This window comes from Carassius auratus, chromosome 3, assembly GCF_003368295.1.
Source record: "Carassius auratus strain Wakin chromosome 3, ASM336829v1, whole genome shotgun sequence".
In the NCBI taxonomy this organism is placed as follows: domain Eukaryota; kingdom Metazoa; phylum Chordata; class Actinopteri; order Cypriniformes; family Cyprinidae; genus Carassius; species Carassius auratus.
The window spans coordinates 28,907,676-28,979,764 of record NC_039245.1 but is presented as its reverse complement, the minus strand read 5'-3'; the positions used below and the strand labels follow the sequence as shown (position 1 = coordinate 28,979,764).

General features: G+C 37.0%; 3 protein-coding genes across 12 annotated transcripts; 2 read left to right on the top strand and 1 right to left on the bottom strand.

Moving 5' to 3' along the window:
• Positions 1-14,657: 14,657 nt before the first annotated feature.
• Positions 14,658-53,859, bottom strand: LOC113053453 (MKL/myocardin-like protein 1). Of its 8 annotated transcripts, XM_026218526.1 has the most exons (20): positions 53,716-53,859; positions 51,344-51,406; positions 46,545-46,712; positions 33,827-33,892; positions 26,965-27,020; positions 26,792-26,867; positions 26,284-26,445; positions 24,551-24,711; positions 22,732-22,845; positions 22,386-22,636; positions 21,590-21,746; positions 21,116-21,484; positions 20,785-21,036; positions 20,500-20,664; positions 19,903-20,082; positions 19,697-19,813; positions 19,094-19,249; positions 17,807-17,887; positions 17,483-17,540; positions 14,658-17,394 (listed from the first exon to the last, which is right to left on the bottom strand). In XM_026218526.1, exons 3-20 carry the CDS (start codon positions 46,696-46,698, stop codon positions 16,862-16,864), a joined length of 3,108 nt encoding a protein of 1,035 aa, XP_026074311.1. In that variant the 5' UTR covers positions 46,699-46,712; positions 51,344-51,406; positions 53,716-53,859; the 3' UTR covers positions 14,658-16,861. The 8 variants fall into 8 exon arrangements, with proteins under 8 accessions (XP_026074311.1, XP_026074275.1, XP_026074284.1 ...); XM_026218490.1 differs by having other exon boundaries at positions 20,500-21,036; XM_026218499.1 differs by having other exon boundaries at positions 19,903-20,079; positions 20,500-21,036.
• Positions 53,860-57,023: 3,164 nt separating this feature from the next.
• On the top strand, positions 57,024-60,206 carry LOC113042151 (GTPase IMAP family member 4-like). The gene is made up of 4 exons (XM_026200756.1): positions 57,024-57,765; positions 57,914-58,010; positions 58,211-58,288; positions 58,645-60,206. Exons 2-4 carry the CDS (start codon positions 57,938-57,940, stop codon positions 59,478-59,480), a joined length of 987 nt encoding a protein of 328 aa, XP_026056541.1. The 5' UTR covers positions 57,024-57,765; positions 57,914-57,937; the 3' UTR covers positions 59,481-60,206.
• Positions 60,207-61,010: 804 nt separating this feature from the next.
• On the top strand, positions 61,011-65,152 carry LOC113053441 (GTPase IMAP family member 4-like). Of its 3 annotated transcripts, XM_026218459.1 has the most exons (4): positions 61,012-61,302; positions 61,935-62,027; positions 62,150-62,209; positions 64,042-65,152. In XM_026218459.1, exons 2-4 carry the CDS (start codon positions 61,958-61,960, stop codon positions 64,884-64,886), a joined length of 975 nt encoding a protein of 324 aa, XP_026074244.1. In that variant the 5' UTR covers positions 61,012-61,302; positions 61,935-61,957; the 3' UTR covers positions 64,887-65,152. The 3 variants fall into 3 exon arrangements, with proteins under 3 accessions (XP_026074260.1, XP_026074244.1, XP_026074250.1); XM_026218475.1 differs by lacking the exon at positions 62,150-62,209 and having other exon boundaries at positions 61,011-61,302; XM_026218465.1 differs by lacking the exon at positions 61,012-61,302 and having other exon boundaries at positions 62,106-62,209.
• The last annotated feature ends 6,937 nt before the right edge of the window (positions 65,153-72,089 follow it).

Genomic DNA, 72,089 nt, shown 5'->3' with positions numbered 1-72,089 from the left:
AAGAAACACTGCCTAAACAACTTTAATAAATTGACCCATGTGTATTCCTTGCAATATCTGTCACACATCCTGCTTCGAATTCTCTCTAATGCTAATTCTCCTCTCGAATGCTTTGAATACTTCTGAATGTAGATAATTATCCTTTTCCTGAAAGCAAGAACCTATTAGATTGATGATTTGGTGGCAAAAATCTAGCATGTAGCAGCAATACCTACACCCTATTGTAGCATCCTAATGCAAATGGCATAGGAAACCACTAAATCTGGTGGTGGCCATCAGTTTTAAAGTGAAGATCTGTGATTTTAGGTGCCTTGGGAGTTGCTCAAGAAACCAAGGAAAATGGTAGCAATTCTAGGCCTTTCTGTCCTCTCCTGCTTGGGGCCAAATGACTGATGGACACAACTGTCAAACCCACTCTCTGCTGTTCCAAGCTGTTTCCAGCCAGGCGTTTGGCTGCCACACTGCCACAGAATACCAGGGGGCGCTGTAATTAATGACAGGTTGGTTCTAATTCAACAGATCCAAAATGTGTTCTGCCAAACTGCCTGTAGACGTTTTTTTATTTTTCGTCTGTCTTATCTTTTTTCATTCTCAATGGATCCGAAAGGAGATATATGGTTATTCCTCAAAGATAAAAGGCGTGACCACAAAACAAAATTTTTATTTTTTTAATGCACCAATTTTAAGGAGACCTGCAGAGATGTCTGATGATGACGTCTTGCTTCTTCACACAACAATAATGCATCTATCAATCAAACAATTGTGTCTAAAAAGAACACTTTGTTTGAACAGCCTTGTGAGTTTTTACGCGCCAGTGACATCTAATGTACAAGCCACCTAAGGACTATAAAAGAGTGTCAAATGTTCAACGGAACTGCTGCTTGGGGCTCCTTGCAAAAATAAGATGCCAGTATTATGAGAAGCAGAGAAGAATTATTGAACTCGGAAGGAGGAGGCAACACACCCATAACGGTACAAAGTACTCCTTTCTAAACACTAGATTGTATTAAAGTCAGTGAAGTACATGTTACGGCAGTTGGGTCTGTAATGAACTATAAAGAAAGGATGAAAAAAAAAAAAAAAATAACTCTCTCTCTCTTTATGTCCTCACCAGCTTCATTTTGGAGATAATTTCTACTTCTGGACCAACTCCAGAGACAGCAGTTCCAAAAATATGGCAACAAATACAGTTACACCATGTTCCTGGATGGCTATTTTCAACCGTTGAATTAATGTGAGGATGTATCAACATGTTCTCATGGGTCAGAATTGAGTCAAATTATCCTGAGCTACAGTGATGCTTCATTCAGTTTCAGTGGCAATGGCTCAAGGGTGTCATTGTGTTTCGGGGCAAACCCTGGAGGACAGACACGGCTGTCAGACTCTCCTGGCACTGAGATGTCAAGCGATGCCAAGGTGAGCCAGCTACACAGCCCTCTGCCTGAAATGGAGCCACTTTGTCAGCCAGGAGGTCACGAAGTCTGTCTATAATGAATACCGGAAAAGAACAGAACAGGGCAGATTTAGCTTTTAACAAAACCACAGTGCTAAAGTTTCTAGCTGTACCAGCTTAAACCCTGAATCAAATGAGGACTAACGTCTGGAAATAAACTTTTTATTTGTTATTAAGCACTGGATTGGTCAATTAACTACTTAATTACAGAGGTTAAGGATGATAAAGGGAAATCAAAAGAGGTTGAGTGCATTCATCTGTTACGAATAAACACAAGGTGTAAATATCCGTTTTCCAGTGGTTATTTTCAACCACCCAAATAAGCTGAATGACTGTTGTTTCTGATTTCTTCTTAAATCGAAAGTGTTCTACCTGTGATGTGAATGCCACCGGGTAGCATTTTATCTTTAGCAATACATGATGTACTTTTTACTGTTTAGGTACTATTTGCAATGTCATTTTTTTTGTATCGTAACCGTAATTTGAATCAAAGTCGAGCCTGCCGCAGGTGACAACAATTTGACGGAGATGAAGTGCTTCCGAATTTTAACACCCTTCTCACCTTCCTTACTAACTTAAATGATGTCTTGCCATATTTAAAGCTTGCGCTATATTTATAAACCAATGCTTTATTTAATCTTTTTTAAAAGACATATTATAACCAATGCTTGAATGACATGTTAGTTGCCAGTGTATTGGAGAATCAAATTGTTCCCATTTGTTTGGTGGCTCCATTGGTTTAGTGGTAAGTTTGACCGATCTAATGTTATGCACTAATCTAAGCTGTACCTTTTGTCTATGTATAATTAGGATGAATTCTACTAAGGGCTTTTAAAGATGTACGTGCTCTTAACAGTAGTTGTCTGTGTCGATCATGGAAAGGGTTTTCCCCAATGCAATGACACGGAGTACATTTGCTTGTGTCAGAGTGAGTAGTTACTAGGGTAAACTATAGCAGAATACACATAGGGGTTTTGCGAAGGCGATGTGCATCACAAAGCAAAAATTGTTTCCTGCTTAAGAAAACAGGACTTTTCTTATTCGAACCCTGAAAGGATATGCAAAAACGTGACATATGAGAGCTCATTACAGAAGCAAAAAAAGACAACTGCTCTAAGTTTGAATTTACCAGCATTAAAGGAAATGCAAAGCCAGCTACAGCAATGCAGATTGATCCTAATTAAAAGTCACACTGGTTACATCATTGATAAAAAGAACGACAGGAAGGCTAATTAGGCTTGTCTGTTGACTTAATCGAGGCCAGGTTTTTACAGCAACACTAGCATTGAGAATTATCTCCTGTCACATTTGTGTTTTACATGTTTACTGATTATATATGCCTGTTTATTCATACATCAGGGTTAAAAGAGTTAAATATATAAATTTTGTGTAAAAATGTATGTATATGATGTGAAAATAAAGCAGCATTAGTTCACAGCCTTTCAGAAATACACACACACACCAAAACTGAGGATTTAACATTGCAAACACAGTGTTTTGTGAAAGTTTCCTAAAGGCTTTTCTGGATGCAGCCAGCTTGCGTTACCCCGTGTCCTAGCTAGGTGTGATACGACACATTTCCAAGTAATTGATTTGTCCAAAACGCCATGTAAACACAGCAGTGACATCCTGGTTTCTGGAAATATTATTTCCTAATGTTATTTAAAAAAAAGCCACTGATCCAAACGGCTCTGAGATGAATCATTCAGTCAGCATTTAATTTGAAGCTAAAAAGAAGCTATACTTTCTTTTGAAGTGATTAAGTTCCCATACCAAGAGGCATTTCAAATGATGTAATAAAATCAGTAATCAGCAAAAAGTATAGAAATGTACTTCCTGTTGCGCTCTAGCAGGATGTTGGACCAGTAAGATTTAACTGTGGGCGGGGCAAGCCAAAACAGTGCTCTTACAGAGGTCATGCCTGCCTGGTTAGGACAGAGTTGTTCACTTGCTGAGATATAAAATAGCCTTCTGTACACATCCCCCTTTTATACACAGCTCTATGTCATCAGCATTCACTCTCTCTATCTCTCTCTCTTTTCCACTTCTATTTTCCTCTTCTGACTTCTCAAGGCAATAGATGGTCACACACCGACTGTGATTAAACTAGAGGAGGTCAGAGTCTGCATTCTTAATGGTAGTTGCCATATTGCATGGTTTATTTGCATAACATTGACTTGTACGTTACCTTAACTTTGTTGCATCAATAGTTGTTGTCACTTACCCAGAAATAAAAAGGAAAAAAGTACTGTCATTGTGTACATCCAGTCACCTTCCATCTTCATAATTTTCAAACCGAAATAAATGTACACACAGGGCCTGTAGAGTGTTGTAAGAAATACTGAAAAAGTGTACTTCAGTATGGATCTTGTAAGGACACTTTACTTCATTAGCCAGAATATACTTAAAAATTCACTCAAGATAAAGAAAAATAAAAACTGTATTTGCATAAAAAATAAAAAAGTACTTTTGTACAAGAACACATAAAATTGATCAAAAGTGACAGTAAACACACATAAAGTTACAAAAGATTTCTTTTTCCAAATGAATGCTGTTCTTCTGAACATTGTTAATCAAAAAACAAATAAACAGAAAGTTCCTTGAGCACCAAAGCACCGATTAGCATGATTTCTGAAGGATCGTCTGACACTGAAGACTGGAGTCATGATGCTGAAAATTCAGCGTTGCATCACAGGAACAAATGTAATTTTAAACAAATTCATAAATACATTTTTATATATATAAAAAAACTGTAATAATATTTAACAATATTATTTTTTACTGCATTTTTAAGCAAATAAATGCAGACTTGGTGAGTAAAAGAGACTAAAACTAAAAATCGTATCTTTGAAATGTAGAGCAATTGTACTCTAACATGTTTTCTTAGCTTTTGAAATAGAATGATTTGTTGTTAAAGTAACTTTGGTGCAAAGCAGCCTATTTAACCGCAGTTGTCCTCAAAATCCCAAATATCTCTAGGACACATCAGACGCTGAACTAAAATTTGCTGAAATGTGAACTGCATTGTGCAGATTGAACATGCGGAGTTCAATTCATATTCATCAATGGTTATAATATAGACTCATGCCATGGTGACTGATGAGACATCTCTTCACAAGGATAAATGACCATAATTTGGCCAATTTCAGTATATTTTGCATTGAAATTTATTTTATTGATCGTTTCTTAGGATTCTCTGACTGTGATATGCCTTTTTAATTCAGTTAAGCTGACAAAATGATACATTCTCAATAACAGGACATCTGAATGGAGATGAATACTAATTCAAATCTAATTTATACTAGTGAAAGAACACTAGAACACTTTCCACACTACTTTTTTAATGAAGCACACGCAATATTTCAGTGCTTTAAACCCTAGCTTACAGGATCCCTCGCAGAAACTGATTTTTAAACCTCAGCGTCTGCACCATCGCACACTTTGTCAGTTTCATTGATTCTAAGCTAGTTTTGTCGCGTCACTTGCTTGCAGTGTGGACCCGATATTACTGTAGTCTCTCTCTTTCTCTCCTTGCTTTTTCCTCTCTGTCACTGTGTTTGTTCCTCCATATCTCTGTCGCTCTCTATCTGTTTGGTCGGGACGAATGGAGGAGTAAGTCCTAGCTGTCATCGATATCTAAGCTAATATGGGTCTCCTGAGTCTGGGGAGAGAGAGAAATGGAGGATAACACAGCACATGATGATGATGGGTGGAGAGAGGAGATCTGTCATCCTATCCTCTCGTTTCCACGTACTTCATCTCGTTTGCTTGTCTAATGCCCCATTTCCATATCTGCCATGCTTTTTTCCACTTAAGTCTGGTTGCACTTTGAGGAGACGTTGAATAATTCAGAGAAATTAAATTCACAGGACGGCGAAAGAGAGAGACAGTCAGAGAAACAGAGGGCTGTAGAGAGCACATAAAAAGACTGGAGATTCAAAAGCCAAGCTGAAATGCACCTGTTTGAGAAGAACCACGGTTTATAGTCGTGTAAGTGTGTTAGCTGAATGCTTTTAAAAGACGTTTATGAACGGTTTCAAAGGTCATTGTGTTGGAAGGTTTGGTTTGACTCTATTCCTTTAAAGATGAACAGAACATTGGCTTTTGAGATCATCTAATAATAAAAACAACAAATCCCATGATTCCAGTGAATTGTTAAAAAGGGAAACTATTGTTGTAACCATCATGTAGGAAGTGATTTGTTATTTATATATATATATATTATATATTTTTTTGTATGTTGGCATGAGAATAACCCTATTCAATAAATAATGATTATTATTATGAAACCAATTTTCACTATAAGCAATGAAATGACTGAACATATGGTGGAGCAAATTTGATGTTAATGAAGACAAGGACAATGATGATGCTGATGATGATGGCAACAGTAACCATGCTGACACGACAGCAAAGAAAATGCCAATTGTTTCTACGACACTAGTTGTAATTTCTAAGGAACATACGGACACGGTCCGACTGATTTAATGGCTTTTTAAGCATCTGTTTATAACAGAAACATTGTTAAGTGTTCTTTATATAAACTTGTTTAAAAAAAATTAATAAAAGGCAGAGTGAAACACTCCTCTGGACTGAGTCTGATTAATGCTGTCACACGGGGATCCGTCAGTCTGATCTCTGCTACAAAAACATCACTCGACATATTCATACTGCATAAATGAGAGTAGTTAGAGGACAAGGAGAGATGTTGGAGGAGATATTATGTTATTCACTTGCTGTAAAGAAACCTGTAGCAGTTTAATCTCATGTAACCTGACTTTCAGCGATGGGAACAAAATTGTCAAAAACGACCAACTTAGACAGGAAAATGGTCTCTGTCTGACATGTAAAAATTTTGGTTACACTTTCTGTGAAGCCCATATTTAAAATACATTATAAGAGTATTATTAAGGCTTTATAATGAATGCACGATGTATTAAACACATTTTTTTTATAATGTGTTGTTTCACCCCCTGAGTAATCATAACAATAGGTTTAATGCATTATAATATTTACTTTTTTACAATACACAATTAACACAATGCATTCACTTAACTTACAATGGCTTATATTTCCCATAGTTACAATGTGTTATATTGTAAGTCTCAGATCTGGCTTGCCATTGTTAACTTAATACCTTACTTAAAGCAGACAACGGCCACTTCTAAATAACAACAACAATAATATAATAATAATAATAATAATTATTATTTTATATATATATATATATATATATATATATATATATATATATATATATACAGTACAGACCAAAAGTTTGGACACACCTTCTCATTCAAAGAGTTTTCTTTATTTTCATGACTATGTAAATTGTAGAGTCACACTGAAGGCATCAAGGGCTATTTGACCAAGAAGGAGAGTGATGGGGTGCTGCTCCAGATGACCTGGCCTCCACAGTCACCGGACCTGAACCCAATCCAGATGGTTTAGGGGAGAGCTGGACCGCAGACAGAAGGCAAAAGGGCCAACAAGTGCTAAGCATCTCTCGGGGAACTCCTTCAAGAGTGTTGGAAGACCATTTCAGGTGACTACCTCTTGAAGCTCATCAAGAGAATGCCAAGAGTGTGCAAAGCAGTAATCAAAGCAAAAGAAGAACCTAGAATATGACATATTTTCAGTTGTTTCACACTTTTTTGTTTTGTATATAATTCCACATGTGTTTATTCATAGTTTTGATGCCTTCAGTGTGAATCTACAATTTTCATAGTCATGAAAATAAAGAAAACTCTTTGAATGAGAAGGTGTGTCCAAACTTTTGGTCTGTACTGTATATATATATATATATATATATATATATATATATATATATATATATATATATATATATATATATATATATATATATATATATATATATATATATATATAAAAGATACTGTTCAGATAAAATAATATCAAGATGTGAGACTTACAATACACTTTAAATGAAGTGAATTTATCATGGTGTTTATGGAATGTTAGAAATAGTCATACTCATGAGAGTTCTCACCACAAATAAGTACGTTTTATAATGTATTGTAATTGTTGTTATGATTATTTATGATATGAAATAACACACACACACACACACACACACACACATATATATATATATATATATATATATATATATATATATATATATATAAATGCATTATGCATTCATTAAAATGCCTTAAGAATACTCTTATAATGTGTTACAATGGGCTCCATAGAAAGTGTTAGCATGTTAGCATGTAAGCATTCAGTAAATTGGAAATAAATAAATTCTATAGCATTACTTTATACATTCAGTATCATGATTACAATGAACAATTTCTATATCATTTATCAGTCTAAGTTCATGTTCATTTGTAAATAAGCTATTAATAACTGAACTCTTTTCATAATACACTGATACCTACAGTACAGTCATATTTAAAAATGTTAGTTGAAAAAATATTTAACGTTTTTGTTATTTTAAATGTAATCAAATTTGACAGTATTTTTACTGTAAATACTGTAGTTTTACAGTATTTTTGATCAAATAAATGCAGCCTTGGTGAAGAGACTTCACAAGAGACTTCAAATGACATTAAAACATATCACCAACCCCAAACTTTTGAACAGTAGTGTATTTTGACATGCTGGTGTAACTAATGCTGGTGAACATGCAGCTTTCAATCGTTTGATAAATCAAGTGACTTTTGAGAACAGTGTAAAATTAGGAACTGGTGGTTTCAGCCAGATCGCACCAGTGCAGTTTGCAAACTGCATTAGATGATCGGCTGGCAGCCCTGTTGTTTTAATAGCCTGAGAAATGAATTGGTTGCAAAGAGGTAACCGCAGAGCCGTTTATCACAGCAGTTTAATTGGAAAGAAACTCAAGGAGCAGACTGACTACTTCACTCACTCGTTCACATTAGGGAGCCGCAACCTCCTGCACTTTTTTGTCCATGTTCAGCTGGCTGATTTCACGACAATTACAGAGATCCAGATATCATGTTAAACAGATCAAAGTGTCCATTTTATCAAGACAACCTGATCTATAAAACCATGTAACTCAAGCACATACAGTACATGAATTGACCGTTTCAACTATGATGAAAGCTCATGAATATTAATTAGATCATGTGATTGGATGTTCCAGGAATATCAATAAAGCACAATGATGTGGGTTTTTTTTAGACAACCTAAAAAGTTAGCAAAACCCTGGTTCTCAGACAAAAACTCAACAGAAATTTTCCATCCACTTAAAGAAAGTAAGCTCTGTGACTGTGATTCTTACACGTTTTGTTCATGCTAATCTTCACAAACATGAACATGAAGTTTGAAGCCTAAATATAATCAGCAGTCACCACTGTCGCAAGACTTTAACATCATAACCAAAAAACTTCCATCAACTCTTTTAAAAAACCTTTACCCTGAAAGTTTGTGATTGCAAAAATGCAATTATAAACACAATAAAGCTGTGAAATGTGACTAGTAGATGAGTTGACCTGTTTGGTGTGAGTTTTGGCCAACAAAAATGCATGATCCGTGCAACACTATACTGTATGTCAGCAGTGATTTAATATTCATGAGATAACACAGTTGCATCTATTATGGTTACTCAAAACTTAGCTTCAACGCTGCCAATAAAATTCAGCGTTTCTGCCAGTTGACATCTCTGAGATGGTCTGCTTTTGTTCAGTGTTTTCTGAAGTTAAGCAATTCAATTATGTACCGAGAGACTCAAAAACATCATTCGCTCTGAGGAATTTGCCGCCTAAATGAATAATCTGGCTGTCATGAATGATTTCACACCAACATCCGCACATCAAGAAAGGCATCATACCTCACTGTTTCCGCTGACAGAGTTCTACCTGCAGATCCCAAAAGATAAAGATTATCTAGTGCTGTCAAATGTCTCTCATCCTTGCTTGATGTAGGCATACTTCTGAACATCTGTCTCACTCTGGGCCCTGCTGTATTTTTATTTTATAAACATGATAAAACTAAAGACTTTTGGGAAATATGAAGGATGCAGTACTACTCTATAGGTACTCAACATGAGATTAGGTGAAACTGTGTTATGTACCCTTTAATTTAATGCATTTAAAGGGGTCAAACATTATGTTGTGTATTTGGTGTAATGCATAATTGTTTTTGACACAATGTACATTATTGTTGCTCCTCAATGCTCCACCTTTCTGAAATGCATCAATTTTTAAAAGGTTCATCGTTCTGAAAAGCGAGGTATATGCTGATTGGCCAGCTATCCAGTGCATTGTGATTGGCTGAATACCTCAAGCGTGTGACGGAAATGTTACGCCCCTTAACATACTGTGATGCCGTGTCCCAGTGCGATTAGACAAAAAAACAATAAAACCCATTACAAACGAGGCATTTGTTGCATCCAGTGGAGACATAATTACTGATTGTAATGACTTATACTGTGTTTTTATGTGTTGTTTTGCATATTGCGCCGGGTAAACATAAAACCATGTCTGCATTTGTGATCAGAGAAACAAGAAACAACAAGCTATACTCAACACTGCTCAAAACTCATGTATGAATCATCAGTGGCCAATTCTTTAAATATGAAATATGTACTTACAGGCTGTGAGTCAGAAGCGCCAGGCTGTCCTTGCAAAGTTGGAACTGCCTCACATTATAAAACAGCCTTTGAGCACAGACTCATTGTAGGCTACTCTGCAGGTTCAGGAAACAGTCCTCCTTAAAATGTGTCACACAGCGTCACACACTGCAGGCTTGAGTGAGGAACGGCTGGCAGGTTAGAGAACAGATTCGATGAAGGACACGAGTGACGACCCCAGGCTGGACTCGTCAGAGCTGTATGTATGGTTTGTAAAAACTATATAAACACTACTGTTCAAAACTGTGGGGTCAGTCAGATTTTATTTTGTGGAAGAAATTATTACTTTTATTCAGCAAGGACACAGAATTTTATTCCAATATATATATATATATATATATATATATATATATATATATATATATATATATATATATATATATATATATATATATATATATATATATATATTCCATTTATCAAAGAGACTTGTTAATTTTTTAAAACAGAAAACAGGTATTTTAAATTTATATTTCACAATAAAAGAGACTACTTAAAAAAAAAATATATATATATATATATATAAATAAATATATATATATATATATATATATATATATATATATATATATATATATATATATATATATATATATATATACAGTATATATATAATTTTTTTTTTTTTTTTTTTTTTTTTTCTCTTAAATAGTAGAGTAAAAACTCTTTCACACTGCAGCCAAATGGGACTTAAACACACTGAGAGAGACAGAGATGATGAAATAATCAGGAAGCATTGTCAAAAGCAAAGGAGGAAAACAGAGTGCTGAAAAAAAGGGAAGTTTGCTACTTTTTTTTTTTGAATCGAGAGAGAAGGAAACAACAGGGAGGGGCACTGTAAAGAGAGCACACATACTTTTGCATCATAGCCATGTATATGGAGAATGCAGACCACATCAAGATTACACTTCTGCATATTCACTCTCTTTCTCTCTATCTCTCTCTCTCTCACACACACACACACACACAAACACACTTTATTCCTGCAAACCCTCTGCCCTTTTTGTTACTTGTAATACAAAGCCAGCTCTAGCTCCATCAATCGTTTGTTGTGGGAGTGAAAAGAGGGTGTACACATGACACTATTCACATGGAAGATGAATGTTGGGCTCTACAGAACACCATTACAACGGTCAGGGAAAATACCTGCTATAGTAAATGTGCATGTGTTCTAGAACTTTGACCTGTCAATCACAGCTTTACTCACTACACGGGAAACCACAAGAAAGATGATATGGTTACATAAGCTCTTCCCTAAATTGGGATGTAAGGTTCACTCTAGGAGCATCATGACTAGTAGTTCATTTTTAACTAACTGCTCTTAACTTGGTTGTACAATTTGTTCTTAAAGTTGTGGTGAAACCAAATGAGTGAGATTCTTTTATCTGTATTGTGATGTACATCTTAGTAAAGCACATTGCGAAACAAAAGAGGGAAAAAAGTAGCATGGAGGATTGGTTTTATACATCAGTTATTGAATGATGTTTTGAGCTTGTAGTTTTTTGTAAAGAAGGCCCAGGGTTTAAGCAGAGAAAATGATTGGGGATTAAACTATGAGGTAAAAAAAAATAAAATAAGAAGCATGCATGGATGAATGGTTTACAGTAAGACTAATATAATGAATATGGTAAATAGTGATTTTCATAAATCTTGCTGTAAAGTAATGCTAGGTGCACAATGTGATGTTAACCTTGGTCCAATAAGAATTCTCAAAATGTGTAAACAGAAAGTCTAAGTATAATCAAATGTCATTTATTTTTTTATTTTTTTGAGTTAGTAATGATAATAATGAAAATGTTAGTAATGGAAACACATGTTGCTATTACTTATTGATCATATCATTTTTACAGTTACAAGTAGTATTGAAGAGTCATGAATTTCAGTTTTATCCTGTTCACCTCAAAATGTCATTTCCATTAAAAATACAATACATGAAATAATTCATGAAATAATTAGCACATTTATGTATGCAAACAATGTAACATTTGTATTTAAATAATAATAAAACATATTTAAAATAAATAATGGGCAATAGATAAATGCAATAAACCATAAGAACAACCATAACCATAAGCTTGTTACTTGCCATGTCTTTGTGATTATTTGTGAAATTTACCAGCAATTTCAGAGATACATTTATTTTTCTACACCAAATTATTTTTTAATTTAAAAGATGACGTCTCAGTTAAGTTAAATTAATCACATATTTACTGATGTGCAAATTGTAAGTTAGTGCCATTCATGAAACAATTCGGCAAAGTTTTAACTCCTGCACAGCTGGTGCAACCAGCCCAAGGAAAAATTATTCATGCAGCCAAAACATTTGAGGCAATGCACATAGCCATCCACTGACCAAAGAGAAATTCAGACACCTAATTTGCGGTATTCCTGCTTTGTTTCTAAGTGAACAAGGATTTCTATACCCTCAAAACATAACCTGCACATTCATATGCGTCAAAAGCTTTCTTTAGTGTGCAAGCACCCTTAATAAATGGCCTTAGGTTTAAACTCTATGAAGAAGCACCTAGTGGTCCCCAGATGGCCCATAACTGCTGAAAAACCTGCACCATCGATAATGAAGAGCCTTTTGTCCATCAGGCTTTGACCTGCTCTGCTAAATTACCTTATTGCATTAAATAAATTAGATCTGATGCTCTAACATTTGAGCAATTTGATGAGAAGCCCTTCCGTCTGCACGAGCCATTATTTAATCATTTTGGATCGTTAAGAGAGAGGGGCTGTGTGGGAAAGGGTATGGGTCAGCAGTCCATTACAGCTGATGGATTTCTGCTTCGTGATAAATGGACACCGAAACACTCAGCCAGGAGGACAGGAGCAATGATGTCATCAGGGCGGGTGGGGAACATGGGAACAGCCTGTCCTGTTAGAACCCGAGGGTCCTGGAAGGCTCCACGGCACAACAGACGCGCAGTCATTTATTCTCTACAATCTCTCATGCTAAGGTCAAGATATTCTCTACTGTGTTCATCGAGGGGATTGCATTCGACGCCTGGGTGTGAATTACTTTGCGGACAGGGGAGGTGCATTATATGGATCTTGACAGAGGAAAGTTATGAATTTATAATCATGCACGCGCCATCTAATCTAACCAGTTGCCTGGAAACACACGGGTAACTGAACACGGGTGAAATCAAGTAAATGTCGCAGTTGGGAGTCTGTTTTCACCCTCACACCTCATAAAAACGAATAAAATCCATTAAATATTGATCAATAAAAATAAAATATTTGTATTTGATATAGTATAAAACAATAAAAAATGAAATCTTTATTGCATCATATCATGTTCAGTTCAAAGACAAATACATTGCAATATGAGATCTCCAGTTGCATATTCAGAATTCAGAGGGGGAACCTCATACGAACCATATGGACTGAAAATGTGCATATGCAAAAATGCTTAGTTTGGATGTACGAAACTTGACTACATTCTTAAAAATAAAGGTTCCAAAAGAGAGTTTTCACAACAATGCCACAGAAGCAGCATTTTTGGTTCCCCAAAGAATCGATCAGTGAACAGTTTTAGGAACCATTTTCTTGTTAAAACTTATCCAATAGAAATGTTTCATGGATGTCTCTTTGGAATCAATCATTTTTAAGACTAGTAGTTAATAGGTTGTCTCCAGACCAAGTCAATCTTAAAGGAAAACTTCTGTCATCATTTATTCCTATGTTAAAACCTGACGACTTTCTTTCTTACAAGTAACCTTAAGAACCGTTAAAGTTATGCAGATATTAATGAAAGCCACTAAAGCCCTATTCGGACGGGACTAGTTTTACAGGGGGTCGTTAGAGAAATCTCCGTTTCACAGACGTAGCCTACTTGGTGATTTTAATCCCGTCCGAATCTGCCACGTCTGTGTTTTTCTCACACAACCTCTGTGATAATTCCAGAGCAAATTATCTATCGTTTTTCAGCAAACTCAGTGATCCTCTGAGAAAACGAATCCCGTCCGAATGCGAATGTCTGTGATTGCCGTTGATATTTTATTTCACAACGCGTTTCCTTGTGTGTTTTGGCCAACGCGAATTACCGTAGATGTTCTTACCGCGCGGATGTTTGATAGATTTGCTTAGCGGCAAATAAATTATAATAAAAAAATAATACAAATAATAAAATCAAGAGCAAGATCGCGTAAACTGTTAATACCGGCTATTGTAATATCAGCATCAGGTAAGATTACTCACGTTCATTTATGTACTCAGTTACATAATGTTTTAATTACATTTTTAAAAAAGGAAAACAAGTTAAACTAAAGGAACCACACATTAACATGGTTTTGTTTACTATAGCCATTTAGTATTTATTGTGTAATAATACTAATTAAGGCAATCATTCTGAATGAATGCAATGCACGCATACAGAGCGCGTGATCTCTGTGACGCCCAGATGCACAAATCAGCCCCTCCCAACTCTGTAATAAACACGGAGATGTTAGTCCCGTCCGAATTGGTACATGAAAATCACAGACGTCAGGTGGTAAGAATCGAAACTCAAACGTAGTTTAGAAAACTAGTCCCGTCCTAATAGTGCTAAAGACTAAGAATGAATACCAAGCACTAGTCAACCACTTTTTTTTTTGGGCCTTTCTTCTCCGGAAAGCACCCAAAAACCTTTATTTTCATTTGAAACATTTCATTTATTTTCCAAAAATAAAATAAAGTCTTAAAGACATTAAGCCCTGAGAGGCTCTGAAGCCCCACACATGAATACATTCGGCCGATGAAGCACTGAGGAGCTTGATTCTCCAGCGTACAGCAGGTGGACTGGAGATCATGTGGATATAAAGCTCAATTTGGGCCACAAGAAAAACCAGCCAAAACTCTGAAAGTGCAAATTCAAACAGATGGAGAGCGAGAATACTGCGGACAGTAATGCTGTTCCCCCAAATGACGTCTCATATATATATATACACCAACCACACACACAAAATACAATTCATTCCTGAGCTCATGTACCATACGCAGAAGCACAGAATAAAACGCACATTAAAGCAACGCATAAAGTAACAGTGATGATATACAAATGTGTTCGAAGGTCCTTGAAATTTGAATGTTCCTTATTCATTAGATGTGATTATGCCTTGTGTATTTCTCATAATATTTCATACACTAAGAACTATACATTCAGATCATCTTAGAAACATTCATTATCTCTTATAGGCTCATATTCTTTCATCAAAACTTCAGCCTACAGACAGAAGTATTGATAAAATACAGTGCAGTACATACAGTACGCTGCATAGGCATACACAACACTTTAGTTCATATACAATGCATAATATGTACACAATAAAACATTCGATAATTCCCATTCAGATCTATAAGATGAAAGCAATATTTCTGAAAGGTACAGGCATGTTTGAATTAATTAAGAACATTAAATTAAAATGTAATGCAATAAAGTAATTTCCCAGAACGTATACAATGTACGCCATGCACAGTTTGATCAAAACATTTAGAATTATTTACTGGATCTAAAGAAATATGAAACAGTAAGACCTCTCTTCAGTTTTCTAAAATGTGATTAAAATTAGTCTCATACTGTACTTTGGTGATGCCATGTGAACCTGGCAAGGACAAGGAGTAACACAAAGCTAATAATTCGGAGTTATACTCTGAACTGTCAAGCACTCTGGGAATTTTGTGATGTTGTACTATTAACGACGCAATTAACTATGCAATTAAAACTTCATCTGGCAGCTCTCGTCAGGTTGCAATGCTAGCACACTCTAACAAAAACATGGTTTGAATGGCTTGTCTTCCCATATTGGGAAAAAAATAATGGCTAAAGTAGCATAGTCCAACTGCTGTTTTATAATTCAATTAAATAGCTTACTGGCTATCTATATAGCCATAAAATAATATTTTTGGCACATAAACGAAACGATGTAAGTACACTATCTACTTACTGCGAGTCTCTTGCTTAACAAAGATCTAACTGAATTTAAACAGTGTTAAGTACTACTAATTATTATTAATAATAAAAGTAATAATAACAACAAATTATTATTAGTATTATAATCTTCATTATTATTATTAAAAATACCCTTATGGTAACATGAATGTCAATGCTAAAAACCGGTTTATAACCTGCTTATAATATAAAAATATTAGCAACATAAGTTCAGTACTATAAATAGTAAAATCCCGGTGTATCTTTTAAAGCTATTGAGTTTTTAATAACGAGTGTGCATAGGTTTACTAGCTATCTTTGATAAAGTCAGATTTCTTCGTTTGTTTGTTTTTCGTTTAATGCCGCAAAATTAAATTTAAAGGTGAATTAAATTCAAAAGCTGCACTTAGTGAATGAATTTGCTCAAACTGATGCAAAAACAAGGTCTGTCGCTTGTTTGCATGCATGTTTCCACAAGCACACATACATCACAGAGAAATAGAAAGCATCTTGTTTTAAGTGTCATTAATACAAGAGCAATTCACATATTTTAAATTATAAAATACACAAAGACATCTTGTTCAAATAATCCAAATTTGAAATTATGTGTTTCAGATAAACAAAAGCACAACAAATGACACCTTCCAGATAAAAATGATATGTAGACAGCTCTGTGACATATGCGTGCAATCAGTGGCGTGAGCATTTGTGCAAGCAAAGATGAGGGATAAAGTCTAACATAATCCAAGTTAAATTAGTATTTTGAATATCCATACTTTTTTCACTTGTGGAAACAAATATAAACCATACTATGTAAAAGAAGCTAATCCATAAAAGGGCCTTTCCAAAAATATAGCAGTCTGCAATATCCCATGAACTATAAGCTGGACCAATTCAGATCAGAAGTGTCCAGAAAGTCTGTGGAAAATAAGCTAGAGGACTCGTGTCCATTCATATGTACCATCCCAGGCCCCTCCCCTCCAGCCCCGCCCATTCCCAGCTCCATCCATTCCATTGGATCGGGGGCGGAGTCTATCAGATCTGAAGGCGAGTGACTGGAAAAACTTATGTCACACGTATCCATTGGTGAACGTGGGTGGTCTAGGATACTCGGTGTGCTGAGCATTTGGTTGTGGAGGTCAACAATAAGCGTCGTCGGTCCTCCTGGCTCCACTCCCAGCAAAGGTTTGCCAGTAGTGCTTTCCAGGAAATCTTCAAGACGCCCCACTCCTGTGTCACAGTTGATGTGCGCCTTAATTGAAGGAAGCTGAGGTTGTAAAATGAAAGTTTTGAAGGGCATATCAGGAGGACGGGAAAGACTGAGAGGGGAGGAGCTTGAGGAAAGAGGCGTGTTCGGCCGAAGCCTTTCGAGAACAGGATCAGGGCTGGCTTTGAAATTCTCTGAGATTTCTGTAGGAAACAAAGCATGAGTGTGAGCACCTGTACACTTCTCTCATCTAAATGACAAGAAAAATTACATCAGTTCATCAAAACTCACCTCCACGTTGAATTAGGATGTCAAAAAGGTCATCAACGTGCTGGTGACAGCCATTCTCCTGCAAGAACATCAACATCATTAGATACGCCAACATGGAGAGCTACTGGGTTCTCGTTCAATTATCTTGGATCCGCTCCTCGAAATCCAGGAAATCATTCAATAAACAAATGAAATGGGAAAACCGATCCTAAATCAGCCCCAAGTGCTGACAAATCAAGGATTTCAACACAAACGAATGGTCAGAAACATTACTATGAAAAGAAAACTTTTCTCTGCAGAGAAATTCAACAGCAGATGGAAGAGAGGTGGAGGACGAGACAATACCTGATGACAAAGAGCTATGGGCGAACACAAGCGGGGAGGAGAGAGCAAAACATGCTGGTCCAAATTCAAACACATCTCCTCCTGACAGACAGATATGGATGCATATTAAAGGATTTGCTGTCTCATTATTTTCATGGAACACTAACAGATGAATTCTGATAAACTGTCATGCAGGACAAAAATACACCATGCAACATATAAACCATAAGAATAGCCCATATTATTCATTCACTAAGTTCCAAGTCTCCTGAACTCCTGAATAGTAGTGTTTTTTGTTGGAGCTTAATTGAAGACTTTTGAAATTGAAGGACATTTTTAGGGTATAAATTAGGGTATTTTAGAGGTATAAAAAAGAGGTTGGTGAGATAAAATGCATGCCTTAATAAAGGTCTTAAGATGTTAGCACAAACAAGCTGCACTCTATTTATATCACAGACCTATAAATCTGTACTCCACTAACAGAATCTGTGCCATATAAGAGTCTAGACACAAATCTGGCATCGTATGACATAGGTGTTGTTATTTAGCTTCAGAAAAGATTCTTGCTGGCCCCAAGACAGTCTTTACATCGAGTACAGACACAGACATGAGCTCTGCTCTTTGCAGCTTTACACAGTCAACTGTTCTTAATCTTAGGTGTTCTGAGATCTCTTTAGCTCGAGGCTTGCTTCACATCAGTCAATGCTTCTTGTGAAGAGCAAACTCCAAATTTGTGAGTGTTTTTTGAATGCGCTCCACATTATCCATGACTCCTGTTATAGTCTGCACAGTTAAGGTTTGCTGTGTTCAATAATGCTTATAAATACACTAGTTTAAAAACAGTACCATTAGGGATCGGTAAGATTTTATAAAAATGTTTTTGAAAGAAGTCTCCTATGCTCATTTTTATTTAATCAAAAATACAGTGAAAAAAGTAATATTTTGAAATGACATTACTATTTAAAATAACAGTTTTTCTTCTATTTGAATTTAATTATATATTAAATATATCATATATATTATACTATAACATTAATATTCCTATGAAGACAAAGCTGAATTGTCAGCATCATTGCTCCAGTGTTCAGTGTAACATGATCCTTCAGAAATTATTCTAAGAGCCGATTTAGAGCAAAAATTACGTTAAGGGAATATTAAGGGTTATATATTTTTCTCCAACTGTACATGCAATGCTACATTAGAATTAGTTTACAACGATTTACATTACAAGACACGATAATGTAAATAAAGTCTAGCACACCAGGTTTCGGAATAGGTTTTTAGTATGAACGCAATCAAAACGCTTACGTTGTTGTTGTTGTTGTTGGGAAATGAGGGGAAGGCCTCTGTGTCGTTCATGGACTCCACTTGAGAGAAGAATGGTTGGATATTGGCTGGTGATGAGATGGATGTGCAGCAGGATGATTTGTAATTGGTCGTCATATTTAGGTCTGGCTTTAATGCCTGTCAAAGTAAAAACATGCATCTCAATTAGTCTCAATGTTAATGGGCTAATGCCTACTGCCCCTTGAACACTGATGAGTTTAATAAGTGGGTTTAAAAGCCCCGTAATTGGGTTCAATGACTTGTCAGGAATAAGTGATGTTGCTTTATACATATCATTAATTTATATGGAGGAAAGATGGCCGTTTTCTGACTCAATTAACATTAAGAGCTTAACGAATGAATGTGGCGATTGAACTAGAAATACTATCAGCTGTGACTAATCTGTTTTTTTTTTTTTGATCAGACAAAGTTAAAGACATTTTTACCCAAAATCATAAAGTCATGTATGCATTCTGTACTAAAAATGTATTCTGTTTCACACACTATTAAAAACAACAGTCTTTAATGTGCAGTGTTTTATTCAAAACACAAAAATGTATTTAAAAAAAGTGGATTTGTACCAACCTTTTTGATTGGCTGTTTCAGAATGACGGTTTGTATGGGCTGTTCAGATTGGTTGTTATTGTTAAGCACTTCAGTCACTGACTTGTTGGCTAACATGACGGGTGTAGACTGCAGCCTCTGAAAATGAAAAACATCAATGATTATATAATAATTGTACAGATTTGCACAACTTTAAGAACTAGGGCACAAGTTAAATGTTTGGTTACTTTGCTCTGGGCGCGGCGTCCTCTGGCAGGCGCCTCTGCGTTTTGATTGGACAGTGTTAGCAGGAACTGGTTGCCATTTCTGTCGGTCACTATGGTGGGGGTGGAGGTTGATTTCAGTACGTCCACTGGGAATGAAGGAACAGGACTTGACTGCTGGTTGGTAAGTGCTTGAGCCAACTGCTGGAAAAATGGAAAAGAGGAAACGTTCTGTGATTTTCCACGACAATAAAAGTTCAAAGGCTGACGACTGCTGTGCCACAAACATAACACCAGGAGGCTGCAATATAATGCTTGGTGTCGGGGGAAATGTTTAGGGAAAACAGTGTAAAAAATCTTTTCCCTCCTAAAAGTACACCAAAAATGCAGTGTCGACCAGGGTTGCCAGGTCTGCGTAAGAAAACCAGCTCAACTGCTACCCAAACTAGCCAAATCTTTCTGGAAAAAAATTACAAATTGCATCATAATCGCTCAAAAACCAAGGTCCAGGAGGATAAAACCTCCTAAAATAAAAAACAACAACAACTCTTATTAGATGGAAATTAATCATTCGATTAATCTCAAAAAGGAAATGGTATGCCATGGAAACTTCCTACTGACTTGTTTTTGTTGGTTGAGCTGTTGTTTCTGTGATTTCCTCTTCCTCTGATGTGCTTGGCGCTGCAGGTTGCGCTGATTCTGTTGCATTATGAGCTGCTGCTGCTGGTCCTGCTCCACCTCCAGCGCAGCCGCCATCCTCTGCGTCTGCGTCTGCGTCTGACCTGCCTGTGGGAATACCGGCGGCTCTGTCACCATCTCGCTGTCTTCAATCACCTCTCTGACCTCTTCCTTTACGGTCACCCTGACCGCCTCCATAGTGACACCAGGAAGGAGCGGCAGACCCACCTGTTTGCCCTCCAGCTGCGAGCGCAGAGATTCGACCAGCTGCTGCTTCTGCAACAGCATGCGTGTGAGCTCCTGGATGCGCCGGTCCTTCTCCTGCAGCATCTGGTCCTTGTCTATTGCGGGCGCTGCAGACTGGGACCCCAGACAGCAGGAGGACGGAGACGTCCAGCTGCCGGGCTCCTCTTTAATGCAGATCGTGGAGGGGAGAGGAGGAGAAGTTTGCAAGGAGAGCTGGGTAAGAGGAGAGGTCACCTGAAAGGGACAGGAAAGAGAAATACATTAATGTTAAGAGCTAATTAGAATACCTAAAAGACTTGGAGAAAACAATTACCATTTCCCCAAAAGCATCCCCATTGATGCTTGTTTCATCTGGGCTCATTCCAGTCGAAGAGCGCTCTGAGTGGGCGGGGGAAACCGGAGGGGAGGAGTTAGTGCTGCCAAACTGCTTTATCTGAGGCGCTGTCATCTGAGCTCCACCCCTTTCTGCAGTCGTGACCAATGGGAAGGAAGCAACCACCCTGCTCCTGCCTGTTGATTGGGTGGAGGAAGAGAGTCCTCCCACTACAGGGGGTGATGGTGTGCTGGTTTTAGAAGAAGCACCGTTCTGCTCGTGAAAATTCTTCAGCCGCTCAATAAGATCATTTTTGGTGCCTGAGACAGTTAAGCCCCGCAGTTTTAACTCCTGCTTCAGCTCTGCCACCTGCAGGAAATGAAGAGAGCGACAGGATGTGAGAGGAGCTCATCTGACTCTCAGTCAGTGAACAGTAATGAAATTCAGAAACAGTATTATAGCAGGGGATTCAACCTTTAGCTCATCCAGGTTGGGAGGCAGAGGTCCTGTTTTAAATGCAGTGATGTGCTGATTCTGGCCAGACAGATTGGTGGATGTTGATTGAGGAGGCATGTCATTTTTGGATGGCGATGAGCCATTGGTTGAAACAGGCTGCTGATCAGAAGACGACCTAAGTAAAGTGTAAAAAAAAATATTTTTATAATAATGTGGATTGCATTTAAATGTATTGCCATATCAGCTTCACTGTATGGCAATACATATGTATATGTATGTATATATATATATATATATATATATATATATATATATATATATATATATATATACATACATACAACTTTTATACAATTCAGCTTAGACAAAGAAGACAAGACTTTGTACATACAATTCTATAAAAGATTTTTTAAATGTAATCAAATTCATCAAAGAATCCTGAAAACATCTATCATTGTTTCCCTCAAATAATAAGTAACAGCTGTTTTCCGCATTGATAATAATAAGAAATTTGCATCAAATCAACATATTAAAATGATTTCTGAAGGATCATGTGGCATAGTAAAACAGATAAATAAATGTAGCTTTGGTCAAATAAACGCTGCTGTGGTGATCATAAAAGACTTCTTTCAAAAACATGAAATAAATTAATAAAACATTTTATGTATCTGTAAAAAAAAAAAAAAATATATATATATATATATATATATATATATATATATATGTATGTGTGTGTTTGTAAACAATGCAGTTTGTATGTGTATATGTAAGTGTGTGTGTGTAAACAATGCAGTTGATATCAGGCATGTATTACTTGGGTGGCGCAGGCAGGATGGTGTGGTAGTTGTAGTTCTGCTGCTGTTGGTTGATGATCTGCAGCTGGAGGAAGAGCTGCTGTTGATAGAGGAGTTTGGCATACGAGGAGTCGAGCAGAGGTGGAGGCTCACGCTCGGCTTTCTGGTCCGGAGGAATATACTGGTGATACTTCAGCTTCTTCACTTTGGGTTTGTTCTCTCTCACCTTCTTAGAGCGCTGAACAGGGCGCTCACTACCCACTTTACCACCCTAAAAGAGGCAGAAAGACATTAGCACGGAAGAGGATTTATCTTGTGGCACTGGTGCCTGAGACAGCTGTCCTGGGTTAAATAAGAAACTCTCACCTTTTGTAGTGCAGGAGCTTGCTTGTGGCCTGTTGTCCCATTGGCTAGTTTCTGCTGAGGGGCAGGACCAGCGGTGTTTGGCAGCGGTGGAGGAGCAGGAGGAGGAGGTGGGACCTAAGAAAATCCGGAGAAGCACATGAATCTGAGGAACTCTGTCATGTTTGCGTGACTGCATTCAGAGAGCACAGGCATGTGTGTGTAAACGTGACTACATTAATGTGTGCAGATTAGGTGCAGGCTTGTTAGCATTAGCGCATGTGAACGTGTCTGTGTGGATGTGGAATGAGCTGAATGTAGATCTGCAAATAATTCAGGGCTCTTGAGAGCTAACTGAACACAGGGAGCTACACGAAGACTTCAAAGTGTGTGATATTCTGATGAAGATGATTTCTTTATTAACCTATAAGAGGGAATTTACTGAAACTGCCAAGATTTGTACAGATTTAGTTAAAAGTGGAGACCACATTTCTGTGTATATATCTTATATGCTATTAGTGATATGAAAGAACATATTTTGGACCTTCCACTCATACTCATCTATTATTATTTCTATTCTGAATTAGCTTTTATTTTTATATTTTCATTTATGAAAAAATGTAGTCTAAGGTCGAGTCATTTTATGTACTTTGGATTTTTGAGACTTCTATTTAACTTTATTTTAATTTTTAGTTTTTAGTACTTAAAGCTGCAGAAGGTTTTTTTTTACATATTTGTTAAACCTGTCATTATGTCCTGACAGTAGAATATGAGACAGATAATCTGTGAAAAAATCAAGCTCCTCTGGCTCCTCCCAGTGCTCCTATTGCCATTTGCAGAAATACATCGCTACCGGCAAGAAACAACCAATCAGAGCTGCGGTCCGTAACTTTGTTTGTGTTCAAAATGTAGAAAAATGTATATAATAAGAGAGTACACCATGAATCCATTTTCCAAACCGTGTTTTTGGCTTGTCCTGAATCACTAGGGTGCACCTATAATAAGTGTTTATATTCAGACTATTTTAGATTGCTTCGGGGATACCGCGGCGGATTAACCCAGTACCTTTGTGATTCTTCATAGACATAAACAGAGAGAAGTAGTTCCGGCTACGATGTTCTTCCGCAAGATGCAAACAGTTCTGTTTATTAACCGCTAGAGCGTCAAAAGTTCCCTACCGCAGCTTTAACAAGTAGCAATTAGAAATGGATTAGAAATGCACTGTCAACTGAATACATTTGTTAAAAAAAATTCTTCAAATAACGAAAACTACTTCTAATGATTTTAGATTTAGTTTAAAAAAAACATACTGACTGTTTGCATGTTACGGTTCAAATTGAGCTGAATTCATCACCTTAGTCGTTCATAATAACTAAATTAGTTTAATTTTATTTTACCATATATGATGTATATTTAACAAGAAAAAAATTCAGGGTGCAGGCATTATGATCATTCTATATATTTCATATAGCTAAATGATATTATCTTTTCTTTTTATATTTTTAGTTTTCATATTAAAAACTGTATTGCAGTTTAAGGTTTAGAAATATTGTTATGTGCTCTTGATTTTCAATATTTCTATTTAGCTTTATTTTTATTTCAGTTTTATTTCGCGAAAAGGAGAAAAGTTGCACTGGAAGCTATCTGAAATAAGTTAGTTAGAAATCAACTATAATTATTAGATGAAAATTAATTGCCTTAAAATACATTTCAAGACTTAACTTTAACTGGCAAGTTAATCTGAATTGAAGATCTTACATTAACTAAAGACATTTCTATAACTTTGAGATCTAAAAATGATCATGTAATAATTTTTTACAAAAGTTTTTTTTTAAGTAGGCACCTGTTTGGGTGTGTTTTCACTGGCCGGTATCTCAGGGGGGGAAGGTAGGTGTCCTTGGCCGAGGGGAGAGTCCTGATGGAGGGTCAGCTCTGGTGAGAACGCGTCACTGCTTTCCTCGTCGAATGAAGAGTTCTCCACTTCTACTTTTGGAAACTCAGTCTCTGAGGGAGATAAAGTGTAAAAAATGTATTAATAAAAAGGATGGTTGAGATACAGCATTCAAGATTTTCATTTTCTCAAGAAAGCATAAGTCAAGTTTACCCATGCAAACCTCGCTGCCACAATGTCAAGTTGTTGCTACACAACTGCTGAGGTATTCTGAGTGGTTTCTAGCATGTTAATATGTAGTTGGTTACATGCTCAAGTTTTGCTCATTTTCAATGTATTTTTACTTTTATTTTTTTTTCAGCATTGTGTTCTGCTTTATTTTCTGCCGGTCACTGCCTGGTCAAGTTATAGTCCACTTCTCCTTAACAAACTCCATGAATTAAAATACTATTTTTGCCCACAGCTCAAACATATGGGACTTCTAATATTGCCTAAATATAAATAAATAATAAAAATAATGAACAACTGAATAATAAATGTGCTGGTAATAGTAATAGTCAGCCATCTAAAATAAGAGAGAATCAAACAACATGAAAGAACTCTCTGATCTTTAGTGCACTGCTTCTCTATTTCACTTACACTGCACTCATATTGTCCCAGAGTGAATAATAAAAGCTTTAAACTCCAGTGCATGGTATTTCTATTTAATTTGAGCGAGAGCGTGGCATTATGCCGATAATCATTAATTCTCTAATTAGGTTATTTAGGGATTAAAACGGTTGAAGTCATTCTGTGTTTTCAGCGTTCCTTCACTGTGCTGCATTGTGTGATGCTGCGTAAACTTCACGGTTAATCAACTCATGCTGCCACAGAGTGGTGTATTCTGTATGAACACATGTAAATTCCCCTTTTATTCATTTAACTTGATGTTTGACGCACACCAATCTCATTAGCATAACTCTGCATTAAATGATCACCCGACCGCACTGCTGCAGGAACGTGACAGGATATTAATATGAAGATGAATGCACACACAGCGCTAATGATGCGCTGGAATGAGCACTGGAGCGCCTGCTTATGGACGTACATTGAGAGGGAAAAAGGGAATGATCCAGAGGAAGTGTGGAGTGAGAGGTATATACATGCAAATGTTAGCAGCCATAGGAGTATTAACATGGGAGTTGATAAAGAGGTCGATTGAGGAGACATATTAATAGACGGATACAAATTTTGATGGGTTGCGTACGTCGAGTGTAAAATGGAGTGTGAAAGTTCGATAAGTTGTCACTTAAATTAATTCTCTTAAAGTTTTGTTAAATGGATACTCAAAACTGACTTTTGGGTAGATATATTTTCTTAATGCTCAATTTTTTAGACTGATTTAATGCTACTATATTTAAGACTGCACCAACTAATCAACAAAATTGATACTGAGCTTGTGCTTTTGTTTTTCTTTTATATATTGTACAATACATTATACTATCAACCTAACTGGTATTATAAAAAAATTCAATATAATTTGACACAATATAGAGACTGTAGTTCAAATTCAAGTAAGTTAATAAGGAACATGAATTAAACATAAATGAAACTGTACCGACACAAGGGGGAACTACTTCTCCTGTTAAAAATCAATGTTTCTGTCCTGTGTATACTATACTATGCTTCTTGCTTTGATGTAGTACCTCTGATGGCTTGTTTGAGGCTGCTGTCCACTGGCAGGATGTTTTTGTGAATGAGCTCCATCGGACCGGGCCGCTGGGAGATTTTATCGTTCAGATCGTCGGCTAGTCGAGCTCGTTTCAGCAGAAGCTGCTTGGCCTGAAGAGACGGCTCTGCTGACGTCTCTGTAAAGAGGAAATACATGCAGTGAACAAAAACCACATGCATCATGAGCCCGATCCCTTTGTTCACAAACAATCGGCGGATTACCTACTATACCTACTATTTCCAGTGAGATATGAAATATGCATACAGTACGATGGACACTTTACTGCTAGGATTCATAAACGGCAGGCGAATGTAGTGCATCCAGATTATAGTCATACAACACTCATTCATACTATATACAACATACAACTTAAAGTCTCTAAGTAATTGCTTGTTCCAGAGAGTGTGTGATGTGAGGCGCAGCCATAGTCTTCAATCATAGTCTGTCTCTGAGGTGTGTGTCAGCGTTATTAAAATACCCACCTTCAAGAATGTGCATCCTGACCAGCTCTGACCTCTCTGGACGACTGCGGATCTTTCTCTTCAGGTAGTCCTCGGTCTGAGATACAAGAGGAACGCATGGGGAATAAAGTGAGTTTATTTTGGCTTCGTTAGGAAGAGATGATTAAAAAAACACTCCGAAGTGAAGGACTGACCCGAGCTCGTTCTAAACTTCGTCTCTGCTCGTGAAAGGATGCAGAACTTTTCAGCGCTGGAAAGAAGGAAGAAGATATGAAGAGATAAGACTATTAAATCCGAAGTTGATATATAAATGTAGAAAGTTTCTCTGTTTAAAAAAAGAATGTGAGAATGGAAAAAACTTTTCGGTAAATGACATGAAATCCTTAATAGCAAACTCGTTATCTGCGTCGTGCAGATTCAAGAAATATCTTGTTGTAGTGTGGTGCAAAAACATTTCAGCTTTATTTGGATCAGGTGAAAATTGAATTTTTGTATTAAAAAAGAAAGAATGAAAACAAAAAAAAGATGTTTGATACAGGAACAACATATTAAACGGAATCTCTTTACTCCAGGCACACATACGCACTGGTAAACGCCAAATCCAAGAGACCGTTTAATCCGGCAGGTTCACAGTCTTGAGTGTGTGTTTGTGCCCCATATCTAATACACCTTGAAACACAGCTTCTCTATCTGGTTCACAGCTGTCAGCACACAGCGTCTCCAAAGACTGAAAGCAAAGCCCGCTGGTGAAAGAGACAACTAGAGATTTATGGAAATTTGTGAGCGGTGCTTGGCCATGAAAAAGTCTGGGTGGTTTTCTCCACAGTCTGTGAAATAATCGCCTTTCTAAATAACCAATGTACTACAATATAATAAATTAAAGTTAAATCTAAAATAAATAAATACAGAAATATAGCAAATTTCATTCAAATATCGTTGTGTTTGTGTGTGTATATACATACATATATACAAAGGGTTTTTGTTCTTACTTTTCTATTGCGTACTGCAAGATCATCTTTGTTTTCATTAGGTCCTTTTTTGTTAATAACAGTAAAAATAATATACAAATCGTTTAAAAATAAGCCGAATCAGTTAAGCTACATACAGTATTTGTACATTTTAAGAACTACAATGCCACAAATAACAGAAAAACAGGCAAATATATTATTTAAGAGATAAATGCAACTGCAGCGAGTGGAAATTTAAAAAATATATAATAAATAAAATTTAAAAAAATAGAGTGGCCTGTAACAAAGAGAGAGGAAAAAGATGTTTTTTTTTGGAGATTCTGGTCTGTGTTTCAGAGTGGTTCATACACTGCCCACAGCAATGCACAAGCTCCTCTCACATCACTGCATCCACACACAATGGCCTTTAACCCTGACCAGCAGAAACACAAAATGCAGTTGTATGCCTGAAGAGAGAGAGAGAGAGAGAGAGAGAGAGAGAGTATGCAAGAGAGAGAAATGATGAGCTTAGAGTTAAAAAACCCCACTTGATCTGTGTGATCTCTCATCATCGTCACCCAACCGCCATCTTGATGCTAGGGATTCAATATATCACTGAGGTCAAATACATCATGCGTTCTCTTGCATTATCTGCCATCAAATCAAACAGGCCAATTACTAAAGTTGATTATGCGTTAAATGAGGATCCTACATTCACATGCTGAGTCTGAGAAAGAGAAAGAGAAAAATAGAGCACTGTCAGTTTGTGCTATAAAACCTCTTCTGACTGCATTTGCAGACGTCTAGAGGCTTTCTGCAGTATCCCATGACATTTCATGTTGTTTTAGGTTATGCAATCCGAACTTGAGCAGAAAGTCCCTGCAACCACATCCCCATCAAGATTCAGGCTCAAATCTTCAGATTTTCTTTGTAAACTGCATCCTGGATGTGTGATTTAGCGCAAACTTAAATGTTTCTAAAACAGAACACGTTTCCTTTGAGTAAAACAATCACTTACCAAACATGTCACCAGCATTCAGGTATACTAAACATGTGTGCTAAAATCATGAGGTTTTTCTGAAATAAAAACTAATGTTAAACTGAAAAACAAACCAAACTAAAATACTAAACAATAAAATTTCATTCCATATAATTATAACAAATATATGCAAATAAATGTTATATTTAGTTTTTGATGCTGAATATGTTGTCCACATATACATAATATAGTGTCATATTTAAAATGACTATAACATTCCTTCACTTGACAGCCCTAAAAAATGTCTTACTGTATAGGGAAAAAACTAATATTGTTCCTATTGCATACTACAAGACTTCTTCTTTTTTCTTTTTTTTTTCAATCCATCCCTTTTATAATACTGCAACAATTATATAGAAAATCATGTAAATCATTTGAAAAAAAATATTTGTACATTTTAAGACCCCTTAAATTTTTCCTTTTCATGTCCTGTATAGTCATGGCCAAAAATATTGGCACCCTTGGTAAATATGATCAAATAAGGCTGTGAAAATTATTCTGCATTGTTAATCCTTTTGATATTTTATAAAAAATAAAAAATAAAATCACAAAAATTTAAACTTCCATTGGATATACTGTATATTCCCATTCATATTCACAATTTTGAGTACTCCAGGGTGATTATGATTATGATCCCATTGGGAATCATCCATCACAATGAGAAAAAATCAAGTATATGTTGCTGATGTGCAGCAAAAGATAATTGAGCTTCACAAATGAGTGAAGTGGCTTTTCCACCATCAGGGCAATAATTAAGAATTTCCAATCAACAGAAAATGTTACAAATCTGCCTGGAAGAGGACGTGTGTCTATATCGTCCTAATGCAGGGTGAAAAGGAGAGGCTAAAGACTCTCCAAGGATCACAGCTGGAGAATTGTGCAAAAAAAAAAAAAAAAAAGTTCAGTCTAGGGTCAGAAAACCTTTTAAAAAAAATGGTCAAACAGTGCCTACATCATATGTTGTTTGGGAAGGTTTCAAGAAAATTCAATAATGGACCATGTTTAGATCATCCAACCGTACAATAATCCAAACACAAACCTCAAAAACAACACAAAAATGGGTCACTGAGCTCAAAACCAAGCTTCTGCTGTGGCCATTCCAGTCCTCTGACCTGAACCCTACAGAAAATGAAATGTCGAGAAGAAGCACCAACATGGAGCTGGGAATCTAAAGGGTCTGGAGTGATTCTGGATGAAGGAATGGTCTCTGATCTCTTGTCAGGTGTTCTCTAACCTCATCAGGCATTACAGGAGAACATTTAGAGCTGTTAAACTGGCAAATGAAGGTTTCAAAAAGTATTGAATAAAAGGGTGCCGTTAATTGTGGCCGATGTGTATTAGAGAAAAAACATTTATTTCATAATGATATTTTTCCACATTTTAATAACAAAAATTTGTAATAAAAGATCAAAAGGATTAACAATGCAGATGTGCCAATATTTCTGGCAATGACTGTATATTACTCCCTGCCTACAATGAATAAGTATCACAAAGCCACAAATACAGAAACACAAATATATAATTTATGGGATAAATGTTATGACAGCATGTGACAAAAAAAGAAAATGCTCCAAAGCTCAAACTGGACTTATTCTGAAGGCTGTAATGAAGGGGTTTTAAGCATTAATTTACGAGTAGATGTCAGCTCAGTCAAGGGCAATCAGACAAGGCAGATAAGAGTGAGAGTGCATTCAAGTTGACAGGAAGTGTAAACCAGCACACACAGGAAGTGAAAGGGAGAAGACTCAGGGGGCTCAGGGATATTCTAAAAGAGCAGATAAGCATTTGCACATTAGCTGGTGGCCCTTCCTTCCCGTAGGGATCCATATTTAGATCCAGACAGTTATTGGGTGAGCGCTGTAAAGATCCCCTAGGTTGCCATCTGCTGTCATTGCTGTTTATTTCTATCCTGGACAAACCCTTTCTAACCAAACGACTTTCTATATTTGCTCTTCAGAGTATCTAGTTTGCTTCATATACCGTAATCAAAAGGATTTGGAAAGCAAATGGCGTTGATGATTATAGCAGGCATCTGACCTATTACTAAAAGATATAAAGGGGAACATGTCATATATTTAAATACACTGCTTATCACCTCCTCACTGGATGTGTGTGTTTGTGTGTGTGTGTGTGCGTGTGCAAACCACCCAAATGAAGAGCATGGCTAGTCATGCACTCAATATGAGTAAGAGCGCACTAAATATCTCCATCTTAAACTCATGTTTAAGCATGCAAATTTATACAAATGGGATCTAAATCAATTGCAACGTTTAGATTAAATTTTCATTCGTGAAACTTAAAGTTGCAGTGAGCATTTTTTCTGCGACTCTAGAGTCATTCACATTTCCATGTATGCATTCAGTCATCAAACTGAACTGTGAGTATAATGACTGTTTTCAAACAAGTTTCCCAAACCTACTGATTGGTTAACGTACACACGCCATGATCCATTTGTCCCAGAAATTAATTTCTCAGGACTCCTTTGTAAGTGATATTGGTTAAGTAGTAGTGCAATTTTATGCATTGCTTTAAAAAATAAGTAAATTAATAAAAATTAATACAAGAAAAAATAAAGAATAAAAGAAAGTATATAAAAGAAATGAACAAATAAGTCAAACAATAAGACAAAAATCAGATTTTGTTCAGAATGTTCCTGTAACCACATCCTTAAATCTTCAGAACAATCTTCTACGCATCAACATGCCAGACGTGAAAGCTAAAAACGTAATTTGTACAAGATATGGGACAGTTAAGAAAATCGCAGTAATTTCTATGGCCTCATTGCTGATGGTTGCACAGTGTTGACAATCCAGTCAGCGTGCCAGGCGAGATGCTGATATCAGCAGACACTGGGTTCAAATTGGATCGCAAATGCTGGAAGATTTTATGGGTCGAGTAGAAGAACCATCACCTCATTCCAACTCAACTTCTGCTTTTTTTCCAGCTTTCATTTCTTTTTCTTTTTAAGATGATTCTAAGAAGAGATCTAAGCAAGCAAGTAGTGCTTCTATTATTGGAATGCCTCCTTAAAGGGCCAGTCACACAATCAACATTTAATACAAATCAAACATAAATTTATATCTAATTTATTAGTAGGTACAGTGTGCATACTTTAAAAAGGGATGCAAGTATATATGTAATCATACAAAAAAAATTGTAGATGAAACTGGCACTGGAAACAGATAAGATTAAATGTCACTACTGTAAATTAAAATGGGAAAAAAGAAATGCTAAGCTAATTAAATCTTTGATTATCTAGTCTAGATCTTTGGAGATAAAAATTGATGGTTACAGGGTATCTGCATATTTGACATAATGAAATGAAAGACCTTTAAATCTCTGAATACTTGACTTGCTTGACTGAATACAAATGCAGACTTACAGTATATTACAGTATATTCAGATGCAGATGAATGGTCAGAGCTGAGGTTGGATTTAAGCTCCATAGCTTCAAGCATCATATAAACCTGATCATTAAGATTATGTTGTTCTACACCAGATATTGTCAAATGGTTCAATCTAATGTTTTGTGTAGGAGTAAAGCCTGAGATCGGAGGATGTCACACGATTTCAACTTACTGCTTACATGTTTCTGCCGTACATGACTAGCTGTGTTGGTAACTTGGAAACTAAACAGGACTATTTGCCAATGCTGCCTTCGCTTGTCCTGTTGCATACGGGGTTAATAACTGCTGTTAAGCCCACTGATTAAAAATAAAATAAAAATAACTTACAGTAAATTTTACAATAACTTCTCCAATTTCGTTCTCTAAAAAAAACAAACGCTGATGCTACTCTTTTTATTTTGTTTACGATATTCCAGTTATTCTCATAAATTACATTTATAACATGGAAAAAAACACAGCTAATGACAAATTAATTGTGACCTATACTACAAAAAAGTTTCATTGCCGTGTAAATATTATTGGAGTACTTTAGAATAACCCAATAACAGTGCATGAAACCACATCTAAAATGTTCTCAAAGGCTGCTAAATGAATCATGAAGTTCTAAGTTCGAACCTTTAAGTGTCTAATGGGTTGCATTGTTTTAAACCATGCATCCTGTGTGAGGCAAGTGTAGTGTTAAAGTCTCAGTAATGTGTGAACAATATGCTTAGCATAAATGCCTTTGAAACACCCCCGATCTAGAATGACGTGGCTCAAACTTCTCGCCTGGCTAAACTTGACAACCACGACAAAACTCTTGCAAGTGTAACAGAACCGTCCAGAAACTTGCTGTCCATTTGCACGAATACAAAAATGGCTTCCAATTAACCTAGACCCAAACAACATAAAACGGCACATTTAATGAACTGGATAAAAAATTCTGCTCGCACATCATCTTAGCTATGACCAGAAGTCACCTAAAACTTGAGATACGTTGAGTTATTAAATGCAATCCGGATTTGAAAGCAATTGTCTTCTATAAGACAATTGGTGAAGGATAACGCATGTTTAAAAGGAAAAGAGTAAGAAATCTGTTGAGGTATTTTAAGGCAAAGCTACTTTAATGATTTAACTTTAAAAAAGTGTGTTCAACTTACAATTGGGTCCATGTTTGGGTGAAACCTATGGGTGCTTGTTTTACTCATCATTCAGCATTCAAATCAAACAAACTATCTTTTAATTTTAACTAACTTAAAGCAGACCATACATCTCCAGCCAACACGAGACGGAAACCTTTTTGTTAAAATTAAACATGAAGACACCATCAAAATAGTGATGACCTGACAGTTAAGCTTGAAATGTTGTAGTTTTGAGATGAATGGGCCAACCTTTCACATTCAGAGAAAAGCCACAACGCAAAGGAAGTGAGTTTAACTCACTTAACTCTTATGTTTACCAAACCAAATCAGCAACTCATACAGGACGAGAAAGACTAGCTATACCTACTACGTTTAACCACAAGACATTCTACCTAGAATCACAAAGATGAAAACTGTGAACCAGGTGTGGGACGAATCTTGTTCAAGGGAAGGATAATAACTTCAAAAACCAGGACATTTGGGATGTACTAAACAACGTCTGAGATCCTCAAATCTAAAAATCTAAAGTAAGTTCTTCTTACGTGGCATGATCCCCTGGTTAACCAGCTCTTCTCGAGTCCGTCTCTGCTGAAGTTTTAGTTGGAGCACTAGAAGAGAACAAGAAATCAAGTCAAAAGATGAAGACATATAGTTGATTATCAAGGATGAAAATTTGACAACATGACTAATTCAACTCTGATTGGACAACAGGTTAACAGATACTCAGTCTTGGGACATAATGTTGCACTGTTGCACAACGATAGATCGACTGGTTGGTTGAATGACAGATATAGATTCAGAAAAGAAACATCAAATGTACACCTCAAATTTGCATAAACACAAAAGCAGAGATATTAAACATATTATAAAGTTCAAACCCAGTAATAAATAAGTGTGCTAGTATGATGCTAACAGACGGCTCTTGTGCAATGAAAACATGAATCTCTCAAAACAGAGACATATCGGAAAGTTACTGTGTAGAAAATCCTTCACTGTAGTTCGTTACTATTCTAATGCCTCACTATTTGCATGTTCTGGGGACTTAAGGAAATACAGCACGACAGAAGACACACAAGTTGATGAAATACCCGGCGAGCAGCTCGATCAGTCTCCTTCATCCTCCCCTCGAACAAGCTCTTCCTGACAGCCAGCGGAGAGCTTATCAGTCAGAGAGGAGAAAGTACAGACTACAACAGACTTCCTCTTCCTGTTTCTGCATTCAGTTTAAAACAGAAGTGTACGAGACGTTTCCACGGCTTACCACAGGAAGAAAGACTGTCAAATCTATTAAATTGCCTTGAATGTGTGTTTGAATCTAATAAATGAGTGATTAAACCGTGAAACATGTATAAGAAGATCTTGGCACATATAACGTGAAAAATATAATAGTAGTAGCTAGAGGTTTGGAAATGTATGCTACTTCAAGCAAACAGCTTCATAGATTATCTGCATGGGGTTGGACTAAACCTCAAAGATAAAGACACAAAAACATATTTGCTTGATCAAGTGATTTACCAGTAAAGCCACTGGAGATGAGGTAAAAAACGATAGCACGCAAGATCTTGTTCATTGGCCCACATTTCGACTAACTTAAATAATTGTAATTATGCGAAACAAATGTTATCATATCAAGGCCCACAAAACAGAAAGTCAAGCAACCATCTCATTCATTAGAAAGAAACGGCAACACTAGCAAAAAAAACTACAACAATGCTTGCTGTGTGTACAGTGGATAAAAACGTAAAGTCGTATTTTTGTATCATGCACTGTAGATTTCAAACATCTATGAGAACGCAAAACCAGGCCATTCACGTAACAAACATGCAACTAAACACCACCGCAGGGGGGACGGGCTCCTCTCTCTTAGATTAATAACCCGATAAATGGCTTAATCGAGCCATCTCTCACTGTGGTTTTGGTTCTCGTATCTAACTTTTGACACATTTGCTCCCGGGTGTCATCACTGACCGTGTGGCATAGAGTCAACATGTACGAATTTAAATGTTAGAGGAATCACAAAAAGAGCTTTTAGAACATCCAGAAACAAACTTATAAACATATTTAAATAACTTAGTCAAGAAATGTTAACTATAAGAGATGTAGCCTAATATATATAAAATATATATAAAGTATCGATAACACACACACACAATAATTTAAAATACTCTTAATATTAACATGTCAATATTATACCAATACATTTTCACAAATTCATTCATTTGGATGAGAAACAGAATAAAATGGTATTTACTGTAAAACATTTTGATGGTAGGAAGTCCTGCATGACGTCAAATAGTAGCCTAATCTGAGATAAAATCTCCACACAAAAGTATCTTATCATTAGGGGTGGGTCAAAAAAAATCGATGTGGCGATCTATAGCGATATTTCCGGCCGCGAGACGTTATACTGGCACCAATATCTATATATTTTTTTTAATCTAAATTGTGTCTGTTTACCACTTTGGCTGGCAGTACCTCCAGACTTCTTGTGGTGAAATCGTCATTATTCACATCTTAGAAGAAATACGAGCATAATGGTAGACCATTAAGAAATCACAGATGTACCGGTGTCTTATTGTTATAGAAATGAGAACTAAAAAAACTGCCCCGGAACAGCTATCAGCGTGGAATGTAGTGAAGGGAAGCGAACCGGTTCTTTCGGACATTTAGTTTCAATAAACCGGTTCATCGGTCCTTTTACGCCCTATGTAATGACGTCATTCACGATGACGTAATGATATCAAGTCTATCGTCTCAGGACAGGATGAAAATACACATTCAAATATATAAAATATATAAAGTCAGTAATAATAACTTAAGTTTTGCAACTAAGTTAAGCACCCAAATACAGTATTGAAAACATAATTAGTTGTCATCAGCTGAGCTCAGAAACCATAATCCACTATAAATAATCCATTGCGATTTATTTGTTATTAAATAAACTTACGTTTCGCCAGACTGCCCTTCATTAAGACTTCGGTTTACCAGCGCTCATAACTTTATCACAGAATCAGTAAAGTTAGTCCAAAAGAACCCAGGCTGAGTTTCCAAAAAGCATCGTAAACTTAGACTTCTTGTGGTGAAATCACATTCATTCACATCTTAGAAGAAATACGAGCGTAATGGTAGACCAACAACAAATCAGAGAGGCACGTGCATCTTATTTTTATGGAAATGAGAACCAAAAAAAAAAAAAACTGCCGCTGAACAGCTATCAGCGTGGAATGTAGTGAAGGGAAGCGAACCGGTTCTTTCGGACAGTTAGTGTCAATAAACAGGTAGAAAAAAAAAAAAAAAACGCTTCATCGGTCCTTACGCCCTTTGTAATGACGTCCTTCGCGATGACGTAATGATATCAAATCTATCGTCCCAGGACGGGATGAAAATACACATATATAAAGTCAGTCATCATAACTTCAGTCAGTTAAAACATAATCATCATCTGAAAAGTTTACAATTAAGTTTTGCAAGTTAAGCACCCAAATAACAGGCAGTGATGTGCATATGAGGATTTAAGTCTTGAAAACATAAAGCAAATAAATTAGTTGTCATCAGTGCAGAAACCATAATCCACTTATAAATAATCCATTTCGATGTATTTGTTATTAAATAAACTTACATTTCGCCAGACTGCCATTCATTCAAGTCTTCAGTTTACCTGCGCTCATAACTTTATCACAGAATCAGTAAAGTTAGTCCAAAAGAACTAGGGCTGAGTTTCCCAAAAGCATCGTAAACTTAAGAAGATCGTAGACCCAATGAAACTTTGATCAAGGTTCAGACGTGATGTGTCAAAATAGTCTATCTGTTCGGCAGCTTCACTATGAATCACGCATGCGCAGTATAATCAGGTTCTCAAATCGTTTCGAAAGAAACGGATCTCGGTATTGGTGATGTGAAAACCGATGCAACCGGTTCTTGACTCGAATCGAGGACGAGAACAGTTTCAGCAGTGGGTGTGTAATGCTCGGTGTTCCTCTTCAGTTCTCTCTTCACAGCAGTTCAGTCAGTGTACTGTTTAAGTAAATGAATTACTCCGGGATATTGGCTAATTTCGAAAAAAGTGAATATCTTAGTAAAGTGAATCAATACTGGAGACGCGAACCGTTACAAACAATTCAGTCTGATTTAGTGAACTGGTTCAACCGGTTCACTAAGAAGAACCAGTTAAACCGAACCGGACGTCACTAATGGAATGTTGGCATCGATCACGTAATTACTGCAGAGCGCATATCGAGTCCGTGAGTAGCCAAACTAACCTCTCCGCTCAGATCTCAGGTGGATTCGACTCACTATATGAGTGAGAGAGAGAGAGAGAGAGAGAGAGAGAGAGCGAGAGAGAGCGCGCGGGCGGGTCCAGTTTTATATCAACAAACCTGGATGCTCTCTCTCTCTCTTTAGATTGAAGCCCGGAGTTAATATGCAGTGGGCATCGACGGCAGAAACATAAATCTGCACCTATGGCATGGACGACGTCTTCAGAGCCGTAATGCTGTGCAGAAATGAGTGTGCTTGTCTAAATTTGGAATTACGAATTTGAACGTGTAAAAGACGCGGTGTGAACTTCTATGTCACGGGCGGAGCTCCATCTTTATGATAAGAGGAGAGGGAAGGTTGAGAAAACAAGGTATTTCTATAATAATAATAATATTATATATATATATATATATATATATATATATATATATATATATATATATATATATATATATATAATTTATATTTGTATTATATAAATTATTATTTAATTTATTTCAGAATTTATTACATTATTAAATTATTATATTAACCATAGGTCTTGGCTACCGGGCTGTGTAATGTGCGATAGCCCACAGTTTAAGATTATCTTGAATAAATGTTATATAAAGTGCATAATATAAAATATTTTTCTCTATCCTACAGTCTTGTAAATCCATTAACTGATCGTCTTTTCTCCATAACATTTGTATAGGCTAGCTATTATTATTGTTATTAGTAGTAGCCTATTATTATTGGTTATATTTTTATATTTGTTTATATAATTTTTCCCTTAATTTCGATATCTTTACTTAACATCCTGAATACTTTTGTAAATAATAATCTGCTTTAAATGCTCCACATGCCAATACAGCTTTGATTATGCTGGCTGGAATATTTCGCTGGGAAGTAGTTTAAACTGAACATAACATTTTATTTCGGCTTATAAACAGACCACAAATATAAATACTACAGAATTTCGTTAAGGAATTAATCATTCACATAGTTTAATTTGTAAATGAAAACACAGCAGGCTTATTTATCATCACACCGGCATAAAGACGATCATAAAGTAAAAACGTTATGGAAACAAAGATGAAGTTTTCAAGGTGAGTGCATACCTTGACTCTAGAGGTCAAATAACTAAAAATCAAGGAATCTTGGTGGAGACAGACCTTAGTTTCAGTAGTCACGTCAAAGCAGTAACTGAAGCAGCATACTATCATTGAAAAAACATTGCAAGAATTAGATGTTTTGTTTCCAGCCAAGACTTGGAGAAACTTGTTCATGCCTTTATCACCAGCAGGGTGGACTATTGTAATGGGCTCCTCACCGGCCATCCCAAAAAGACCATTAGACAGCTGCAGCTCATCCAGAACGCTGCGGCCAGGATTCTGACTAGAACCAGAAAATCTGAGCATATCACCCCAGTCCTCAGGTCCTTACACTGGCTTCCAGTTACATTTGGGATTGATTTTAAAGTACTTTTAATCGTATATAAGTCACTAAATGACCTAGGATCGAAATATATTGCAGATATGTTCACTGAACATAAACCTAACAGAGCACTCAGATCATTAGGATCAAGTCAGTTAGAAATACCAAGGGTTCACACAAAACAAGGGGAGTCCTCCTTTAGTTACTTTAGAAATCAGATGTGCTATAACACTAGTCACATTTAAATCTAGACTCAAAACTCATCTGTTCAGCTGTGCATTTATTGTACAGTGTATGAACTGATTGCACTATATTTGATGTATAATCATTTTCTATTCTTAACTGTTTTTAAATCAAATTTTAAATAATTTTCAAAGTTTTTAAATTGCTCGTATTATTGTTGTGATTTTTTTTCTTTTCTTTTCTTCTCTTTTATTTAAAGCACTTTGAATTACTACTGTGTATGAAATATGCTATATAAATAAACTTGCCTTGCCTAAAGTTAATACAAATGTTTGATCTGTTTTTGATAATCCCAGGTTGCTACCATCACGCAGGTTTGCTTATGCATTAAACTCATGGCCATGAGAAATGGATGCCGTGGACATAAGGATGTCATTAACTTGACAAAATGATCTTGTGGCTATGACATATTGGAATTGAATACAAAGAGGAAAATTGCACTTAACCTTTTCACAGGCATTTTGTTTTCATAGACAGATATTGTGACGTATTGTTATAAGATTGTCTAGCAATATAAATAATCATCGCAGAATTTGATGTATTCATGATATTATCGTATCGTGAGTCACGTATCATGATTCATGTCGTATTGTGAGGTACCCTGCGATTCCCACCACTATTTTTCACTCATCTGAAAACTATAAAAGCCAGAAGATGTGTTTTTAAACATGGCTGATGATGTTGAGCTCTGAACCTGTCAGCAGACTTACATTTATTAACTGAGTGCCTATAGCACCTGTTCACATGCTGTTTGTGTTGTGGAATAGAGCCAGTGGCGCACCTGTTGTGCAGCTAAATTGTGATCTGGCTTTAGGTCATCACAACAGCTGATGGGCTGTTGAATCCTGATCTGGCATGAGGTCACTAAAGATGATCGGGAGGTGAAATCGAGATGACTGGCAGAGTTGTGTGCAAGTGCTTCAGGGGGAAAACTGTCCCAACAGACACGCTAAAGCTCAACGTTGTGAGTTAATGAATGTCGCACTCACTGTAAGTAAGAGAATTGAGGCAGATGAATCATTAATACAGGGATTATTAGGGATCTAAAGTCAGACTGGGAAAATTGTGTGTGTGTGTTTATGATGTTTGAGTTTTCTAGTGCTGTCAAACGATTAATCGTGATTAATCACATCCAAAATAAGAGTTTTTGTTTATATATCTGTGTGTACTGTGCAATAAATAAATGTATAATAAATACACACAGATACAGCATATATATATATATATATATATATATATATATATATATATATATATATATATATATAATATTTACATGTATATAATCACATTCATACAATTTATATTATATATAAATATATTTAAAATATAAATGTAGCATATTCTTTCTTAAATATATACATGCATATGTGTATTTATGTATACAACAAGTATACACAGTACACGCATACTATGTAAACAAAAACTTTTATTTTGGATGTGATTAATTGCGATTAATTAAGAGTTTTCACACACACACACACACACACACACACACACACACACACACAATTAACTAATAATGCATTCAAAAGTAGTGTATTGTGCACTTTTTTCCATTTAAAAGTAGGACTACTGCTATATGAACAAAAGTTTAATAACTTTTGGTTTGCAAAATTGGCAACCCAAAAAGGCTCCGGACTCTGAGTATAAAATATTTTCTATAAAAACGTTAGTGTCCTGGCAGTGACAAATAGCTTGTTTTATATTTAATTTAATTACATTAGTGTTATAAGTTGAGATTTAGGCTACAATAAACAAATTAACTGCTGCTATGTAAAAGGAACACTGCTGTAAAAAGCACCTTATTGTTTAAAGTGTTTGCAAATGTTATTACACTTTTGTTCATATAGCAGTAGGCCTACTTTTAAATGAAAAAAGTGCAAAATTCACTACTTTTGAATGCATAGTTTTGTGCATAACAACGCAATTCATTGTGATTAAATCGCAGACAATAATGGCATTAACGAGGCATTCACGAAAAAAAAAAGATTGTTGCCCAGCACTAATACATACATACATATATATATATATATATATATATATATATATATATATATATATATATATATGTTTTTTTTTTTCATTTCTTGTTTTGATTATTCAAATCTAGAACAGTGGTTCTCAGTCCCAGTCCTCACAATCCCCCACTCTGCACATTTTGCATGAATCTTATCAATTAGAAGGGAGCATATCCATTCAAAGGGCACTAGAGTGTGCAAGACGTGAATCTAAATTGTACTTATTTACAGAGGTATATTGTCACACTTCTCTAGGAAGTTAAACCTATTTGTGCAAATCCATGAATAATTGTTCTGAAGTTAAGTAAACTTTGATGTATTTCCCACCTCAGGGAGTAGAGAGCAATGAAAACTTTGGACCATGTAAATAGGAACACAGTTCATGCACCGAGCTCTCTTCTAAAGAGGAACACTGGAATTGAGAACCACTGATCTAGAACCAGGACTCATACCTGGAAATACTGTAGCTGTGTAGGGTCACCCTTTAGGGTCACACTTTTAGTTTATCTACAACTTTTGCCTCAATAAACTTTCTATTTGCTGCTTATTAATAGTTAGTAAGGTAGTTGTTCAGTGTAGGTATGGGATAGGATTAAGGGACCTGAAATAGGGTCATGCAGAATAAGGCATTTATGTGCTTTGTAAGTAATAATAAACACCCAATACGCTAGTAATATGCATACTAATTAGCAACTACTGTAGTTAAAAGAAAGAATTGGTCCTGCAACTAGCGTTACCTTTCTGTCAAACAACTGAGATCAATAATTCAACAAAGCGAGAATATAAACTGATCTGAGCCTTGTAGAAGAGTTGTTTCACTCTTCTCACTGCAAATCTCACAATGCACGACTTATGGTGTGCTTGGAATCCCTCCATCTTTCTCTGTAGCTTGTTCTGCGTATGTTTCTATTTGAGTCCTCACAGTCATACTGTACCTGACACTCAGTCTGTGTGGCAGGCCGCTGAGTTATTGAGGATATTATACTAAGTTACGCCCCGTGTCTCAAATTGCGACCTGCAGGACACCAGTGCTGATAAAGCATCTGTGTGTGTGTGTGTGTGTATGCTGATGTTTCTTCATCCTGGACTGTGGGAATGTCTCTCTGGTTCCATTATCACCCATGGCATACCACGCACAGCACATACAATCACACAAACACGTGCTAACAGCTCAGTGTGCCTGCTGTTTACAGGTTTCACGAACACAACCTCACTTCTCACATTTGATCTAATTACATTTGATGCTAATCCACGGCTAATTTAAACTCCAACACACGAGTGCATCCTAAAGTGTTAAATGCTGTCATCATTTTCTCACCCTCAAGATGCTCCAAACCTGTATGTGTTTCTTTCTTCTACTGAACACAAAAAGAACATGTTTTGAAGAACGTGTGTAACCAAACAGTTGACGGTCCCCATTGACATCCATAGGATTTTTATCAAACTGTGGAAGTCAGTGGGGTCCATTAACTGTTTGTTTACACACATTTTTCATTATATCTTCTTTTGTATTTAGCAGAAGATTAAATGGTGCCAGAATTTTTATGTTTGGGTGAAAAAACTCTTAAGCAAGAGTTAATTGTAAGTATAGTTTACATAAAACAGTGTACCTTAACGAAACTATATTGCAGTGTTGCTGTTGTTAACTTATAATAATAATAATCATTTTATATAAATTAAAACATAACAGTTATAGCAAACCTCACAAAGGCTTTAAAAAAAGCTTAAAGAGGCTTTAACTGTGGTTTATTGGTTTGAATGCACACATGCAACATGACTCCACACCTTCTCTCAGACTCAGGCAGGCACGCCGCTCACGGTCCAATCGGACGGCTTGTTTCTTCACGCTGTGGCTGATTGGAGCAGATCCAAAAGAGGCGGGGCTGGCGTGGAGCCACGAGCTGGTGTTCAGCACGGTGGTCATGTTTTTAAAAAGGTTTCAAAAGGTCAAAAAGAAGTGCTTTTCCTTCAAAGAGACGCTGAAGTTTCTAACTCCGGAAACTTCCTGCAGCCTTCGTGTCTTTCATATTTCGCCGGTTTCAGTCATTCACTCGGAACTGCTGATCTGCTCACAGGAATCCAGATGAAGAGAAAAAGAGAGCAGAAGAGGACGGAAAAGAAATAAGAAATAAAAAGGAAGATATCTGATGAGAAGAAACAGCCACATCAGAGATCCAGAGCTCCTGCTGTTGCAGAAGCAGCATGAAGACTGAAGTTATCTGCAAGGAAAGGTGTGTGTGTGTGTGTGTGTGTGACAGCACTACTGCACAACCGCAGCTGTTCCTCAAGTCATTCAGTCCACACACACACACACACACATTTGTGCTGAGTAGTGTGTGTTTTATTAAAGCAGCCCACACTGCACTTAATGACCTCTCTCTGCCCACAGAAAGACACACAAAAGCACATTTGCAGTCACAGAACTGTGTTTCTTTGTGTGAATATATGGCTGAAACTAAAATCTGTAAAATATGACCTCCTAAAACTGTGCATACATTCTGGTGTCTGAATGGAGAACATCACAATTGTCTAGTGGAGCTATTTAAAGCTGCTGAATTTAGGTGTAAAATCGCTCCATTCGGCAGGTGTTTTAGGAGGTGTTTTTCTTTTTCTTTTTTTTAAGCAGAGCAGACTTATTCCTGTAGCACATTTGGTTTTACATGCCGAAGTGTGAGGGTGTAAAGTATCTTTGGAGGATACAAATCAAGAAAGATGCATGCATTTTATAGATAAACTAACACTGTGACAGCTCAAGGGTGACAGAAATAACGAATTGCATTTTAATGAATAATATGCATGTATATGTAAACCCAATTCTGTCTTCTGCATCAAGTCAAGTTACTGTTAACTAAAACCATTAAATGCATTTTAATTTAATCTGGAAGTAAACTAGAAACATTATATGGAAAAAAAAAATTATGATCTGCAGCAAATGGGTGCCGTCAGAATAAAAGTCCAAAGGGTGATTAAATAAATAAATACACACAATAAATTCACCAGTAAAAAAATTACCAATTTAAATTTTTGGGTGAACAGTTTCTTTAAATTTAAAGTGAAATCTGAAAAATAAAATAAAATAATAATAATAAATGATAAAAGAACTGATAAACACATATAAAAAGCAGAATGAACAATATAAAGAACAAATGACTAAAATGAAAACTGAAAATATAAAAAGAACAAAAATATTAATAAATACAACAACAGTATAGAAATAATACTAAAATAACTCAAATTGTTCTGAGGTCCAGAATAAACACCACAATGACAGCACTGCAATATGGCCAAACAAACGTATAGTCGGCCCAAAATATTATTCATACACAAACTGAAATATACACCTAAATTAATGGCACTGGATAAGATGACAAATATATAAAAGTGTCCAAATATTCTTTTTGGCTTGACTGTACAGCATATGGACAGAGCATACACTCATATCACTGTGAGTTTCACTATATTTATTTCAAAATCATTTTAAAGAAGTCTGACAAAAGTCATACATATATTGAAGCAATAAGCAATAACTCATTTCCAATTCCAGTACAGAAAGTGCAAGTGACATTGCAGACGGAGTAGAGTGCATGTCTGCAGCCAAACACTTCTCAACAGGGCCAATCCATTAGCCTGAATGGGGCACTTTAAATCAGGTCGCTCACGCTTGGTTAAAAGCATCTGCTAAATGACTACTCACTTGCCAGAGTGTGTAAATAGTGGAAGTGATTTCAGACTGTCCAATCCTTTTCAAGATCAAAAAAAAAAAAGACCAAAGTGCTGATAAGATCCATTGGGTGGCAGTAGCGGCACCAAACAGATACAACTCAATTGTCAATCTGATTTCAGTCTTTCCTATTCAGAGCTTGTGGGATGCAAGTATGGGTGTTTACATAGATTAGTGAAACCTAGAAACCATTATTAGCCAGGGGCTGGGCACCATATACTAAACACAGCTTAACCATGTGCAAGGTTTCAGAACATAACATTTAGCTTATCATAACATTGTGTCTATTCCCAAATTTGCATGCTAGTGAAAGTAATTTAATTTGGTCTAATTTTGGTAACACTTTACAATACGCTCCATTCCTTAAAGGCATAATTTACCCAAAAATGAAAATTCTGTCATCATTTACTCACTCCTAAGTTGTTTCAGATGTGTATGAGATTCTGTCTTCTGTTGAACACAGATGGAAATACTTTGAAGAATGTTGGCAACCTTTCAATAAATGATACAAAATTTAATTTTTTTTGATGAACTCTGCCTTAATGCAATTAACTAACATTAAACAAGCACTATTTTTTTTTTTTTTTTACAGCATTTATTAATCTTTGTTCATCTTAAAACTACAGCTGTCCATTATTAGTTCATGTTAGCTCAGGTCCTTTAAATAATATTAAGTGATGCTTTTGATTCTAATAATGTATTCACAAATGCTAAAACCTTTACAGGTATTTAATTAAGGTAGTTAACTAATGTTTACAAATGGAACCGTATTGTGGTGTTACCATGATTTTTAGCAATTATAAAAAATATATATTAAAAAATAAAGAACAAACAAAGAAAAAAAAATTATTCCGTGATTGCACAGTTCAGCATCTGATGAAAATAAAATGCACTAAATGAGAATAAAATTCTCCAATAAAATCGGCTGCTAGGTTTACAAAAGGCCAGCATCGCGATGCGTATTGTGAAATCGTACTACAATTCTTTTGCAATTTTAGGAGAAAACTGACATCAGAAGCTTATAGGATGTCTTAGAGGGGTTGTATTATGCTCTTTTACAATGTCTTGATTTTGTTTTAGGGGTGTACTAGAACAAGCTCTTTATTTTTTTTAAGCTCAACCAACAACATTACAGACTAACTAAAGCTGAATAAGTGAAAAAGCATAATAGTACCCCTTTAAGAATTATTTCGTTTATAACTCCATGTGGTGAAAATTATTTTTATTAAGGCACCCAGACAAAAATATGAGGAACGATATTAGTCCTGACGTTGTTCTGACAGGGCGGCACTTCACGACACAATTACCTGCACTGATTGTCAGGAATATATGAGGAAAAACTGATCCATAATTCCAGCGTGACGAGATATATTTACAGCAAATACGTTTCTCAAATCACCTGTCATTGGGTAGTGTTGCAAAAAGTTAAAGTTAGACCATCAGCTCAACTCCACAGTATATGCAAGTTGAAAAAAAAATACAGGAGATTAAATGTAGCTACAAATGTCATGTTCACAAATGCTTCAGTCTGAGTTGTTGAAGATTCAGTGTCTTAAGATCTAAAAATGATATATAATAATTTTTGCACTACAATAAGCTCACCATTTTTCCTCTCATGAATAGGAAGTAAGTTGGGGGCGGGCTGAAGAGACAGTTCTTGCAGCTCATTGGTTACAGCATCACTCTGTGGACTGGAGGCGGAGCCTGTGGCATCAGTTGGGGCACCTGGACCTGAATCCTCCCAAATAGTCGCCATTGTCAAAAAGAGCCCTCAAAGAGAAAGAGAAAACATTACTAAAAGTAATTACATTAGTCATTCATTTTTAATCTACTTAAAAGTTAGTATTTAGTAGGCTTGTGTAAAGTGTAAAATGTAATTTGGACAACAGTTTTCCAGAATATGTACAAGGATATTTTCCAGGAAAATGTACAACACTGTAAATATGTATGAAGATTTGAATATGCAGGGTAAGAGCTGTGGAAGTGTACATAAAACTGTAAGTGTAAATTAAATTTGCATGCGCAAGAGAAGCTTTGTAAAGGTGTAAATCGTGTTTCAAGCATAAAACTAAAATTATTTGCAGCCTTTTACTCTTACTCAAGTGTAATTCAACTGCAGCTTCATGCTAAAGCTAAATAAATATGATCTGCTTTCTTCTGACTTCCATTTTTCCACACTTACACTTTTTGTACGTTGTTTTCACTAAAAGATGGTCAAAAGCACATCAAGCACGTGAACAGTGATTTGCAAGCGAAAACAACAGTTTAAAGAACAGCAGAATGGATTGAGTGCATAGAACCAATCTGTATGTGTAAAAAAACAAACGGTTTAGTCACATAAAGAAAGGGAGCATTCTACTTGGAGAGAAATGTGTGTGTGGTGTAGAGTTATATGATGCAACAGAATAAAAAACAGCGGTAACAAACTCTGCTGCAAGCATTTTAAGCAGATGACAATCACCATGGTAACATGTTATAACACGTCACATACAGAAAGAAAAAGTCAGGCAGCATCTCTACAGTGACAGATTGTGGAGGAATCTGACATGCCATCATCCCAACACTGAGTCACGAATTCAGTCATGGCCCCTTATGCTAATGAGGTTCACCATTTCCAACGACCAACTTCCATTTTAGAATGTTTGCAATATCTGTAACATTTGAATGTTTAAAAACATAACTGTGATATGTTTAAATGTTCAGGGGAAAAGATTTGAATGTTCAAACGAGAGATTTGTTGAATATCTGCTACAACAAACATTTGAATGTTCAGGAACATGAGATTTACACAATGTCTGAAAAACTAGAGCATTTGAATGTTCAAAAAAAACTTGTTTAGAAGATCTGCAATGTCTACAGTGATGCACCGCCACAGATATAGGTGCAGTCTTTTCAGATTACTCGTTCAGATTATTTGTTAAATTCAATGAAATACCTTATATCTGCAGATGATGTACGTCTATTTGTGGATGGAGACTTTGTAACGACCAAAACTATGTATTTTGCATGCATCACATTATAGTGCGGTGTGCATGAAAATAAAAACAAGGCGGCAGAGTTAACTTATCCATAGTGGTTCTCACTTAGTCTCTGCTGCCTTGATATTATTCTGTCTTTACTTCATTTGTAACGACAAGAAAGAGTTAATCTCGTGTATGAGAAGAGCGCGTTGCCGTATAGAAGCCATTAAATGTGTCGATATCTCTGATTATTGTCGATACATGATTCTATCGTCTATCAGCACAACCCTAATGCTAGGTTCACATTATTCTGTTTGTAGTGCCTATGTGGTGTGTATTTTCTGCACTCATGTTAATGTTTTAAAGTGTTCACTCTGTGCATTAAGGAGCAGTGCATCTGCAGCAGTGCAGAGATAGTTTCCGCACCGAGTCTATTTTTTGCTGCACCGAACGCACAGAATTAAAGTAATGGCGCATTGTTTGCAGTGAATATGAAAATGCATTGACACAAAAATTTATTAATTACACCAAAAATGCATGTAATTAAAGTTTACTGTGTTTCACAGCCAACACATAGGCTATGTGTTTTTTTTTTGTTTTTTTTGGCTAGGTTTAAAGGAAAATAGCACTTTTAGATAAACAAGGCAATCATTTTAAAGTTCTTAATTAAAGTTATTGTAATAAAATAAAAGGCAGTAGAGCCGACTGTTTCCTTGTATGGTAAGTTTTAATTTAAAATGTTTGTGATAATGTAAGAAAAGACATTTAAATGTTTGGCTTTAGCAACTTAATATATAAATCTAGAAGTAAATGCAAAAGTAAAAAGCATTTAATAATTAATGAAAGACTATATTAAAGAACTGTGTATAAAAATAATCACAATGTTGAAAAAGCCTTTAAAGTAAATATGTTTGTGTTACAAGGTTGTACAAACAAAACTACAGTCCATGATCAAACATTTAGATAAGATAAATATATATATATATATATATATATATATATATATATATATATATATATATTTTGAAAACAAAAATGGCCTCCTCAAATGAAAAAAACAAAAACAAACAAGTCACCTAATAGAGGAATTAATTTTCAAAACTGAAATTTGGGCCCTGAATAAATGCCTTAAATTCATGATTGGATCAACATCAGGGATTTCTCTTGTTCAAATAAATTCTATGAAAACCTCTCAACTTTCTCAGTAAATATAGTCTGCATCCATCAGAACTGATCTCAACTTACAAAAAAAAAAAAGATCAGTCTCAGATCGTATTACCTTGCTTTGAATAACAGGGAGATTGCAGGGTTAATTCAGCTTGTTTACTGAAAAGTAGAAATGTCAACAAAGCTACAAACTCAAGCACAAGAGATGTGAAGTAGTTCAGCTCATTTACTTGGTATAACCTAATTGTATTTGAGCAATTTAATTTTAATAAAATTTTAGCCAAGCTGTGTGGAAAAAAAAATGAGTACAAAGATAAAGAGAAGAGTAGATAACAGCTTAGTCAACAGGCCATCTGAGCAAAACTGTGCTGATGGAATCTATCACCATAGTGACGAATGATGTCACAATTGGGAAAACATGATTGACAGGCGTACTCTGTTTTAGAACTCGATTCACACCACAATTACTTTGCAAAGTCATTTATTTCTCCTCTAATTTCCTAGTTTTTCTTCCCTTCTGTTTTCTTCCCTACTACTAAAAATAAGAGTGGGAGCAGTTTGTGGCTAGTAAAATGTGCTGAGCGATGATGAAAAGGGGGAAGTGTAGGGAAAAGGGACTGCAAGATTCTCACATGTACAGATGGGGACAGAATATTAAGTGGAACTAGATAGTAAAGTTCATAGACAAACTTTGACCAAACTGAAAGTTTTAAATAATTAAGAACTTGAAGTTTGAAAGCACGATTAGCATGTTGTTAATGTTTTTAGAAAGAGTAGCATGTTACTAACATGTTGGTAGTATAATTAACAATTTAATAGCATGATAACTATCTTGATTAGCATTTTTGTAGCATGTTGCTAGCATATTAAGTTACTAGCATGTTGCTAACATGTTTCCAGTGTGATTAGCATGTTTCTAGCTTGATTATCTTGTCTAACAAGATTAGCATGTTTCTAGGATGTTTCTAACATTTCCGTCACACACTTGAGGCATTCGGCCAATCAAAACACATTGGATAGCTGGCCAATCAGAGCACACCTCGCTTTTCAGAACAAACTTTTAAACCGCATAACACAATTCATTACACCAAATACACAACATAATGTTCTTTTTATCAGCGTCACATGATCCCTTTGAAACATTCCCTCTGACATCCTGGCTGTTGAACACACACTCACACTAATCACGGATGACAACACAGACTTTGCTATACACTTAGATGAAATGTATGTAATTTATTGATCATTATAGGAAACTGATGCTCCAGTGCTGGGAACATATTGCACGTACTGACATCACTAATCGTACATCACTGCGAACTCTAGCCAGACATTACAGCCTTTCCAATACACTGTTTTATTCAGTCCCAGCCAAAGGATCTTTTATGTCCAATTAAAGTCACACATTTTGGGGTTTCGGCTACTTTTTAGAGTGAGGAATTGGATCAAGGTATGACTTAAACCCAAGCCTCCATTATAAGCACCATGCCTCAACATGTCTTGCATTTGGCCTCATCTTTTCAAACGTGGATTCCCTTCAGATCTTTGAATTGTAAAACTGTGGGCAAGTTTCTTATTTTGGCTATCGCGGTCAGTCTGTTAGCTTTTATCTGGGTCAGAATGCAAAACATCATTCCCTCTGGGATGAATCGTCGCTCTACAAATGCTCTCCGGCGGTACTATCAGCTTCAACAGCGGGCAGTTAGATGGTTTTTCTGTTTACCAAGCAAAACAAGTGAGTCATAGACAAGGCAACAGTTTAAGACTGCACACTTCACCCAAAAGATGAGGTCACTGGGAGAAAATATCATGCAGTGTGCCTGGTGCCTCTGCAAAGTGGCATCTGGCTAATCCATGCCGGGTGCACCCAGGCCAGCCGCTTGGTACTCACCCGAGTGGCACACATTACCAACTGACTTTCAATCCCACATTAGAACAGGCTAATACTGCTTTTCTCACCGAGATACATCAGATTACTGAAGCAAAATGGGTTCTAAGAGGCATTTCATATCGACTTTACCTATTAGGCTACATGGCTACCAAGTTCGCAGCCACAATGGACACAGCACTTTTCTTAGTATTGTAACAGAGCATGAAGTGAACGTCTTACGATCAGAGGATCTTGAGGAATGTTAAAAACAGAGAAGTGCAGAGAAGATCAGGGTTTTGGGAATTGCATATGCAGCAGCAAAATAAACACGAGCAGATGTGTGTGTGGGGGGGGGGGGGGAATACCCCAAGGTGTTTACGAGTAGGTGCCTGTGATTCAGTTACCTGATTTATTTCCTGCTCCAAAAAGTCCCGCGTAGTTCCATGCCAGGTGAGGGGCACCACTAACTGAAAGAAAAACAGGAAAAGAAAAAGCACAAAATTAGCTAATAAAGACATCTATGAGCTCTATTTACATTAGGGACATTAAGCAGAAAAGAATGACCAATTAAAAGTACTTTTATGTTTTTAGAAATATTACATGTATTTTATTTTAATAAATATTACTATTTATTATTTTATAAATGTTGATAATTCATTCCATGTTAAGATTTCTTTAGTTTTTTTTTTTTTTTTAACAAGAAGCTGGTAATGATACAGCTATAATGTAACTTCATAATTTCCTGAACTTTTGCTGGAAAACAATACATAGGCCACAGTGCAAAACAATACTGACTGCTCAGTTTTCAGCACTTCATGAAAATTATGTTTCAAAAACTGTCTGAGATAAGTCACTTTTACAGTTTCCACGAAAACTCGTCTCTGTAAGCAAGCTAGATAACATTGTTGTTGCAAATTCTGCTGATTTGTGACCAAGATTATGTGAAATACATCACAGAAGCATTGAGGTTTAAGTTAGGAATAAAAAAAATGCATGAACAAGACCATGGATCTAAAATGTTCAGTATCAACCAATGTTATTTTAGCATTATTTATATCTATTTATTATTTATAAGTATTTATGAATATTTTGAATTACTTTTATTTGTGCACTTTCAATTTTCATTGTAACTTTTGTTCAAGTTAAACAGTTTTATGTTTTTTGTCTTTAAGTTTTTATATCAGCTTTATTCTTATATATATATATATATATATATATATATATATATATATATATATATATATATATTATTATTATTATTATTATTATTATTATTTATTTTTATTTTTTTACAATTTCTTAAAGTTTAGTTAACAATAACAACACTGGTATCCCACACTGGGCCTTGCTGAGACCTATAAGTTTTTGTTGCACAGAGGAATGTTTTGGGCTCAATAAAAGCTCTATCAACAGCATGCCACAGAAAATAGTTTTGACTCATCCTTCAGTATGCACAAAGATACCAGAACAGGACTATTAACATAGACAGAAATCCGCACACTAGAATTATGTTAGCAAATCTAACCAGAAGTTTATCCACCTAGAACAGCAGTTTTAGTCCATTTAGGGCCATTTAGACGACTTAAACAACACATACTTTCACGTGGGAGAATTTAGTGCTTTTTTTGCTGTTGATAAAACTGAACTTGCTTTTAACCCGGGACATTCCTTTGAAACCGAAGACGAAAAGCATGAAAGTGAGAGTGACTAAAAGAACGCAGGCATTAAGGACACACTGACGGAAATACTGTCTCAAAGTCCCCTGTGTGAGATGATGAAGAAGTCTGAGTTCCTTTTGTCTCACTATATATTGTCACTATGAATCATAAGCGAACTTGGTTGAACACACATGCTTGTTGATCATAAACCGTATCATTACTGTGTATTTGTGGGATATGGTGTACTCATGTTTCCATCCTGCAGTTCGAATGCTGATGTGACAAAAAGAGCGATCAATAAGTCTTATTAATCATGCTGCAATACATCTCAAAACACTCACACCAAAACATTAGACCTTGACAAGCTTAAACAGCATTTGACTTAAACCATTAACATTAATGCAAAACAGGACATTACACTATTGTTTCTAAAGCTATGATGCAGTTATGTCGTTCAAATGCATTTAATGACCAGACGTAAAGTAAAAAGTCTGAATATGATGGTATTACCACGACAATCTAACACATCTTGGTACTGTATGATTACAGTATTCATACACTGTGGTATTTACATGGTAGGACAATACTTTAATGTAAAAATACAGAAATCATGGTATTGCCATGTCCAAAATACTACAGCAATACCACAGTAATTTTGACCCAAAGGCAAATAACACACCTAAAAACCCCTGAATAGCATATGTTCAGAGCTGTCATAACATGCCACCCCACCTAATGACCGATGCATGCAATAAAACAACAGACACCATGTCACGATGCATGTTTCATAACAGTCCCACCTTCACAGCATCAGGACCAGAAGCACCCTCCCCTGCCCACTGTGGCCAAGGTGACCTGTATCCCTTATAACCTTCGGTCATACGTTTGACAGCGCAGAAAAAAAGATGCTGTTTCACCCAACAAACATAATGGCAGACTAACCTGACAAGCAATCTCAGGCCATGTGCTTGCTATTCCCAACTACACAGTACAACTTCCAGCAAGCTGATAATGCGATATTAAACACCCTGGAAGAATTGCGCAGAAACGACAGCGCGTGCACAGCGGCTGCGTGTCGAATTAAGTCTTTAAAATAATAGGTTTAACAGTTTTCTTACTTTACAGTGCTTGATCCATCCCATCTATTGGCATTACACTGGTCTGCACTCCACTGAACGTTTCCGATATCCAGTAAACTTCAACCGGAAGCCCGCCTGTTTTTAGGATTCATCCAATAGTGGGCGAGTACTCTGAAGAATGGCGGTGTGGATCATAGACATATAAATAACTAGACGCCTCATTGGCCGCTCTGAGCCGTTGCTGCGATACGTCAACGCGTCCGCCATGTTAGTGAGGGCAAGACTGCCTTTAAAATACATGGAAGTAAACGGGGAGCTGCGGTTTTTTCTGAATAAAAACACGATAACGTTCACATTTATCAACCGATTTCAGGTTTGTGATATATGTGCTTTTAAAAACTTTGCCTCCACTTTATTTAGTTAGGTTTGGAAAATTATTAATTTTCGTAAGGAATTGTGAAAGCTCACATTTATCTCACTTGTTGATTTAGTTGATTATTTTCGGTGTACAATTCTAATGTTAATTTAGTATAACTGTGACATATGCATGTAATTTAATTTGAACATACATTAAATGAAATGTAGTTGTTTTATTGCTTTCTCTGTGTTCAATCCATACATTTTTCTTTCTTTTTTTCTCTTTCGTGGCTCAGATCAGAACACAGCTCATTCCCTTTGAAATTCTGTGATAAAATCTAAGTAATACATCTTTAAACACTAATAATTTACTATTGTTGAGAAAATGTAATAAAACAAGTAAATACAAATCAAAAAGTGACACTATAGCCTACAGATGAACTCTGTAGTTCCAGTGAAGATGAAAATATGCACTGACACAGTGCACAGTAGAAAAGTGATGTTATATTAAAAAGTACATGTAGTACAACTTAAAGTAAAGTGAATAATATGAAAAGCGACTACAACTCTACAATAACATATTCAATATAATAGATTTATTATAGTATAAAATTATTTGTATAATATAAATGATACCATAATAAATAACTTAACAACAATAGGTTAACAATAGCAAGAAGAATATGTAATATCAAGGGTGGAATAATACAGAATAGACAAAAATGAAGAATAAATTAATAGTTAATTAAAGAGTAAAATAAAACAAATTGAAATGTAATTTTAAAATACTATTTGTTTAATAATTATTAATCAAATTAAGACACAATACAAAAAAATTGTGGACATGAGTTCCAAATTGTGTTTAATTAATGAGCTCCTTAAGTATAATATATGCATGTATAATATATATATATATATATATATATATATATATATATATATATATATATATATATATATATCTGTGTGTGTGTATGTATGTATATGTTCTATAATGCACATTACACACACTCATGCAGAGAACACACACATTTCGAAACAGTGATTTATTTTTCCATGTATGTTAACACATCATTGATTTTATTTAGCTTTATTTATTTTTTCACAATGGAGGATCATAATTCGACTTTGTGAGCACTCTGAACCACTGAAGGAAGTTTTTTTTTTTGCCTAACAACATTAGCAATAGTAATAATACTAATACTAATAACAAGTGTGTAATAATAAAAAAATACATATCTATCTATCTATCTATCTATCTATCTATCTATCTATCTATCTATCTATCTATCTATGTGTGTGTGTGTGTGTGTTACTTTAATTAATCACTAAATTATGGGGACATGGAAAACAAATTTCCTTTTGACTGATTTTTTAGTTGAAGTACAGCACAAAAAGAGTAATCTTACTGCCTCCTGGAGGTCAATTTGTGCAATTGTCTGTTTTTCTGAAAGTTGATTCTATTGAAAGCAAAGATAAAACATACGCAAAAAAAGTAGGCTACACCACATTTATTGTGCAATGATATTAAACAACCTTTATGTGACATCAATTATAAAATCTAAGAAGTCATAAATGAAAAATCTAAGTTATTTAGATTTTGAATCATCTGACTGGAGATGTGTTTCTTAATAAAATATATTAATCAATGTTAATAGTATCATTGACTTTGAAGACTAAAGATGAACATTTTACATTCATTCATAACTGAAACTCTATGACTCAACTCACATTCCAGTACCGTGTGAAGATCAGTGCTGAGAGGGAAATGCTTTTACTACTTTGTTTTCCTCTCATCTAAATTTCCGTATGGATTCCCATGAGTCTCTATATAAAACTTGTACATGAGCCTCAGTGTCTTAAACTTCCTGAGTACAACATTCACAGTGGAGAAGTTGTGATTCTTGTGAAGTTGAAACACTTGCTGGTTATTTCACATCCCCTTATCAAGAAAGATGAAATTATATTTTTATGTCCAGACTGTAAACACTTTTGGTTAAAGGTCTATTACAGTCTCAGTGGCTTTGTGTTATCAAGTAAAATCAAGTATCACCTTCACAGAACCAGAGAAACCGGTCTAGAAGTTATTTTCGTATGGTAAAGTGTATCAGTGCAGGAAGGCTGATCTAAGATCAGGTTCCACTGTCGACAGCAATGATCTTTACAAAACAAAATGGCACATGCAGCATTTTGTTTCTGACACTATGTAAACCACTCAATATCTGTTGATATGTACTTGTTATTCATAAACTAGTTCATATTTACAATGAAGCTCTCTTTAAAACCCTAAATAAAATACTGTCTGAAGTACTGACCTTATATTAATACACCATCAAATATTTGGACACATTTCTGAATGATAGTTAAGTCATTAAATTATAAAATAAATCAAATGGAAGTGAGAATTATGCAAAAAAAGTCTCTAATTGGTGGTAGAGCATTGTGTTAGCAGTGCAAAAGGTTGTGAGTTCGATTCCCAGGGAACACGTTAGGCAAAAAAATGTTAGCCTGTAAGTCACTTTGGATAAAAGCATCTGCTAAATGCATACATTAATTAATTTATTTCTGAATTTTCAGCATCATTCCTCCAGTCTTCAGTTTAACATGATCCTTCAGAAATCATTCTGAAATGCTGATTTGCTGCTCAAGAAACATTTCTTATTATCATCAATGTTGAAAACAGTTGTTCTGTTTAATGTTTTTGTGTAATCTGTGAAACAGATTCTTTAACGAATAGAAACTGTAACAATGCAGACTTAATTTAATTCATACTTGCTGAGTATTACTTTCTTTCAAATTTTTTCTTACAGGCCCCAAACATTTGAATGGTTATATATTACTTCCTTTGAAAAAAAAAACTGTTATTTTTTTTCAAAATGTCTTACTGACCCCAATCTTCTGAACAATTTTATATATAAAAGCAGGGTCCTGAAGCAAAAACAGTTGAGAACCAATAATCAAATAGAATATATGTATTCACAGCCCCTGAATGTAAATATAAATCACATGTCTTCTGATCTTACCCTAAGAACAGAGTGAACTGTGAAAAACTTTTTTTTTTTTTTTAGTTTCAACAGAAGAAAGAAAGTCATATTAGTTTGAAATGACATCCAGTGGTTTTAGGGGGAAGAAACTGGGATATGTAGATAAATTAGCACACTGAAACCCATTCACACTGTTAACACAGAAGCAGCAGCACACTAAAAGTCAAACCCCCCCAAAAAACTGATCTGCTCTAATTTAAACGTCAATGGACTGTGACATCATCCATGGCTGCCGAGGAGTTGCATAATCGTATTGCTATGGTAACAACGCACGTCTACAGTCACATGTGGGGTGGTTTACCCATACTCGCCAGACGCTTGCACACGAATCATCATCTGCATGCTCCTCAATATCAGAAATGTGGACGACTCAATCTTCTCTATTTCTCAGTTTGAAAACGAACCCCCACTTTCAAAGCTGGAGGAGCATTTTTCTATGGAACATAAAAGCGCATACCAAACACACTCTATGTTCTTGACTAACATGTTGAACTAGTCCTGGGCCACAGAGAAACCCTTGTCAAATTAAGTGAATGTATCTTTCAACAAGACCAGCCCTCGATACCTATGTTTACCTTCAAACTGAAAAAAGTGCACGGATGAAAACAGCATATTTCTTGGAGACTCACAGGTGTGTTGGTGCTGATCGGTGCATTATCAGGTTTAAAAACCCTAAACTTCAACTGTGGTAGGTTTCTTTCTTTTTCCTTACTTCTTTTCTCCTTGATGTTATACTTTGATAATCCAGACTGAAACTAAACTTGACACAAAGACTGAATGGGAAAATGATGACATAATGCAGTGTGAAGTTTGAAATTCTCTTCTGTTTACGTAAGAAAATAACGAATCTTCGTGATAAGATGGACTGTAAGAATTCAGATGAAGAGATAGATGAAGATGAGGACGATTCTGCACTGGATTCATCAAACAGCCGTGAGTCACAATGAATTACACAAATCAATCTGTTTACAACATCTTAGTAAGCCAAACTATTATAGTCCATACAGCATTTTAACTGTTAATCAGATAAGGAAGATCAATGTATTTTTAATTACAAGAATTTCTTAAAGATTACATAACAATTGGCCTTAAATCATGTCTTATTTAGACTTAAGCAGTAATTTAATTCACAGATGCAATGCATGACATATTGTATGAAAACGTTCCTAACGAAGAGGAAACCAATTTAACCGCATCAACAAAGGAACACGGTGAGATGGCATCCACGTTTTCACATTCTTACAAATCTTACAAACTTTAAAAAAAAAAAAAAATGTTTTATTATTATTATATTTATTTTTAGATATGATTGGTCATATGCCAACTTATGCGATTCAGAATTTGAGTGGGAAAAAATGTAATTTGTGGATAATTTTGGCAATGTTCACTGAAAAGCTTGTGCATAAAAAAAGAAAGAAAAAATCCACCCAAAAAAGTACAAAAATTAAGAGTTTGCCATAATCAGTTTCATCCTGATGCTTAAATTTTAATGAAGACTATGAGGATTAAACAGCTTTATTAAACTATTATCTCATGATTAAAACGTATTTCATGATTTCGGCTGCAGGGGAATTGCGCATCATGTTACTGGGTGCGAGAGGGTCTGGGAAAAGCTCCACCGGAAACACCATCCTCAGGTGCAACACTTTTAAATCGGAAATGCAGCTGAGCAGAGTCACTCAGTTCTGTGAAAGAGCGACTGGAAACATCACCGGCCGACCCGTGGCCGTAATCGACACGCCGGGACTGAACAGGATCAGCCGTACGGAGAGGGACGTGACCCGAGACATCCTAAAGTCCATCTCTCTGTACACTCCAGGACCACACGTGTTTCTTCTGGTTATGCCTGTTGGGAACTTAACAAATGATGACAAAAGCATGCATAAACTCATCGAGAGCATGTTTGGGAAGAGTGTCTGGAAGTACACCATCATCGTGTTCACTCACGGAGATCGACTGGAGGGGAAGACGGCCAATGACGTCATCGCGTGCTCAGACAAGGAGCTCCGCGGTTTCATCCATAAGTGCAGCGGTGGGTTCCTGTTCTTCAACAACAAGGACACGACGAACTATGAGCCCGTGACAGAACTCTTGAAGAAAGTCGAGAGCCTCATGGCCATCAATGGAAAGGGCTGCTACGATTTGACTTTTTACCCGGCCTCAGAGAGGAAGATCCGGAAGAGAATGGAGAAGATTTTAGAGAAAAGAAAGGAAAGCATTGCACAGAAGGAGCGAGAGCTGGTGATGCACTGCACAACTGAGCAAGAGGTGGAGAGAAAAAAGCAGGAACTCTGGAGAATGGAAGAAGATGATGCAAGAAAAAAGGCTGAGAATCCAGCCAGCCCAAAAATAGCTATCAGTCTAGCCAAAAGACACACATCAGGCCAAAAGACTTGCAGCTAGAAACAATTATTTCATAAAACGGGATATATGGTATATATGGTATATATATATATATATAAATGGACTAGCTACTAATGCCTTCTACTGATGTTTTTTTGTATTTCTTCATTAAAAATAATTGTTTTTATATAGGCTAATGTATGAAAATATGTGCCAGAACATCTACCCAATGACCATGAGACTTTGCTTGGGGATTATTTTTTAAATCAATATGCCCAATATCATTTAGTCCACATCAATTTTGTTCATTCAAATTAAATTACTATAATGCCAAAAAAATAAATAAAATGCTGCATCAGATACATCTGAAAAATAGAGTTTTACATTTGAAAAATGTTTCAAAAAATATTATGGAGGAAGCCATTTGCTTAGTTTCAGACAGGTATTATTATCTGAACTTATTTGCTCAGATAAATATTGGCTATACTTATCTGTTTATTCTTAATGGATAGGGGCATGATTATAGACGTCTGAAGGAAAAACGAGTCACATATTATCTCTACGTTCTCTATGATATTTAAAACACAAATGAAAAAAACAAATTCCATTTGGGATAAAGGGTGTTAATGCTTAAAAATACATTAAACAGTTTCCAGAAACTATTTAGAACTCTGGTGTCTTTCTCCTCCCCCTGTTTGGTTTAGATGACTCACTTCCTTCTGTCTGACATTCTCTCTTCTTGAGGAGGATGTGTAGTACTACAGTAACACAGTGGTTTGACTGCATGCTCTGGTTATTTCCACATCGCCTGTCTCCTTCTGTCTCACCATTTCCCTCCACTGGTCAACTGAAAAATATACTCAACTGCAAGTAAAGTATCTATTGTAATGTAGCATTCATAGGGTCATTAAAAAGACACAAATGTCCTCAAAGAAGCATTCAACAGTTTGTCAAGCAGTTTCATTGAACTGTCATTTTACCAATCCCATATTCATCCAAAGTAACTCACAGTTTGATTCTCTCAATGGCGATATTGAGAGCAGAAATTGTTAGTGTGCATTAAATTAGCCACATTTTTTCTTCTATATACAGTAAAAAACAATGAATGCAATATATATATATATATATATATATATATATATATATATATATATATTAGTATAGAGTTGAATTTGAATGAAAATAAAATGTGAAAATAGCAACAGATGGCAATCAGAGATTACAAAATTAGATTTATTATTATTATTATTATTTTGTTCTTGGCTTTTGAGCTCACAGGTGTTATCTTAGTATGCACTTCCTGAAAACCAACCTGATCACAACCTGACACAGTCATATAAATAACTCCAAATAGGATTGCTTGGTATTTTAACCATAACCATATTTTTATAACTAGAACCATATTTCCATAAGCAGGAGACTTTTATTCAAGTGACAATGTAATTTCTACAATGAAGTATATATTCAAATAAACACACACACACACACACACACACACACAACCACACATCACACACACAAACATACACACACACACACACACACGCATAAAGAAAAAAAAGCATACCTGAGAGAGGTGTCAGATAACAGCGGAACTGTCTGACTGGATGAAACACTAAAGAAAAAACTATCTAACTCAGTAGTGCGTCTTCATGCTTGAAACTGCTGAAATTGTTTGCATATCTGAAAGATGTTTTATTCCTCTTTTTATGATCTAAATGCCTCTCAGAAGAGAGAGGCAATTAGATCATTGGTCTTGTGAAACCCTTAAAAGACAGTGGTTAAACAGGATTGTCAGTCATTCACAGTGGCGAAGGAACTCAGATTCAAGAACTCGACTCTCTGTCTGTGGATCCAGTATCATCAACACCAGCTCTGCACTGTGAGTATTTCTTTAATACATCTTTAAAGATTACTTACAGATTGCAGGGTAGATTACTGATTCCAAATGACATGATAAAAATAGTAACATAATCCATTACATTACACATTTTAGGTAATATAATCAGACTATGTTTGGATTACTTTTGACCTAACTTTCAATAATAGGACACTTTTGTAGCATATTGACATGGAAATACAAAGAGTAAGAAAATATATTTCATTTGTTGTTAAACAATAAACAGTGCCATAAACATTATATTACCTCAAGATTTCCCAAACTCAGGTGTACTACAAGTGAATATATTAGGTGAAAGAGGTTCAGAGGACAAAAAAAGTTTGCGCATTTTAATGTTTGAAAGACAAAATCATAGAAATACATGGTTAAATAGCTTACAGAGTGGTAATTCAAATAAAAAAAATACGTGTTGCAATGTTGAAAAGCTTCTTTTATTTTTGTAAATCCAGCCACTTGACTAAAGCCTGATCTCTGTTTGAATATACAAAAAACTGGAAGACTTTCTGAGTGTGTATTAGTGGCAGGCAGTTTTAGAACGGAAAATTAGAGATATATAGACTGGTTAAATAAAGAGTTGAGTCTCAAATACTGAGGTTAAATCTTTCATTCCTTAGGTTCTTTTCTACAAACCAGAGCGATGACTTCAGAAGAGAGCCAGTGGACTGAAACAGAGAAGGAAACGTATGAACTTGACTCGTCACTGGGCTGTGAGTTACTGATTCATTATATCAAGTCGGAATCAGTTCATTAAAATCAAATCATTAGAAACATCTGCTCTTTTATAGAAAAACATTAAGGTAAAATTCAATGTCTTCACTATCTTCCGTAGCTGAGATTGATGAACTATATGAAAATGTAAGAGCAAATTCAAAATCACCAACTTGGCAAGGTAAGCTTAATACATTCTGAGATTTATATGAATCTAATGTAGTATCATTTTTATTCTCCTAATTTGTAGTAGTATATATTATTATTAATAAATCAATTAATTATCTGGCTTGATCTGATTTAAATATTCAAAATCACCCTCTTTGAACGGTAAGTGTGATATTAATTACCACTTGAACTAAATATGAGTGAATTAATGTAATAAGCAGGTTTAGCCGGTCTATTGTCTTTTAGTCCTTTAGTTGTTAGAGTCTAAAGCAGACAATGGCCATTGCACATGAAATCACTCCAATCTGAGCAGTAAATACAAAACAAGATAAAGACCCAAACACATCAGATCAGCATACCAAGAATGCTCAGACTGGGTTTTGCAAAGTCACATGTGCTTTTCCAAAAGCTTTTTAGGCATAAGAACCTACCTGACACAATAACTCAAAACAGAATTCATCTTCTCTCTTAGTGTATTGAATACTGATAAATTGATTAAGTGCTTTCTACTAACTACTAACCAGCAAGTTATGCAGTTTGCAGTCGTTTAATGTTCTTTCACATCCAATGTTTTACTTAAGATGTTTAAAACAAGTACAATTGTAGGTGCTGATTTATGTTTCTGCCGGTGGGTGCAGGGAAACAGTTCATGTGCTGGACCCAAAGTAGATTAATATCAAGTGTGCTTTTTAAAACAGCATGCAACATATCAATGCAGTGTGTGCATGTCGAAAGAGTAAATCCGATCTGAAGCTTGTGACATATAAGTGCACACATCTACCCAAACACTTTATTTAGCGTTCATGTAAACAGATTTGTCAATCAGAATTAATTCTATCTAATGAAAGCAAAAAGTGTCAACAACTAGGCCTATTTAACTAGGATTCACCCGACAGAACTTTTCTCATCTCACCATGCTCTTCCCCGGTGTACATTGCTGCGGCCTCAAACCCAGAAGTTGGAGGGAATCGAAATTTGGGAAGCAGCAGAGATTGTCTTACTATTGGGAGATGAGAGAGTCTGTATGACTTACTATTGAAATAAGCGTAACGGTCAGCTTGGATCACATGTGCCTTAATAACCAATCATATTACAGCCGACACTCATAACACGCATTACTGTGACACTCAGTCGCTGTTTACGGATACCATAGGAATAACTGAGAAGTGTTGTAAGCTGAATCCCAGCTGTCTCACAAAAAGTCTGTTTATTATAGCTGTTTATTCAGTGCATTGAAGCCTCTCCTCCATTGATATACATAAAAAAACTGCCTCTGGTCTCCTTTAACACATACTGCCACAGTAGAAGCAGAACTATTAGCTGTTACACTTTTTTGGGCTAAATGTTGCAGGCTTGCCTTCTAGTGGCTTTGACCCATGACCCATGAACATGACCCTTCCACAAGGGCTACTTCACTGTGAGCATGACCCCACCACTGAACGCAGTGTCTCCCATGGGTGCTCAGGTCTATGAGTACAATAATACATATATTTGGGTGCAGAGATAATGTTTGGCATGGAATCAGTCATCAGTAAGAAACAACGTGAGCTACACAAGTCTGAATAATGAGGATTTCAGACAGAATTCTGGAGAAAGACCTCTAGTGGTCGAAAGGTGGTATAACTATCAATCAGTAAATCATTTAACCTTATGCAGCTTCAAAACTGTATCTTTTGACTTCCATAGTATGGACAAAAAATACTATGAAAGTCAAAGGAACGCGGAATGGTGAGTAAATGATGATGATGATGATGATTTTACATTTTTGGGTGAACTGTCTCTTAACATCTCCTGCTACCAAGTTAATAATGTCAACATACTGTACTGTGCTTGATCTTTTTCCAGCTGAGGCTGAGGCAGAGGAATTGCGCATCATGTTACTGGGTGCTCGAGGGTCTGGAAAAAGTTCATCTGGAAACACCATCCTCAGATGTAACGCCTTCAACACGGACATGCAGCTGAGCAGAGTCACACAGTTCTGCGAAAGAGCTTCCGGAAACATCAACGGCCGACCTGTGGCCATAATCGACACACCGGGACTGAATAAGATAAATCGAATGGAGAAGGAGGTGATCAGGGAGATCATGAAATCGATCTCGCTCTATAAGCCAGGACCACACGTGTTTCTGCTGATTCAGCCGCTGGGAAACTTAACCAATGAGGACAAGAACATACATAAATTAATCCAGAACATGTTCGGGAAGAACGTCTGGAATTACACAGTGGTTCTGTTCACACACGGAGATCGACTAGAGGGGAAAATGCCAAATGACGTGATCGCCAGCTCAGATAAAGACCTTAGAGATTTCATCCGCACATGCAGTGGTGGATTTGTGTTCTTCAATAACAAGAACATGGAAAACTTTGAGCAAGTGACCAAACTACTGGAGAAGATTGAAGCCTTGGTGGCCATCAATGGCAGAAGCTGCTACAGAACGTCGTTTTACCCGAGCTCAGAGAGAAAGCTACGTGAAAAACAAGAGAAGATTCTGGAGGAGAGGCAGGGAGAGATTGCACGAAAGGAGAGAGAGCTGGAGGAGAATTATGAAGATAGGGAGGAGTTAGAGAGGAAAAAGCGTGAGCTCTGGAGAGAAGAAGAGGAAGATGCACGGAGACTAGCAGAGAATCCACCAAGACGCAAAACTCTAGCTTTAAATCTCACCAGAGCCCCCTCAACTATAAGATCATAGATCATCCACTAATCAAACCCTTTTATGAGCAATTCAGGACGTTCTTCATGAATAATGGAGATTTAACATTCCCTGTAGGTGATGATCTGTTCAGGTTTTACTTTGTGCCTGTTTATTATTGTTGTGCTGTTTTAATATAGTACATCATTAATTGTGGACGTAGGTAATAATTATTTCTTGTCAATGAACAACCTACTGTATATAAAATGTAAACATTTAACTCAACACAGAAGTTTAATTAAACTGAAAATACCAGTATGTTCCCATGATACTGTTATGGACATTTTTTTTAACTCTGCTATGGTTATTGGGGGTCAATATTACTCCACGTTGAATTTTGAAGATGTCATGAAACACCATAAGCGTAAACAGGAAATGAGGAGAATTTGATTAAACAGTTCAACTATCATTCACCTCTAATGCTATACAAATATGAATACTGCTGTAATCTGTGTGCTGCAATTCTGTTTCTGACTTTCTTCCCTCTCACTGATTTACATGATTTAATGCTGCCCTCTTCTGGTGATGACTGTTAATAACTGGTTATGACAAATGGTTTTGGAGGACTTCAAAATTATTTGATAATTTCAACAAGATGATGTTTAGTCAGGAGATTATTTTACCCACTCCCCACCTGCCCACAAATTTTTTTTTTTTACATATTATGCGAATAAATAAATATAACTAGTACAGGACATATTAAATAAATAGATGTATTTGTCATTCTAAATGATGGAAACTGAGGAAAAACAAGAGAAAAGATTTCTTATCCTATCCTAAAGATTATTTTTTGCTCTTATTTTAATAAATCATGGCAACACTATTTGAGTCTTCCAAAAACCATTCACAGTTTTGGTACCTCAGTGTTTGGAATCGCTGACAAAATCTGATTTAAATCATATCACAGCAATTAGAGGAGTATAAAAAGAATATTGTAGTAAGTTCAGTTCAATAAAAAGGAAGGAGACCCGTCTCTCTCGTTCTCCGCTGGTCCTCTGTCGGCTTAAATGCCAGTTCCCCACGCCAATCACTGTAACGAGACCCACGTGTTAATTGTCTTTCACCTGATCCACTTACCACCACTCGTCTCCTCACTCGTCTCCCGGGTTAACTCGGGTAAAGGCCTGTTGGCACTGCTCCATCCACTTGACCGTATCCGGTACCTCCTTTTTAGTGAGGTCAGTCAACGGGCTGGTGAGGTCCAAATAATGAGGAATAAACCTCATGTAATATCCCGCCAGCCCCAAGAACTGCCTCACCTCCTTTTTGGTCTTGGGCCTGGGGCAGGTTGCAATTGCTGCCATCTTAGCAATTTGGGGACACACCTGCCCGTGGCCCGAGGGAAAGCCCAGATACTTTACCTCCACCTGCCCAACTGCGAGGACCACTCTCACATGCTCCATATGCCATTGCCAGTCCCCACTATAGATGATAATATCATCCAGGTAGGCCGCGGCATATGCAGCATCCATGAGGCGCTGAAAAGTAGCTGGGGCCTCGAACAAGCCGATAGGAAGCGTAACAAATTGGTGTAATCCAAACGGCGTGGTGAAGGCTGTTATTTCTTTGGACATGGGAGATAAGGGGATCTGCCAGTATCCCTTTGTCAAGTCCAAATGTCGAGTAAAAGCAAGCCGTACATAACCGATCGAGCAACTCGTCAATCCGCGGCATTGGATAAGCATCAAACTTGGATACTGCATTCACCCTGCGATAGTCTACACAAAACCGCACCGAGCCGTCCGTTTTAGGCACCAAAACTATCGGGCATGCCCAATTACTGTGCGACTCCTCGATTACTCCCATCCCCAGCATGGCCTATAATTCAGTCTGAACTACTTTTTTCTTGTGTTCAGGCAATCTATATGGCCGGCTGCGAACTACGACACCCGGCTCTGTCTAAATGTGGTGCTGAATCAGGTCAGTATGACCAGGTAGGGGCGAAAACACGTACACAAATTCTACCTGCAAACGCGCAATGTCAGTGAGCTGCGAGGGCGAGAGGTGATCCCTTCCTAGGGCCAGTCCGAGGGATTTCTCTTAAGTAATCGCTTCTGGCCCGAGATCCTCCTCCTCACTCACTGCCGTCGCTAGCAGCACTGACTCCTCCGCGCTCCATTTTTTAAGGAGGTTGAGGTGGTAGATTTGCCGTGTGTCGCCTCTATCTGTTCGTACTACCTCATAATTGAGATCTCCTATCCACCGTGTGACCTCAAAGGGTCCTTGCCACTTGGCCAGTAATTTGGAGCTAGAGGTTGGCAGTAATATGAGCACTTTATCTCCCAGTGCAATTTCTCTCAGCTTAGTCCCCCGGTTATACAGCTGTATTTGTCTGTCCTGGGCCTGAAGCAAATTCTCCATAGAGAGCCGCCCCAGTGTATGGAGTTTTTCTCGCAGCTCCAGGACATATTGAATTTCATTTTTGCCATCCGAGCGTCCGTCCTCCCAAGTTTCTTTCAGGATGTCCAACACCCCCCGGGGCTGACGTCCATAAAGAAGCTCGAAGGCGGAAAACCCTGTGGAGGCTTGGGGGACCTCGCGCACAGCGAATAAGAGGGGTTCAAGCCAACAGTCCCAATTTTTCTCATCTTCTTGTATGAACTTCCGGATCATGGTTTTTAATGTGCGATTAAACCGTTCGACCAAGCCGTCCGTTTGTTGGTGATAGATGCTGGTACGCACCGATTTAATGCCCAACAATCCATACAATTCGCTTAATGTGCGTGACATAAACGCGGTGCCCTGGTCCGTGAGAATCTCCTTTGGGATTCCCACGCGGGAGATTAAGCGAAACAGGGCATCCGCCACACTCTTTGTTGAGATGTTGCGGAGTGCCACTGCTTCAGGATATTGTTTCACGTAATCCACGAAGACCAACGCGAAATGATGTCCCCTTGCCGACCGTTCTAACGGCCCAATGAGGTCCATACCAATTCGTTCGAAGGGGACATGCACTAGCGGAATAGGGCACAGTGGCGCTTTTGGAGTGGCCGGTGGGTTTACCAGCTGACATTCCCGACAAGACGCGCACCACCTGCACACGTTCTCGTGAATGCCTGGCCAAAAGAATCGGGTCATTAGACAATTTAGTGTCGCCGTTACTCCTAAGTGCCCTGCCATAGGACTAAAGTGCGCCGTCTGGAAAAGCATTTCCCGACGGCTCCGAGGTACTAACAATTGGGTTGTATCTTCTTTTGTCTGAGCGTCGCGGGTCACTCGATACAACCGGTCCTTGATAATGCCAAAATACGAAGGGGATAGTTGATGCTCAGGGTGGATAGAACGGACCTGCTCAAAGGCATGTTGGAGTGTTTCATCCTGGGATTGTTCCAGGGGAAAGTCATCACGACTGGAAAGGTATAGCCTCGCCACGCCGCTCGGTTCCCCAGAGACCGCCCCGCTAGGTTCTGGCACAGATTCTCCCACCTGCACGCTCGCCCCGCCCCCCGGCCGGTTCTTTCCCCCGATGACATCCACTGTCAAACACCCCAACAATTGCTGAAACGCTGGCCAATAAGTTCCCAAGATTAGCGGATGCCAGAGGCGCGGACTAACGGCCACCTCCACATTATGCTTTTGGCCCCTAAATTTAATGGCTATGGCTTTTACGGGGTACTCCACTATATCCCCGTGCACACACCTCACCTTAACCATGCGGCACGTATCCAATGCCCCGGATTGTATCAGGCTTTGATGGATTGAGGTCTCGTTACAACCTGAATCCACCAAAGCCTGATAGGTACCCCCCTTAATACTCACGGGTATTTGGTACAGCCCGGCTTTATCGGGGGCAGCCTGCGGGTCGTGTGGGATCCGGACCAGTGTCCCCACCTCCATAACCGGGCACCTATCCTCAAAATGGCCCAGATCCCCGCAACGCCAGCAGTCTGGCCCAGGCCTCCCCGCCGCCCTAGTGGCAGGAAGTGGGTCAGGGGATTGGCATGGGGAAGCAGCAGAAGGCTCCTCAATTCCCTCTCGTTGTGGTGCAGCCATTCCCAGTGCAGGGCCTCGCGCCCCGGCTGCAGGCTCCATCCCCATTCTCCAGTGGGGGACAGGCTACAGTGGCCCCACCCAACGGGACCTAGGGAGAGGGATAGATTTCGGGGCAGGGGGGGAGGGGGAGACAGGGGAAGAGAGAGAGAGAGAGAGACAGAAGGAAGGGGCTTGCCGACCCCGGGGCACGCCGCCAGCTGATCCTCCGCCAGTTGTATGGCCAGATCCAGATCCCGGGTTTCGGCACCAGTGTAGTAAGATCAATTCAATAAAGAGGAAGGAGACCGGGGTCGGTGTACGGGGTTCGTGGGATACTTTATTTAAATAATAATAACACAAAATAAACAAACGCGGCAGGTGCGCGCACTTCACAGTCTCTTTCGACGTTTCACCATAACAGTCTTCGTTTCTCTCGCTCGGCAGCTCTCCAGCTCTCCAGCTCATTACTCCCACGAGTCCCCATCTCTCGTTCTCCGTTGGTCCTCCGCCGGCTTAAATGCCGGTTCCCCATGCCAATCACTGTAACGAGACCCACGTGTTAGTCTTTCACCTGATCCACTTACCACCGCTCGTCTCCTCACTCGCTCTCCCGTTGCAGACTTCGCTAAACCACGCCTCCCCCGCCACAAATATATATAGATAGATAGATTTACATCTGAGTTTTACATCTGCCGGGTTTTGACAGCGTCTGAAGCAAATTGGGTAAAAATGAGAGGATGATTAAAAATCTTTGTCTATGTCATTGGCTTCATACAATGAACAAACTGCTGAAGTTTGATCAAAATCTGCCAATGTATGCCAAAGTTATAGCACACTTCCTTTTTTTCATTTTTAACCACGGCCAAACTGTTAAGATATTAAAAATCCCCTAGCATTTTTGCATCTTGATTGTCTTGAGATAATTCTAACTTTTATTTTACTTTAGTTTTTGAGAGAGACTTTCTGTTCAGCCTTGATGGCTGACAATTTCAACATTTGTGTCAGTTTTCAAGAGTTTTGGAGCATACCCCTCACAGTCAGAAAAAACCCCACCTGCAAAGTCCTTACAAAACTATTGGTGTGTAAACAAAATTATAAGATAAACATGGAATTATACTTTCTTCATTTAAAATGGTTTTTGTCCTGTAAATAATTTACTCTTAGAGACAATTTTTACAATAATAAAAAGTTCTAAAAAATGAAAGCATCTTTATTGCAATCATTGAAGTAATCAGCACAGTACACAGTACTGTGGAATACTAATAATATGATGTTACAGGTAACAATGTCGGTAAAAACTACAACTAGACATACATAAAGTAGAAACATTTATTTTTTCCCAATACACCCCAATCCCCCAGTACACCCCTGAATCCAATACACCCCAATGTACAGCTTTGTCAAAATTTGACTCCCACTCTCTGGAATAGCCTTCCTGATAATGTTCGGGGTTCAGACACACTCTCTCTGTTTTAATCTAGATTAAAAACACATCTCTTTCGCCAAGCATTCAAGTAATGCATCTCTTAAATTGTGACTGCAGTTGCATCTGATCAAATGTGCATTCTTATTCTTTAGCTTGGGTTAAACTAATTAATTTTACTTTGTTGGAACAGCAGCTATGCTAATGATGTCTCTTTTTGTTGCTCTGTTTTGCCACGGGATTTACACAAGCTCCAGTCTGGATCCAGAACACCTGAGAAGAGATAATGCTAACCTTCAGAGGACCCCAGATGATGCTTACCCTGAATCAACAAACAGAACTAACAAATATTGCTACAAGTGTGACTGCATCTTATAATAATTGCTGTTAATAATGTTCATCATCTGGCAGACAACATCCTGATTCATTTTTCTGAAAAATCCTGTCATATGTGCACAAACTTAACAGTCACCACTTATAAGCTACTACTAAATATTGTAGAAATGTATTTTTCTATAAAGTTGCTTTGTAATGATTTGTATCGTAAAAAAGCGCTATACAAATAAACTTGAATGAATTTCCACCCCTCCACACACACATACACTAAAAATACTCTGGAACACAAAAGGAAACTAATGGTACATTTAATATCTGTATAGAATAACTACAAATCTGCCATAAATATAGCGTTTCAGCGTCAGTTCAGGCAGGCCACGTAGTCAAGCTCTGCTGTCAGCTGATACCCAGATCTAACAGCTGATCTGATCGCTAAAGCACTCAATTGGTCCGTTCAAACAGGGCGCCCTATTTAAGTGCATTTGCAGTCTGCTGCTTGGCTGCTTCCACTGCATTGCTTGCAAAGCGCAGCTTTTGTTTGCAAACAATGAGATTACTCTTATATTTTGCTGTACTCACCCAACTGCTGACAATGTCTACCACCGGCGCAAATGATGAAGACCAATGGCAAATTGAATCCATCGAAGAATCCCAGCAACAAATAAGTCATTCAAGACGAAAGCAACACTTCTATCCATCAAAGCTCACGTCTGGCGAGTAAATCATATAGTACTCTCAGCATCATTGACTGGCCACTGCCGAAGTTACTAGAAACCTTGTATAGACACGATATCCCGGCACCGACCGGAGCTACGCATAAAGAACTGTTTGCTTTGCTTTGTGAAAAAGTTTACGTTCCAGCAGCAGATTTTCCTCCTCCTCCTCCTTTTCCGGCAGGAAACAGTCGAGAAGAGAAAGAATATTGACCCAGCTTCCATTCCGACTGATGTTGCACCCAAGCGGGCAGGTGGTTCAGCGGTCACAAACCGAGCAGTCAACTCTTCTTCAGTTCAAAGCAACGACCCAGTATTGTCCGCATTGTCCAGCATTCAGTTTTCGCTCTCCGACATGAACTCCAGAATTCAGGCTTTGGAGTCCGGTTCAACATCAAAATCCTCGGCAAATCCTCTCTCCTCTCACCCGTCTTCTGAGAACTCCTCATCGGCTGCTGCGATTTCTCATCAGTTGAGAAGCCAAATCGTTGCAGGTAATGATGTTAATCTTGTGAAAATATTGCTGTGCTCTGAAATGAGTGAGAAACGTGTCGTTGACTGCGGCGATGTATCTGTTATGCTTAAAGACAGCGATCCCCGGCTTTCTAAAATGTTAACACTAGCTGAGTTTAACGTGGCATTTGGTGTTTTCAGAGACGTTATATTCGAAATCTTTCCGTCTCATAGAGCCGAGCTGGACACCTATTTAGCAATCATTTCTTCTGGCTTTGACCTATGGAGGAACTCTCTTTATGAATA

Bases quoted from the DNA above. Each gene is read 5' to 3' on its own strand.
- LOC113053453 (XM_026218490.1), bottom strand. From the start codon at position 46,698: ATGGCGACTATTTGGGAGGATTCAGGTCCAGGTGCCCCAACTGATGCC. The intron at 21,485-21,589 runs GTTGAATCCCCT...CATTTCCTGCAG, and splicing joins CCAACCTGGATGAGCTAAAG to GTGGCAGAGCTGAAGCAGGA. The intron at 20,083-20,499 runs GTCAGTAGGAAG...CCATTTTTCCAG, and splicing joins AGCTCAACCAACAAAAACAA to CAGTTGGCTCAAGCACTTAC.
- LOC113042151 (XM_026200756.1), top strand. From the start codon at position 57,938: ATGGACTGTAAGAATTCAGATGAAGAGATAGATGAAGATGAGGACGAT. The intron at 58,011-58,210 runs GTGAGTCACAAT...TTTAATTCACAG, and splicing joins ACTGGATTCATCAAACAGCC to ATGCAATGCATGACATATTG. The intron at 58,289-58,644 runs GTGAGATGGCAT...TTTCGGCTGCAG, and splicing joins CGCATCAACAAAGGAACACG to GGGAATTGCGCATCATGTTA.
- LOC113053441 (XM_026218459.1), top strand. From the start codon at position 61,958: ATGACTTCAGAAGAGAGCCAGTGGACTGAAACAGAGAAGGAAACGTAT. The intron at 62,028-62,149 runs GTGAGTTACTGA...TATCTTCCGTAG, and splicing joins ACTTGACTCGTCACTGGGCT to CTGAGATTGATGAACTATAT. The intron at 62,210-64,041 runs GTAAGCTTAATA...ATCTTTTTCCAG, and splicing joins AAAATCACCAACTTGGCAAG to CTGAGGCTGAGGCAGAGGAA.